Source organism: Staurois parvus, unplaced genomic scaffold, assembly GCF_062004578.1.
Source record: "Staurois parvus isolate SC_StPar_1 unplaced genomic scaffold, SC_StPar_1.0 ptg001515l, whole genome shotgun sequence".
In the NCBI taxonomy this organism is placed as follows: Eukaryota; Metazoa; Chordata; class Amphibia; order Anura; family Ranidae; genus Staurois; species Staurois parvus.
Genome location: NW_028319311.1, coordinates 1754119 through 1826207, shown reverse-complemented (window position 1 = coordinate 1826207; position 72089 = coordinate 1754119). Strand labels below are relative to the sequence as shown.

Below are 72089 nucleotides of genomic sequence, written 5' to 3'. Positions count from 1 at the left end.
AAAGTAAAAGCATCAGACAGTGAAAGGGTTAAAGTCCCCCCCAAGTAAAAGTGTTACTTTGTATCAGATTGTCTCTCATCGTTTGCAGTTGTAATTTATGGAGATTGTTCATAGAGACTCATCAATTGTCTAGGATTGAACATGACAAGTTTTATTATTTATTCTTCTGAAGATGGATTGATCATCTTTCTCCACTGAAATCTTCACTCGGTTTAATGAATAATAACCCGGCTCTTCTCGACTGATCTGCTTTGTGAAGTCTGTAGATTTCCCTGGTGGGACTTCCATACATACGCATTTGTTTGCTTTTTGCTGAAACATGTTAGTGTTGGAAATTGTTAATATTTACCATGACACGGCGGCACATTTCACTCTCCCTGCAGGATACACGTCTTATTAAATCTGTTCTAATCACACCGAAAATCTGTTTAATGTCCAATTGGCAGGGTGTCACTTCAGCTGTGAATCAAAGACGGAGCCTGACAAGGACGTGAACGGTTCCGTCAGAGATTATGTCAGTGGCAGCTTCTTCTCATATCCCGGGTCATTGTGTCCTGTGTGCTCTGTACCCTGCCAACCTTCCCACGTGGGACAGAGGACACTACACTGCAGGAACCTTTCTACTCACCAAACACATACTGATCCAATCAATCAATCAATCAATCAATCAATCAATCAATTATTCGTCTATCAGTGTACATCATCAGGATATACTGTACATGAGGCAGATCAACAGTTCCTGTCATAATCTATCTAAACAAAAAAATAGGAATGCTCTGTGAATTACTAAATATACATCTATAATCAAAAGTCCACATAAATAAAGTCACTTCAAAATTAGTGCACAAATTTTTTTTTCAAAATTGGTGCAAAAAATATATATTTTGTATAATTGTGCTCATAATCCACCACCAGAAGAAATAAATAAACTCACCACAGCTTTTTGCTGATTAATTAAAACCAGCAAAAACGCTGTTGCTCTGGGAGCAGTGAAGTATCCAGGTGGCAAAATCAACACTCTGTATTGAAGAGGGATATCCAAGATTGGGAGCAATACTCTGCAACAGAAGCACCTGGGAACCTTTTATTAAACGTATCCTCCAGTCCTAGTCAAGGAGCCACACTCGGGAATAAAGAAAAAGGATGATGAAAACATCATATTTAATCAAAAGTAAGTAAAACACTCACAAATAAGGTGTCACGCTGACACCAGCATGATAGGCAGTCAGCAATACCATCAGATTGCAATCAGCGAGCAAACCCGCTTACCACGGATACCTCCGCTAGACAGCAGGGAACGTCCTGACGTCATGACATCCAGGCTCCGCCCAAATCTATCTATCTATCTATCTATCTATCTATCTATCTATCTATCTATCTTTCTATCTATCTATCTATCTATCTATCTATCTATCTATCTATCTATCTATCTATCTATCTATCTATCTATCTATCTATCTATCTATCTATCTATCCTCTATATCCTATCTATCTATCTATCTATCTATCTATCTATCCTCTATATCCTATCTATCTATCTATCTATCTATCTATCTATCTATCTATCTATCTATCTATCCTATATTGCCAAAAGTATTGGACCCCCCCCTCCAAATCATGTGAGTCAGGTGTCCCAATCCCCTCCATGGACACAGGTGTATACAATCAAGCCCCAAGGCATGCAGACTGCTTCTACAAACATTGGTGAAAGAATGGGTCGCTCTCAGGAGCTCAGTGACTCCAAGCTTGGTCCCGTGATAGGTGGCCACCTGGGCAATAAGTCCGTGACATTTCCTGGCTACTAAATATTCCACGGTCAACTGTTAGTGGGATTATACAAAGTGGAAGCAACTGGGAGCAACAGCAACTCAGCCACCAAGTGGTAGGCCACGTCACATGACAGGGCGGGGTCAGCGCATGCTGAAGCGCACAGTGTGCAGAAGTCACCAACTGTCTGCAGAGTCAATAGCTAAAGACCTCCAAACTTGGTGTGGCCTTCAGATGAGTCCAACAACAGTGTGTAGAGAGCTTCATGGAATGGGTTTCCATGGCCGAGCAGCTGCATCCAAGCCTTACATCACCAAGTGCAATGCAAAGCATCAGATGCCGTGGTGTAAAGCACGCTGCCACTGGACTCTAGAGCAGTGGAGACGTGTTCTGTGGAGTAAAGAAACACGCTTCTCTGTCTGGCAATCCGATGGATGTGTCTGGGTTTGGCGGTTGCCAGGAGAACGGTACTTGCCTGACTGCATTGTGCCAAGTGTAAAGTTTGGTGGAGGGGGGTTATGGTGTGGGGTTGTTTTTTAGGGCTTGGGCTTGGCCCCCTAGTTCCAGTGAAGGGAACTCTTAAGGTGTCAGCATTCCAAGACATTTTGGACAATTTCATGCTCCCAACTTTGTGGGAAGAGTTTGGGGATGGCCCCTTCCTGTTCCAACATGACTGCACACCAGTGCACAAAGCAAGGTCCATAAAGACATGGAGGAGCCAGTTTGGGGTGGAGGAACTTGACTGTCCTGCACAGAGTCCTGACCTCAACCCCATAGAACATCTTTGGGATGAATTAGAGCGGAGACTGCAAGCCAGACCTCCTCCCCCGACATCAGTGCCTGACTTGACAAATGTGCTTCTGGAAGAATGGTCCAACCTTCCCATAGACACCCTCCTAAACCTTGTGGACGGCCTTCCCAGAAGAGTTGAAGCTGTTATAGCTGCAAAGGGCGGGGCCAACTCAATATTGAACCCTACGGACCAAGACTGGGGGGCCATTAAAGTTCATGTGTGCGGAAGGGCAGGCCGACCGATACTTTTAGCAATATAGTGTATCTTTGTATCTATCTATCTATCTATCTATCTATCTATCTATCTATCTATCTATCTATCTATTATCTATCTATCTATCTATCTATCTGTCTGTCCTTCCCATATCTATATGTCTATAGTTTTCTCTCTCTTTCTCTATCCTTTAAATACAATATTTTATATTTTTTAAATTATACTCCCTAGAAGCAGGAGGACCAGTTCCTTAGATAAAATATCTTTCATTTAATCAGGGATCATTTGAGCTCAATGAAAAACGTTTCTTTCTTCCATCAATGTGTGATAAATTGTCAATCGTATTTTCTCTTTGGCTCATTGCCAGCAGCACGCAGTTTCCAGAATCCCTCTATATCCTATCTGTGTCCCCGGTATTGTGTGGATTCTCCAGGGAAGATACAAGGAAAGGAGAGGTTTGGCTTCCTGCAGTTCCCGGTTTGTCGGGTCTCATGTTCCATTCTTGGTATTTATGTCACATAGACTTTGTATGTCAGGGTTGTATCTCGGAGGTGTGATAATGGAACCGCACAACAGGAAGAGGCGGCTTGGAGATAACAATATGCAGAATTTATTTCACTGGACGTGAAATCGAGAAACAGAGACAGAAGGAACATTTTTTGACTTCTGCATTAAAGTAGAACTAAATACTTACCTGCTCTGTGTAATGGTTTTGCACAGAGCAGCCCCGATCCTCCTCCTCTCTGGTCCCCTGCCAGTGCTCTTGGCCCCTCTCTCCTGCCAACTGACCCTGGAGCAAGCAGTGTGTTCATTCACACACAGAGCCCCGCCCCCTCTCTCTACTCATTGGCTGTGATTGACAGCAGTAGGAACCAATTGCTCCAAGTGATGTCTTAACCAATGAGGAGGGAGAGTCCCCGGGGAGCTGAGGCTCTCGTGCACATTGCTGGATCGCAATGGGGCTCAGGTAATCTATTTTCTGGACTGAGATTCTGACTCATAGATGAGGAATTCATGTAAATCCTGATGCCTGTGCTGTTTTTGGCCATGTTAACAAATGTCTGACACAGATCAGCCCCTGTTGGAGTTTCTCACCTTGTGACTTGCTACAAAGTTGCAATGTATGGTCTGGGTGATCACTGGGGAGAGGAGACTGAAGAAACTCTTCCTCCTGCCTGTAGCAAATGGATGGCATCACCTAGGCAAAATAACCGCATGGTGCTCAAGGTTTAGTTTTTAACCACTTGATGCCAAATCCGATCCAGTGGTACTGCAAGGTTATCATAGAGCTGTCCGGAGACTGTAAAGCCGTCTCTGCGGTCTAGGACAGAGGTCTCCAAACATTTCAAACAAAGGGCCAGTATCCTGTCCTTCAGACTTTAGGAGGGCCGGATCGGGCCAGTGGGGGTAGAAAATATCCTGGTCCCAGCATCAGTGGGAATGAACAAGGCCTCAGGGTTGATGGTCAGTAGGAGGAGGAGGAGTGCCCCATCATTGGTATTAGTAGGAAGAATAGTACACCATCTTTGGTTTCAATGGAAGTACTGCCCCATTGTTGGTCTCAGTGGGAGGTGGTTAGCACTTCTGCCTGGCAGTACTAGGGTTGTTGGTTCAAATCCCAACCACAGCACCACCTGCCTGGTGTTTGCATGTTCTCCCTGTGCCTGCGTGGGTTTCCTCCCACACTCCAAAGACATGCTGGTAGATTAATTAGCTCCTGTCTAAATTGTCCCTAGTATGTGTATGTATGAATGTGAGTTAGGGACCTTAGATTGTACACCCCTTGAGGGTTAGGGACTGATGTGAATGTACAATATATATGTAAAGCGCTGTGTAAACTGATGGCGCTATATAAGTACCTGAAATAAATAAATAATGCCCCAAGGGCCGGATAAAGGGTAGCAAAGGACCATATCTGGCCCTCGGGCCACAGTTTGGAGACCCCTAGTTTTGAAGATCAGAAGCAACGTCATCACGTCACATCCAGTTTTTTTTGTAAAGCATGAGTGTTTTGGGGTTTTTTTTGTTCTCATGCTTTCCATGGTAGAGGAGATATGTGGGGCTTATAGACCCCAGATGTCTCCATAAAGAGGACCTGTCATCTCTTATTTTTATCACAGGGGATATGTAAATTTCTTGTGATAGGAATAAAAGTGATTAAAAAAAAATGAAATAATGTAAAATGTTATCTTTAGAGCCCCCCCCCCCCCCCCCACACACACACTTCATCGCTCTCGCGCACAGAAGTGACCACATACATAGGTCGCGCACGCATAGGTAAACAGTGTTTGTGTCACACATATGAAGTATTGCCGCCAGGGGCGGACTGACAACTCATGGGGCCCCCGGCAATAGGAGATCATGGGGCCCCTGTGTCCTTGCCCAAACTCAAAAAAGCCTATGAAATAGGTACCAGGGGCATTTCATGGGGCCCCCTACTGATGATGGGCCCTCGGGCAGTGCCCGAGTTTCCAAATGGTCAGTCCGCCCCTGATTGCCGCATTTGTTATAGCGAGAGCCATGATTCTAGCACTAGACCTCCTCTGTAACTCTAAACTGATAACTTGTAAAAAATTTTAAAGCATCGCCTGTGGAAATTTTTAAGCATTAAAACTAATTATAGCCCCCCTCCCCTCCCCCTCTAATGTTTACCACACTCCCAACCAACTAGGGTTCACATTGATCCAAGTATACCTTTCAAGTATCTGTGGCCATGTTCTATCGTCCCCAGCCAATTGGTGGAGACTTGCTTGCTCCACCAATTGTATGTATATTTACCGTATGTTTCATTTCATTGAGAACACCGATCTTTCCTTTTTTCTTTTCAATGTGTGATAACACATTTTTTCAATAAAGAATATTTGAATATAAAACTAATTATAGTGTATTTGTTCTAAAACAAAATGCGTTTGAAAAGCTGCTGTGCAAATACTGTGTGACAAAAAATTGCAATGATGACCATTTTATTCTCTAGGGCCTGTGCTAAAAAACTATATATACAATGTTTGGGGTTTCTAAGTAATCTAGCAAAAAAAAAATGCTGCTTTTTACTTTACAAAAAGAGTCAGAGTGGCCTGGTCTTCAAATGGTTAAAGCGGAACTAAACCCAAAATCAAAAATGTAAGATATTGCATCTTTCCAATCATTAGATGTGGTGGCTGCATCAGTTTTCTTTTATTTGGCTCCCCCCCCCCTCTGTTTTCATCTTGTGATCTGGCTAGTAACACAGCTCCTGTATTAGCGAGACACTACTCTGGATGAATGAGCACAGGAGGCACAGCAGACAGCATTATTATCAGTTTGGGGGGGGGGGATTGCAAAATGTATTAGCAGACTTAAAAACAGCAACTAACTGAAGCCAAACTCCAGCTCACTTATAATCAGTTACAGAAAAATGTTTTTGTTCCTTTTGGGATATAAGTTTACATGAGTGATCCAGACTTGCTGGCTGGATCATAGTGAATAAATGGTTAGCACTTCCCCCTGATAGTACTAGGTCGTTGGTTCAAATACCAACCACGGCACCACCTGCCTGGAGTTTGCATGTTCTCCCTGTACCCTCGTGGGTTTCCTCCAGGTGCTCCGGTTTCCTTCCACACTCCAAAGACATGTTGGGAGGTTAATTGGCTCCTGTCTAAATTGTCCCTAGTATGTGTATGTATGAATGTGAGTTAGGGACCTTAGATTGTACACCCCTTGAGGGTTAGGGAGCTTAGATTGTACGCCCCTTGAGGGTTAGGGAGCTTAGATTGTACGCCCCTTGAGGGTTAGGGACCTTAGATTGTACGCCCCTTGAGGGTTAGGGACCTTAGATTGTACGCCCCTTGAGGGTTAGGGAGTGATGTGAATGTAAAGCGCTATGTAAATTGACAGCACTATATAAGTACCTGTAATAAAATAATAATAAATAAAAGCTGATCATTCTAACCACCCCTGCCAGTATTAAAGGGTCTGTCTCATCCATGTAAGCTGATAAATTCAGCTGGAGAGTTTTGAAAAACAACAGACTTGCTGGCTAAATTACTAGATGAAAATAGAAAGAAAGCTTAAAAAAAGAAAATGAATGCAGCCATCACATCTAAGAACTGGTAAGCTGAAATAAAATACGTTTGCTTTTGGGTTTAATACCGCTTTAAAGCTTTTCTGAAAAAAATTATACTTTTATTGTATACCGTGATATGGCGGTAATTTGATCCTGCAGACTTTGTAAAATGACTGAAAGGTCCTCTTTATTATGCAGTCATACTTTATGTAATAGTTCTATTTCTGGTGGAAGGAACGGCGAGCTGCCATCACCTTTTGCTTTGTCTTTGATTCATTTTCTCAGAATCCAGGTGCCTGTTGAAGAAATAAGTCTATGACCTCTTGTGGAAGTGCGCCATTCTTCTTTCTTCTTGTAGAGAACACAGAGAAGAATGCTGAGCAGCTAAAAGTCCTCCGGCTACTTTCCTTTTTCTGCGTGCTGCGGGGTTTTCTCCATTTGTCTGTCCTCGGCTTGGGACAAAAGGATCAGACAGCCTATGGAGATGCATAAAGCATGAAGAGCCCAAGGGGCTCAGGATGATGTGTGCTCGGAATAATTCCAGCCTTCTGGACTGATGATCCCTCAGAAAAGGGCAAGCTCTAGGCAGAAAAAAAAAGATAACAGCCAGCACCGGGATTCCTTTTTCACCCCCAAGTGCTCCCTCTGCAAAAAGGGGGAGCACTCTAGGGGTAGAGTGCTTCCCCTTTTTATACTTACCTTCCCCCGGTGTCATCAGGCCACTTACTTCACCTATTGCAATGGGTCATCTTAGGATCCTCTCTTTGCAGAAATCGTACAGAAGGGGGCGCCGATCTGAGTCTAGAGCAGGAGTCTAGAGTCAATGTCAAACTGGCGGCCCTCCAGCTGTTGTGAAACTACAAGTCCCATCATGCCTCTGCCTTTGGGAGTCATGCTTGTAACTGTCAATCTTGCTACGCCTCATGGGACTTGTAGTTTGGCAACAGCTGGAGGGCCGCCAGTTTGACACCTGTGGTGTAGAGGGTTAATACTTTAATAGTGCCCCCTTCTGTCCAAATTTATCTCCTGCAGAGTACTGCTTCACTCTATGGGGAGCTGCTTTCACCAGTCATTCCCTATCTGGGACTTTATGTCACTTTGGGTGGGGGGGCCCATGGAACCTAACTCACTTTGGAGAGGTGGGGAGACCCCTGTCTCAGCTCCCCATATACCTCTTATGTGTAAATCACCCTGCGCCTGTTAGGGGCACAGGGTGATCTGTCCTAATATTTGGGTGGGGGGTTGTTGATTGTTTAATGCCATGTGGTTGCATCCCATTGTTCTATTGTGTGTCTTGCTTAGGAGCAAACTATTATGGGATATATGTGTTTATGTGTATTAGCTTAGTTGAGGGGGGGTGTCTCTAGCAGCCCTCCCTCCTGATGGGACTGTCTGCTGGTGTGAAGTTTGAATACCTGTGAGTCTCTTGTTACTAAATGTAGATTGCCCCGCCCTGTGTCATTATACAGGGAGGGGGGGTTGTTCCCTTGAGTGTATATATCTTGTATCTGTGTTAAAATAAGGTAGTGTACCTTCTGGATTGCTTCAAGATTTTTGTTGTCTAGTCTTGTATGGTCAGTTGTGGTGTCTGTTGTCGGTGTTCGGACGGGGAAGCGATAGTCTGACGGAAGTACCCAAGTGCAGTCTGAGGTCGGTTCCGTTACAGATGTCATCTTTTATTTGTACCGTATATGATTTTATTTGCTGCATTTACTTATACTAGGATCTTCATACTTGTGTTTCCCTCCAAGCCCAATTCCATTCCTACTCTCTTTGCAGAAAGAATCTCCCCAAGGATATAGAGGGCAGCTCAGACTCGATGACACTAGAGCCCCTCTCTGTATCATTGTACGTAAGTGGGTGGCACCTTTTCGGGGGAGGGTCTATGACACCCTGTACTCACAGGACATCCTCATTTTCAAGCTTGAATAGCATTGAGATAGATTTCAAGTATATGTCAACCCAAAATTTTATATTCTTGATATGTGCCTGCTGTACCATGAACTTGTATGAAAAAATATCCTGCTCTATTGCTTCCTTTGTGTAAAATCCCTAGTGTTCCTGCCAGTTCCTCTGCTTTTCTATCATAAACTTACCACACTAGGCATGAGAGAAAAGCATGGTCAGTGTTTTAGCTATGCTGAGAACTTGGCCTGCCCTCCTCCAATGGTCAGACTTGTCCTGACACGCTCCCCCCCCCATCTCCACCCTGCACATCCATTCACTGGGAAGTTCAGCATGCAGTGTGCTACTGTTTCTCCTTCTTCAGCTCTCTGAGCTCATTGTGCAGTTGAGAACAGAGGGGAAGTGATCACTTATAAAAAAGGGGGGGGGGAATGTATAATGTTTTTTATATCTATACACAAATGTGTTGCATTTAATTTCTACTTCAACTGAATGGGTTGTTTTACAAGGCGAGGGGTCACATATATATTAAAATAAAAGTTCAATTGGGATTTGGCATTGCTCATTTTGTGTATGCCACTGGAATTTTTTTTTTATTTAAAACCAGGTTTACCCAACGAGTTTCTGGGGGTGGGGGGTGTGTGTGTGTGTGTGTGGTGTGGTGGGGGGAGGGTTGCAAGGCCTCCCTTCATTGGGGCTTTAAAAAAATACATAAAATGTACAATAAATATCAAAATTATTTGATATACAATTTTTTTTTAATCTCCAGAATTTATTGCATGGTTGTAGATTTTTATAGCCCTATTGAAGGAGGATCTTACAGAACCCTTCAAAAAGTTTTGGCATTTTACTTAATCAAAACCTATACATATAATGTGGACCCTGTCCAGCTGGCTTGTTGCTTTCCTTCCTGCACACATTTGCCATGCGGATGTTTTAAGCACATGAACAGGCACAACAAATGTTCTGCATATTGTTTGCAATATTATTATCTCCTATGATCAACAGCTCCATCTAGTGGCCATAATGCAGCAATTTTTTTTCTTGATTGAATTGTTTTAAAAAAAAAAAAAATCCCTCATTATGGTCACTAGATGGAGCTGATGATCAGAGGAGATCATCATATTACAAACAATATGGAGATCATTTATTGTGCCCGTTTGAAGGCTTAACAGAGCCATATGGGGATTTGTTGAAAATATATAAACCCCAAAGTTAAATTGAAATATAAGAGCTGACATATTGGCCTTGTCACCTAGGGAGCTGCCTATGGTAAATTTCCCCTGCATTAGATCACATTTTAACTAGGATACCTATTGGACTGAGTGACCCGACTAAGTGACCCGACATCCCACACCTACAGTATGTGACCATTTTATTAGCTCAGCTAGCGAGACAAGTGAGCAGACTCCTACTTCTGTCCATCCCTTTACATCAGAGGTGTCAAGCTTCATTTCATCGCGGGCCGTATCAGCATTATGGTTGCCTCAAAGGGCCAGTTGTATCTGTAAAACTGGATGTCCAGAACACAGCACCCCCCATTACATCGGATGTGAAGAATCCCACACCCTTCCTAACATCACCGTGCATCCCTTTTGGGGCAGAACTGGAAAGCGGAAAGTGCAGGGTCTGGAGGAGGACCAAAGGAGGAGTGGAGTCAGTTGCCAGAGTCTGCTGAATGCTGAGACCAGAGGAGGCAGAGATGAAGGGTTGCTGCAGCTGCACTGAGAGGCGCAGGATTTGGCAGAGGCGTTCTATTCTCCTATCTGCTGCCGACTGCTGAGAAAAGGTGAGGGAGGAGACAAGGGGGTACCTGCAGGAGAGGTGCAAGGGCAACATGAAATGGCCTGGAGGGTCGGATTCAGCCTGCGGGCCTTGTGTTTGACCCCTGTGCTTTACATTGTCCAGCAGAAAGCTACTATAAAAACAGACTCAATATATATACTGTAGCTAAATGGTTAGCACTTCCGCCTGGCAGTACTCGGGTCGTTGGTTTGAATCCCAGCCACGGCACCACCTCCATGGAGTTTGTACATTCTCCCTGTGCCTTTGTGGGTTTCCTCTGGGTACTCTGGTTTCCTCCCACACTCCAAAGACATACTGGTAGGTTAATTGACTTCTGTCTAAATTGTCCCTAGTATGTGACTGTGAGTTAGGGACCTTAGATTGTACGCTCCTTGAGTGTCAGAGATGATGTGAATGTACAATATATATGTAAAGTGCTGTGTAAATTGACGGCACTATATAAGTACCTGAAATAAATAAATATACTAGCTGCACTAACAAAAAAAACATTTAATTTATATATTTTATATCCTCTACCCTTTATTTGTATTTTATACTCTTTTATTTACTTGCACGGTTCTCCTGCTGATTTTGTTCGCTTTTATTTTATTCTTCCATTTTTTTTTCCTTTTTATTTCTAAAACATAATAAAATATCTCAGAACAAAAATAGATTTAAATATTCTTAATGAATGTATAACAAACTGACAGTTCAGACATATATTTTTTTCCTCGCTGAAAGAATATTTGGTGAAGTCTGGTGAAGGTGATGCCTCCATTATATCAGTATCTGCTTGTTATGGATAATGATTTCTCTTAGGGTCCCAGAGGTCAGATGGGACTGTCCAGCAAATCTGTACAATGAGGTCTGGTGCTGATTCTATCTGTTTTTTAGCTGATAATTAATAATCTGTCCTCATTTCTCATCTGCACTTTGCCCTGTTGGAAACATTCCAGAAATGTACATCAATTAAAAACATGTTAAAAAAATATATATTTTTTTAAATTTAAAGGGGAATTCTGCTTTTATTAGTTCTAAGGGTTAAAGCAGTATCAAACCCAAAAGCAAACATTTATTACATTGCAGCGTACCAGTTCTTAGATGTGGTGACTTCATTAGTTTTCTTTTTAGGCATTCTTTCTTCTATTTTCAGCTGGTGATTTATCCAGTAAGTCTGTTGTTTTTCAACAGAACAAGCTGTCCAGCAAATGTAGCAGTTAGAGCAGCGAGTCTGTTTTCTACTGACAGGGGTGCTTACAATGCTCAGATTGTATTTGTTTATGTAAAACATTTATCCCAAAAGAAAAACAAAAAAATAAAACGTTGCTGTAACTGCAGTGAAAGCTGGAGTTTGGCTTTCCGTTTGTAACAAAGTTACAAACGGAAAGCCAAACAAGTTAGAGGCTTGCTAGAAGCCTGGGTGTGAGTCAGTCTGGGTGTTAGTCAGCAAGGTTACTTCAGGTTAGGGATGGAGGGCATTACATGTCAGTACTCTGGTACCTCCCCTTGCTATAGAGACTTGGAGAAGTTTCTAGAAGCCAATGGGTGGGGGTGAGGAGGGGCTGTTTTATGGTAGTCTGTCCAATCCCAAGCAGGAAGCCTGGAAGTGTGAAAGATCAGCTCATAAATATGTAAGTTCTTGCCCAGCAGGGAAGTCGGTTGGAAGATGAAGTGAGGAGGTGCTGCTGGTGTGGAACCTGGGAGGGGGCCCTGGAGGAGGGGGGGTCTACCTACAGGCTGGGAGCTAGAAAGTGGGACCTCCACTGTTTTTACAGTCTACAGGAAAGGACAGCCTGGCAGCAGGGGAAGAAGCCAGCCCAGGGTAAGGCCAGAAAGCAGTTTTACCTTTTAAAGCTACAGGAACAGGACAGTGTGAGTACCTCTACACCTCCTGAGTCTACAAGGGAGAGGGCAGTCAGGTGCAATACCCAACTAGTTCTCCCTGGGACATTATACTTGTGTGTCTCAGAATCCCTTTCCCACAGTTATCCGGCAGATTGATCTGTTTCAGAATCATTGTAGCTAGTGACAGATCGCCTTTTGCAGGCTGTGCAGCAAGTAGGATTTTTTCATCTGTTTTAGTTGAGTAGCTTGCCCTTTGTGCTTTCGGACGTCTCGGCCAGCACTGAAATTACCGGGAACCTTCATTCTAAATTAAATTTCATTTTGCCCTGCCTCCTCTCTCCCCAAAAAATTTAGATATTAACTAATGTTTTTAAATTTTTGCTTCAACTTGTTTATTTCTTTCCTAGATGAAACTGACATTCCCACCACCCCCCTCCCTCTGAATTTTGCGCCAAGGGAGGTCACTCCATTGAAATTCTGCAATTGGGCCCCATTAACCTTGGTTAAAACTAAAAAAAACAAAAATAAGTTTGTGTGAGAGCGGGGGTCTCCATACTTTCTAAGCAAAGGGCCAGTTAATTGTCCTTCAGACTTTAGGGGGGCCGGACTGTGCCCAGGGGGAGCAAACAATGCCCCATTTTTGGTATAAGGGGGAGAAATAGCGCTTTATTGTTGGTGTCAGTGGGCGGAATTATGCCCCATCCTTGGTGTAAGTGGGAGGAATTATGCCCCATCATTGGTGTCAATGGGAGGAGGGAGGAGGTATGCCCAGTCATTGGTGTTAGTGGGAGGAATTATGCCCCTTTGTGTCAGTGGGAAGAGTTATGCCCCATCATTGGTGTCACTGGGAGAAATTATGCCCCATTGTTAGTGTAAGTGAGAGAAAATATTAACCATCCTGGTGTCAGTTGGAAGAGTCATGCCCCACCTTTGGTGTGAGTGGGAGGAATTATGCCCCATTGTTGGTGTCAGTGGGAGGAATTATGCCCCATTGTTGGTGTCAGTGGGAGGAATTATGCCCCATTGTTGGTATCAGTGGGAGGAATTATGCCGCATTGTTGGTGTCAGTGGGAGGGATTATGCCCTATCGTTCATGTCAGTGGGATGAAATATACGTCATCATTAGTGTCAGTTAGAGGAATTATACCACAGTGGGAGTCAGTGGGAATTATACCTCACTGGTGTCAGTGGGAAGAATTATGCCCCATGTTGGTGCCGTTTGCAGGAATTATGCCTCATCATTAGTGTCAGTGGGAGGAATTTTGCCCAATCAATTGTGTCACTGGAAGAAATTATGCCCCATTGTTAGTGTAAGTGGGAGAAAATATTAACCATCCTGGTATCAGTTGGAAGAGTCATGCCCCACCTTTGATGTGAGTAAGAGGAAATATACCCCATTGTTGGTGTCAGTGGGAGGAATTATGCCCCATTGTTGGTGTCAGTGGGAGGAATTATGCCCCATTGTTGGTGTCAGTGGGAGGAATTATGCCCCATTGTTGGTATCAGTGGGAGGAATTATGCCCCATTGTTGGTGTCAGTGGAAGGAATTATACCTCATCATTAGTGTCAGTTAGAGGAATTATACCTCACTGGTGTCAGTGGGAAGAATTATGCCCCATGTTGGTGCCATTTGCAGGAATTATGCCTCATCATTAGTGTCAGTGGGGAAATTATACCCCTTTGTGTCAGTGGGAAGAGTTATGCCTCATCATTAGTGTCAGTGGGGAAATTATACCCCTTTGTGTCAGTGGGAAGAGTTATGCCCCATCATTGGTGTCAGTGGGAGAAATTATGCCCCTTTGTTAGTGTAAGTGGGAGAAAATACTAACCATCCTGGTATCAGTGAGAAGAGTTATGCCCCACCTTTGGTGTGAGTGGGAGGAAATATGCCCACTTATTGGTGCCAGTGGGAGGAAATATGCCCCATCATTGGTGTCAGTTGCAGGAATTATGCCCCATTGTTGGTTTCAGTGGCAAGAATAAAGCCTCCAGGGCCAGATCAAGGCAGCAAAGAGCCAAATGCAGCCTCGGGCTTCAGCTTGGAGACCATTGGGCTAGAGCAGGGATTCTCAACCAGGGTTCCTCCAGAGGTTGCTAGGGGTTCCTTGAACAATGAGCAACTTCTGCCTCTCAGAAAAGTTCCCACTGACACCATTGATCCTTTTAGCTATCTGTAAGGGGGCAATTCTTCCCAATGACCACAAGTGGAAGGAGCATTCTTCCCACTGACCATCACACGAATGTTTCATGAGTTTTAGTTATAGTCATTTTCTAGCAGGGGTTACGAGACCAGAAAATGATCCTTCACTAATTTTGTCTTTGTTATCCCGTAGTTTATCCAGGGCAAATCCTAATCAGTAGTCATGTTGCCACTCAACTCGTCACTCGTTATGCCTTCATAGGAAAAAAAAACAGATTCTATTCATTATCTCATGAGAAATGATCAGGCAACAGCCTCAGAAATAATGACTAACAATTGAGCAAATAATAACAGCTTAGATTGTGCTCAGCGGATAAACCCTGCGTGCTGAATGAAGTGAATCATTAGGGAGAGCAGCGTAATGTATTGAAATGGAAATAGAATCACAGTTTCAAGTGTCAGCGAGGTAGAATACAAGCTCAATTCAATAAAGAAAATATTCATACTGCGCTGTGATTGGGAGGCCAGCAAAACATACGCCAGTAAACCGCTGTTGAGCAAGTGTGCTAAATAGCCAGTAAAAGTTACGCCAGTAACTCTTAATTAACAAAAAATTGAACTGAGTTGCCCAGAAGCAGATTAAAAAAGCAGCTTTTTATGTAATACTCCCTCCTCTTCCATTCTATCGCCTGCAGGAAATCCATTGGGCCACTAGACTGCCTTGCTCTTCTGTGTTAAGGGATACCCAAGGACATTCAATACATTTCCTATCAGTCCAGGGTGTCAAGAAATCTCCATCTAGGGGTGAATCATCAAGTAGCATTGGGTGAGTTGGGGCAATTGGGTGAATGAAGGGAAGACAGCTAAAAAAAAGAGTAAACATTTTCAGAGGGTAGAGTGGTAAGATTTGTGCTCAAGCTGGAGTTAAGTTTTAATGTGTTTTTAAGTTTGCTCAAAGCACTGTTAAATTTTTAATGCTTTTAGATATGCATGTGAGAGATCAGCTTATGCAGGCCATAGATGGGTTGAAAATCGGCCGATTTTTCAGCCGAAAATAAAATCGGACGATTTTCGGATCGTTAGTGGGCTAATTGTTCGGCCGTTTTTCGGTATTTTGGCAGTTTTTTTTATCAGTAAAGTTGGAAAAAAAATCGGCTGATTTTGCCGATTGGCCGATTTTCACGGCAATGATGGGCAAATCGGCCGATTTTTTACCGATAAAAAAATCTGCGCATGAGCAGTGACCTGCAAGAGGAAGACAAAAAGAAGAAGAAAAAGAAGATGAAGAAGAAGAAGAGGATGAAGAAGAGGATGAAGAAGAAGAAGAGGAAGAAGATGAAGAAGAGGAAGAAGAGGGAGAAAAAGAAGAGGATGATGAAGAGGAAGAAGAAGATGAAGAAGAGGAAGAAGATGAAGAAGAGGATGAAGAAGAAGAAGAGGATGAAGAAGAGGGTGAAGAAGAAGAAGAGGATGAAGAAGAGGGTGAAGAAGAGGATGAAGAAGAGGGTGAAGAAGAGGATGAAGAAGAAGAAGAAGAGGATGAAGAAGAGGATGAAGAAGAGGAAGAAGAAGAAGAAGAAGAGGATGAAGAAGAGGATGATGAAGAAGAGGATGAAGAAGAAAAAGAAGAGGATGAAGAAGAGGGTGAAGAGGAAGAAGAAGAAGAAGAAGAGGATGAAGAAGAGGATGAAGAAGAAGAGGATGAAGAAGAGGAAGAAGAAGAAGAAGAGGAAGAAGAAGAAGAAGAGGATGAAGAAGAGGATGAAGAAGAAGAGGATGATGAAGAAGAAGAAGAGGATGAAGAAGAAGAGGAAGATGAAGAAGAGGAAGAAGAGGATGAAGAGGAAGAGGAAGAAGAAGAGGATGAAAAAGAAGAGGAATTCCAGTCTGGCAAAAAGTGTCCCTGCAGAGAGCTCCGCTATTTCTTTGACAGTTCCTTGACATTTATATCGGTTGCAACAATGTATCTATTTGTTTCCGAATAAAACATCTGTATCCTAAATGGATACAAATAGATACATTGTTGCAACCGCTATAAATGTCAAGGAACTGTCAAAGAAATAGCGGAGCTCTCTGCAGGGACACTTTTTGCCGAAAGTAGACGGGATGAAAATTGGCCAATTGTTTTTACCGTTGCTGGTAACGTCGGCCGCTTGAACGACCGATTTTTCATTTTTTTAAAAGAAAAATCGGCCGATTTTCGACCCGTCTATGGCCTGCATTAATGTACACTATTTTGTCAAAAGTAATAGGACACCACTCCAAAACCATTGTATTCAGGTGTTCCAATCACCTCCATGGCCACAGGTGTACTACAAACACTAGTGAAAGAATGGGTCGCTCTCAGGAGCTCAGTGACTCCAAGCGTGGTCCCGTGATAGGTGGCCACCTGGGCAATAAGTCCATCCATGACATTAACATAAATCCAAACAGATGATTTGTGTCCTGTGTTGCTGGTTATGGTTCTGAAAGATGACGTTGGTGGCAGCATGTGGGAATTCAAGCTTTCAATCCATGGACACCCACTGCCACTCAGCAGACCATACTGGATCCTGCCTGTGGAACACAGAGCCAGTTGGGCAGTGCCAAAAATCATGGAACTGTCCTTCATTGGCCAGGACATTTGGCATCTATACATTATGGAGCTCATGAATGAAAAGGTTGCTAACAAGAACATTTCTTGCTGTTCTCCAGCGACCAGTCAGGAACTTTGCATCTTCCAAAAACCTGAAGAAGCCACAGTTCGAAGCAGATTGATTGCCATTGGCAAAAAAAAAGGTTCTTCTTGGCACATTTTTATAATAAGGAGCCATTTCTTAAAAAAAGTCAAGGCAACAAGAAAGGTTTGTCAGTGCTTTACATATTGTACATTCGCATCGGCCCCTGCCCTCAAGGTGCTCACTGTCTTGGGCCCCTATGTTACATACTTACATAGTACAAAAAATGGCCACTGCCCCAGTCTATAACTGGCCAACACAGCAAGGAGCACATGGAAGGGCGATGCATGTCAAACAACAAAAAAGAAAAATTCCCAGTTCTAACTTGCCAGCCAGCCTGCAAACAAACCGAATTAGCAGACTGGCCTGCAAGTTATAGCGGGGAATTTTTCTTTTTTTGTTGTTTCACATATGTACATAGACATACCAGCCAATTTTAGATAGGAGCCAATTAACCAGCATGTTTTTGGACTATTGGGAGGGGGGAACTCATGCAAGCACAGGGAGAACATGCAAACTCCATACAGGTAGTTTGATTCGATGGGATTCAAACCAAAGATCCCAGTGCTGCAGAAGTCCTCATCTCTAAGTCACTTAGCAGACCTAAGGATATTGCCTGGTCTATGTATGCTATCTGCAGTTGCAAGTCCTTCTTTTTTTTTGATTACCAGTAGAGATGAGCGAATTATTCAAAAATTCGATTCGGCTGATTTGCCGAATTTGCGGAATAAATTCGATTTGATGCGAATTTATTTGCTGCGAATTTAACTTAATAAAAGGGTTTCTAGGCTTCAGAGAGCCTTTATATTAGTGCAGAACACTGTACCTTTAATTTAAATGCCCTTGGAGTCTGCTGGGGAAGAGAAATAATACTGTCAGTCAGTATGACATGCAGATGAGTGCCGTCGATCTTAGAATCACCGCACACTTCACTCATTTGGGCAGTCACGGGGCCAAAACCAGAGTGTGGAGCCACAGTGTGGCGGTGGAGGCAGCAGCAATGGGAGGCCATACAGCACCCTATGACAAAAATGGAACCCACCAGCAGTGTGAGGAGACCTGAAAGTGGCACATGGCAGAGTGTGGCGATGGAGACAGCAGCAATGGGAGGCCGTACAGGGACCCATGACACACTCTGGACCTGGCAGCAGCATGAGGAGGCGGTACAGGGGCCCATGACAGAGTGGCGGAGCGTAAGCAGCTTAAATTGAAGGCCATACAGAGGCCTATGTTAAAAAGTCCCCCCAGCAGCAGTGTGGGGAGACGACTATCAAGAGTCCAATGGCAGAGTGGCGGAGCGGAAGCAGCTTCAATTGAAGGCCAACAGTGGTTGTGAAGCAGAAAGTCAGTTTATTGTACACAATCGGTCAATTGCAGCTTGCCGTTGGCTGGAAACTGTACGTTTCTGTCACTGGAATGCACTAATCACCCAAAAATATTACCGCCAGCCGGGATGTAAATGGATTTAACTCTTTGAACGTACAATAGTGGTTGTGAAGCAGAAAGTCAGTTTATTTTGCACAATCGGCAAACTGCAGCACCAACTGTGCATGACAGCCACCAAAAAAAAAAAGGGTGTATGTCACTTTAAATTTTCGATTCTTTGATAGCTGTGGCTCTAAGTAACGATTCTGTGTCCCTGAGTAACGATTCTGTGTCCCTGAGTAACGATTCTGTGTCCCTGAGTAACGATTCTGTGTCCCTGAGTAACGATTCTGTGTCCCTGAGTAACGATTCTGTGTCCCTGAGTAACGATTCTGTGGCCCTAAAGTCTCTGTGGCCCTAATGCAGGCCATAGATGGGTCGAAAATCGGCCGATTTTTCGGCCGAAAATAAAATCAGCCAATTTTCGGATCGTTAGTGGGCTATTTGGTCGGCCGTTTTTCGGTATTTTGGCTGTTTTTTTTTCTGTAAAGTTGGAAAAAAAATTGGCCGATTTTGCCGATCGGCCGATTTTCGCGGCAATAGTGGGCAAATCGGACGATTTTTTGCCGATAAAAAATCTGCGCATGAGCAGTGACCTGCAAGAGGAAGACAAAAAGAAGAAAAAGAAGAAGAGAAAGAGGATGAAGAAGAGGATGAAGAAGAGTAAGAAGAGGATGAAAAAGAAGAGGATGAGGAAGAGGAAGTAGAAGAAGAAGAAGAAGAAGAAGAGGATGAGGATGAAGAAGAAGAAGAAGAAGAAGATGAGGATAAGGATGAAGAAGAAGAAGAAGAAGAAGAAGAGGAGGATGAGGATGAAGAAGAAGAAGAAGAAGAGGATGAGGATGAGGAAGGAGAAGAAGAAGAAGAGGATGAGGATGAAGAAGAAGAAGAAGAAGAAGAAGAAGAGGATGAGGATGAAGAAGAGGATGAGGATGAAGAAGAAGAAGAGGATGATGGTGAGGAAGAAGAAGAAGAAGAAGAGGATGATGAAGAAGAAGAAGAAGAAGAGGAGGATGAGGATGATGAAGAAGAAGAAGAAGAAGAAGAAGAAGAGGATGAGGATGAAGAAGAAGAAGAGGATGAGGATGAAGAAGAAGAGGATGAGGAAGAAGAAGAAGAAGAAGAAGAAAAGGATGAAGAAGAAGAAGAGGATGAGGATGAAGAAGAAGAGGATGTGGAAGAAGAAGAAGAAGAAGAGGATGAAGAAGAAGAAGAAGAAGAGGATGAGGATGAAGAAGAGGAATAAGAAGAAGAGGAAGAGGATGAAGAAGAGGATGAAGAAGAAGAAGAGGAAGAAGAGGATGAGGATGAAGAAGAAGAAGAAGAAGAGGATGAAGAAGAGCATGAGGAAGAGGAAGAAGAAGAAGAAGAAGAGGATGAGGATGATGAAGAAGAAGAATAATAATAAGAAGAAGAAGAAGAAGAAAAAGAAGAGGATGAGGATGATGAGGATGAAGAAGAAGAGGATGAGGATGAAGCAGAAGAAGAAGAAGAGGATGAGGAAGAAGAATAAGAATAAGAAGATGAGGATGAGGATGAAGAAGAAGAAGAGGATGAGGATGAAGAAGAGGATGAGGATGAAGAAGAAGAAGAAGAAGAAGAAGAGGATGATGAAGAGGATGAGGATGAAGAAGAAGAAGAAGAGGATGATGGTGAGGAAGAAGAAGAAGAGGATGAGGATGATGATGATGAAGAAGAAGAAGAAGAAGAGGAGGATGAGGATGAAGAAGAGGAGGAGGATGAGGATGATGAAGAAGAAGAAGAAGAAGAAGAAGAGGATGAGGATGAAGAAGAAGAAGAAGAAGAGGATGAGGATGAAGAAGAAGAGGATGAGGATGAAGAAGAAGAAGAAGAAGAGGATGAGGATGAAGAAGAAGAAGAGGAGGAGGATGAAGAAGAAGAAGAAGAGGATGAGGATGATGAAGAAGAAGAGATTGAGGATGAAGAAGAAGAAGAAGAGGATGAGGAAGACGAAGAAGAAGAAGAAGAGGATGAGGATGATGAAGAAGAAGAGGATGAGGATGAAGAAGAGGATGAGGATGATGAAGAAGAAGAAGAAGAAGAAGAAGAAGAAGATGAGGATGATGAAGAAGAAGAAGAAGAAGAAGAAGAAGAAGAAGAAGAAGAAGAAAAAGAAGAGGAGGATGAGGAAGAAGAAAAAGAGGATGAGGATGAAGAAGAAGAAGAGGATGAGGATGAAGAGGATGAAGAAGAAGAAGAGGATGAGGAAGAGGATGAGGATGAAGAAGAAGAAGAAGAAGAAGAAGAGGATGATGGTGAGGAAGAAGAAGAAGAGGATGAGGATGAAGAAGAAGAGGATGAGGATGAAGAAGAAGGGGATGAGGATGAAGAAGAAGAAGAGGATGAGGATGAAGAAGAAGAAGAGGATGAGGAAGAAGAAGAGGATGAGGATGAAGAAGAAGAGGATGAGGATGAAGAAGAAGAAGATGAGGATGAAGAAGAAGAAGAAGAAGAGGATGAGGATGAAGAAGAAGAAGAAGAAGAAGAAGAAGAAGAGGATGAGGATGAAGAAGAAGAAGAAGAAGAAGAAGAGGATGAGGAAGAAGAAGAGGATGAGGATGAAGAAGAAGAAGAAGAGGATGAGGATGAAGAAGAAGAAGAAGAAGAAGATGAGGATGAAGAAGAAGAAGATGAGGAGGATGAAGAAGAAGAAGAAGAAGAAGAAGAAGATGAGGATGATGAAGAAGAAGATGAGGATGAAGAAGAAGAAGATGAGGATGAAGAAGAAGAAGAAGAGGATGATGAAGAAGAAGAAGATGAGGATGAAGAAGAAGAAGAAGAGGATGAGGATGAAGAAGAAGAGGATGAGGATGAAGAAGAAGAAGATGAGGATGAAGAAGAAGAAGATGAGGATGAAGAAGAAGAAGAAGATGAGGATGAAGAAGAAGAAGATGAGGATGAAGAAGAAGAAGAGGATGAGGAAGAAGAAGAAGAAGAGGATGAGGATGAAGAAGAAGAAGATGAGGATGAAGAAGAAGAAGAAGAGGATGAGGATGAAGAAGAAGAAGAAGAAGAGGATGAGGATGAAGAAGAGGATGAGGATGATGAAGAAGAGGATGATGGTGAGGAAAAAGAAGAAGAAGAGGATGAGGATGATGATGATGAAGAAGAAGAAGAAGAGGAGGATGAAGAAGAAGAAGAGGATGAGGATGATGAAGAAGAAGAGGATGAGGATGAAGAAGAAGAGGATGAGGATGAAGAAGAAGAGAATGAGGATGAAGAAGAGGATGAGGATGAAGAAGAAGAGGATGAGGATGAAGAAGAAGAAGAAGAAGAAGAAGAGGATGAGGATGAAGAAGAAGAAGAAGAAGAAGAGGATGAGGATGAGGATGAAGAAGAAGAAGAAGAAGTAGGATGAAAATAAGAAGAATTCCAGTCCAGCAAAAAGTGTATCTGCAGAGAGCTCCGCTATTTCTGACAGTTCTCTGACAGTTCCTTCACATTTACAGCGGTTGAAACATTGTATCTATTTGTTTCCGAATAAAAACATCTGTATCCTAAATGGAAACAAATAGATACAATGTTTCAACCGCTGTAAATGTGAAGGAACTGTCAGAGAACTGTCAGAAATAGCGGAGCTCTCTGCAGGGACACTTTTTGCCGGCTGTAGAAGGGATGAAAATCGGCCGATCGGGGAAAATTCGATTCGTGCATCCGAAGTTTGCTCATTTTCGGATTTGGCGCGAATCGAATTTTTCCTAATATTCGAAACTAATTCCACTTCGTCATGTTCGATTCGCTCATCTCTAATTACCAGCTTTGGCCTCCTTGATGATCTGTCCACCTTTTATCTGAGCCTGTGAGGGATTTGCGTCCTCTGTGCTATAGCCTTACAAATACGAATGGACAGATTTGCTTTGAAAGTCTGGCTTATATTTCTACTCCCAGGTGAGTCCCGATATCTCTCAGTTGGATTAATTTGTTCTTGATGTTTGAATTGCTCTGTGATGCAGTAATATGCAGCACTTATCAGTATACTTACATCTGCTTTAATCCCGTCACTCATCCTTTTGTCACTTCGCAGGATCGGCAAGGATGGTGATAGACAAGAATTCTTGAAAAGTTATTTATCTCCATAGAGATCATTGGCTAAAGACAGGGCACGGGGCTGCTGCTAAAAATCATGGGGCCCCATACAACCTACCTAACTGGCCCCCTTCCCCCGAGGGCTTGTGGGTGCATGCGTGCAGTCTGGAGCACAGACAATGTGCATCTGGGGCCAACCAGCCATACCTGCAGAATTAGGGCCTGTGGCTGTGTTCACACAGACAATCTGTCCCCGTAGAGTAAGCCTAAGTTCACATCTATGCATGTTGGAAATGCACGCCAAATCATGTGCTTTCCCAACATGCAGAGAAACGGCCTGCCATTTAGGAGATGTACAGGGGTGCCATTGTTAAACTGCAAACCATGCGGTTTGGTGCACACATTTTTGGAAAAGATTCCAGGACTTGTTTTCTGCATTTCTAGCACGTAGGGCAGCCCATTGAAATGAACAGGCTACCCTACAGGCAACATATGGGAAAGAGTGAAAGATGTCCAGAAACACATCCCTGCTTGGTCACCCCCGTAGGTTTCAATCAAGCCTGACAGGTGGCTCCAGCTGCATGAACAAACCACTTATTCACGTGGCCAGAGTACCTGTGAAAATGAGCCCTTTGGCATTTTTTTTGGTGAATCATGGTGAAATATCAGGGATCTAAACAGACCTCTGATATCTCAATTGTAAGACAGAGAGAGAAAGTGATTGAGGACACAGATTCCTCAGTTCCTTTCTCTGAAGCCTCAACTGCACTGCAGAATGAATGAACAAGAAGTGCTCTGTACAGAGGCTCTCTGTTCATTCACAAATTGAAGCATAGTAAAGACAGTTCAGTTATGAATGAACACAGGAGCGAGGAGCGATTGGTACCTGTCACTCACTGTGTTCATTCAGGAAATGAAGAAGCCAGTAAACATAACGTGTTTATGGCCCCGTCCCACCCCACTTTCCATACTCGCACCAATCCCCCTCTGTGCCTGCAGCAGCTGACAGCCAGTGGCAAGGAGTGGAGGAGAAGTTGGCTGTACTGCAGGAGGATTGGTTCCAGTTCCTGAGCCTCCCTTACTGCTCTGGGCTCCCCTGTTGAACTTATGGGGCCTAGACCCCTTACAGCAGTGCTACTCCCTTATCGTCAGCCATGACTGTGAATATGAAAAAAAAAATGGCCAATCAGTGATCACATGAATAGTAGTAAGCAAGATATTACTTCTGACATCATTGCTTACTACGTGTGAAATCTGTGAATGGTTACTGAGGTCACATGGTACAAGGCTATTCACAACAGCCTTGTACCATGTGACAAGCTGTGGCCAATCACAGCTCTCACAGTTTTTCTCAATGGTTGCAAGAATACAGCCAGAGAGAAAGATAAATAATTGCTTTAAAGCCTTTATGAGTGTAAAAGCAATCAGTGTAAAAAGAAAAATCTTCATCACCCCCCACAAGTAGTACATTGTCACTATGGTGACACTGTACTGCTAGGGTGACAGTATGTTAAAAAAAACCAAATAATAATATAAAAAAAAAAATAAAAATGTTAAAAAAAGTTTGAAAAATTATACTTTTTGGTTATAAACTAATTTGGGTTATTTTGTTTTTTACTAAAAAGATAACTGAATACATTTTGGCCAAGATTTATGAAAAAAGATTATTTATTTGCAAAATTTTATAAGAAAAACACTTTTTTTCAAAATTCTTGGACATTTTCATTTATATAGCAAAAAAAAATAAAAATCCCAGTGGTGAATAAATACCACCAAAATAAAGTTTTATCTGTCTCAAAAAAATGCAAAAATATTCATATGGGTACAGTGTTGCATGACTGCGCAATTGTCATTCAGAGTGCGATAGCACTGAAAGCTGAAAATTGGCCTGGACCAGGGGCGGACTGACCATTTGGAAACTCGGGCACCGCCCGAGGTCATTAGGGGGCCCTATTAGATGCCCCTGGTACCATTTTCATAGGCTTTTTTGAGTTTGGGCAAGGACACAGGGGCCCCCATGATCCCCTATTGCCCAGGGGAATCATGAGTTGTCAGTCCGCCCCTGGTCTGGACAGGAAGGGGGTGAAGTGTCCGGACTTGAAGTGGTTAAAATAAAAATGACCGAAAACCGTTATGTTTTACTTTTGAAGGATATTTATAGAAAACAGATTTTCTGATTTCGCCGCGCACAGAGTTCTCAAACTGTTCTCTAAAAATAACCTTTCGGAACAGCAGAGGGTCTGGCCTGATGAGAGGACAACGGCTCTTCAAAAACAAATTTTCAACAAGCAATTAAATTCCGGTTATATGTTCCCAGGATGTCATTAGCACCTGCTACACCGCATAAAAGCCGGAGTCGGCAGCGCTTCTCCTGATACGTTTATTAAGTGGTTTGCATAAAGAGAAGGCGTACACGCCATTACCGCCATGGCACAGCAGCCTATAATTATGTTCCATCTCTCCAGTTTCCATGTACTACAAGACCCGGGTCTAATGTGCACAGTGAATGAATCACATTACAATTTTAGCTGCTTTGCAGGATAAGGTGTTGGTGTACTTTAGCATTTCAATGGGGGACTTGCTAGGATTGTGTATGACCTGGGGCACCATGGGCATCTGAAGTACCAAAAAAATGGTGGCGCATGTACGCAGAAAAGGTATTTATTACCTCTTACAGAGATTACAGTAACCCCCCTTGACAATGCCTTCACTTGCTTTTCTATCCAGAAGGACTGTGCCATGTTTGTTCAGGCATCATCCAGAATTACCATCTACTTTCTGGGCTGAGATGTCAGCCAAGAGATAACACAATCATGCAAATGCTGGTGCTTGTTTGGGACTTGGATGTTTTTATAGATGTTTGACATAGAACAGCCCCTGCTGTGGCCTCTCAGCAATTCGATTTGCTCTGGTACCGATGGAAAACATGCTGGCAGGAGGAGAGAGCAGGGTGAGCTGCTGCTTCATTGTTTGTTCGGCAGGTTCGGGGTGTGCCCTTGACCAAGCTGAGCTGCTGCAGCATTGGTGATTGATCTGATTGTGCTGTCTGGCAGGTGTGACATGATCACAAGACTGGGTAAGAAAAAGAACTGCAGATGCTTTGCAATCTAAAACAGATAGATAAAATATAGAGGATAGATAGATAGATAGATAGATAGATAGATAGATAGATAGTATATAGATAGATAGATAGATAGATAGATAGATAGATAAAATATAGATAGATAGATAGATAGATAGATAGATAGATAGATAGAATATAGAGGATAGATAGATAGATAGATAGATAGATAGATAGATAGATAGATAAAATATAGATAGATAGATAGATAGATAGATAGATAGATAGATAGATAGAATATAGAGGATAGATAGAATATAGAGGATAGATAGATAGATAGATAGATAGATAGATAGATAGATGATAGATAGATAGATAGATAGATAGATAGATAGATAGATAGATAGATAGATAGATAGATAGTGTCATGAAATACAGTATATAGTTCAGTTTGTTGGCGGTCATTGTATAGTAGGTGCCAGCAACTGAGACACAAACCGTCCCCAATATATAGAAAGAACACAAACAGGTTGCAGCACTTCAGCAAGCTCTACTGAAGAATTATCATAAGAAGAGCATATCTGGAACACCACATATGCAGTCATGATGCAACAGTTTTTGGCTTTCCCCAAACCCCATTGTGTAAGGTTAGCTGTGAGATTGGACAGGGCACCCCTCCTCCTTCCACGGCTGTCCGACAACACAGCTAGCAAGGAGACAGTTTCCTTTGCAAATTGCACTTTTTTCTGTCTTAAAGTGCTTGCCCACTTGCCTGGAATCTTTTAGCTGACAAGTCTCCCTCCCACTGCCTTCCTCATGAGACACTTGTCTTGGGCAAGTGCTTGGAGATGGAGGAATGTGTTGTTTGTCAAAGCAGACATCTCCTTGGTTGCTATGTTGTCGGACAGCCATGGAGGGAGGAGGGGTGCCCTGTCCAACCTCACAGCTATCCTTAGACAGCACTAGGAAGAAGGGACAAAGTATTACATGTACCTTGGTCCCTGTGGAACAGAACATCTTAATAAAGACTGAACTGAGACTTCTTAGAAACTTCCTATAAGGTCCATTTCCAGTGGCATTGGGTTTCTGCTCAGATTGCCCAAGCCAATCCAGCTTATAGCGACAGGTGACCACCCTTGGTGGTCCTGCCTGAAGCTAACCATGTTTTGGTCCAGAGCGTTCGGCTTTCTTCAAACCCTGTTTCATCTCCAAGTCCCTAGGGATGCCTGACTTGTCCTCCTCCATCAACGGATTCCTGGCTGCTATACCTCTCCACAGAAATTGGCTACATACCTTTTTCTGGCAGCGCCACAATCAAAATCCAAAACTTGGAAAAACCCTTGGTTCCCTTCTAGGTAGTTAGGAATCCTATGAATGCGATGTTGGCCAAGGAGAAACTGTCTAGTGTTCTCAATAATACGGAACCCATATTCTGCAAAATCTGGGATGTACCCATACTTCCTTTCTTCCCCTTCCTGCCTTTCCATCTTCTTTTATTATTTTGCCTCTCCCTCCTACTGGTTGTTCTTAGTTAAGTTTTCCTGACTACTTTCCGGACACAAAAATTGGTCAGTCCCAATCCAATGTTTTGGCCTTCTGGGTAGTTGCCGATGTGTAGGCAGTTAAATAGTTGTGTTTCTACCTGTTCTGAGAAACGGCAAATTGCCATACTTACCATGAGCTCTTCTGTGTGAATTTGTGTGCCCATACCTGCACGGGTGTACTATATGTGAAATTATTTGAAGCAGAAGCGAGACTTCTTCAAGCATTCTTAGAAAACATTCCTTGAATCATGAATGCTGGTAATGCTGCGTGGTGAATCATAAAGAACAGATCCTAAAGTTGCAAAGCTTACTTTACAGGAAAAGTACAGCAAACCCCATGAGTTGGATCTTGGCGTGGAAGGCCAATTATTTTAACTTTCCCCATGAAGACCCTTCCTAACTGTGTTTACCCATTCACAGTTTGGAAAAGAACATATCCTCCTTTGAACGAATGAAAAGATTTGTCTGATTATAAGAAATTAAATTCAGGTATCGCAGAAAGCATGAAATTATCTTCTTGTACTAGTAAAATCTCAACAAAAAAAAAATCTATTTTTTTTCCAGTCCTCCAACAACAAATGGCATCTTCTCCACTCTAATGAAAGTATTAGGAGATGTGCACTGCCAGATGAAAATGCATCAACCGTTATCTCGGCACTGAATGAAGTGGCGGATGAATACTCATCCTCCCTCCACTCGAACAGCTTGGATTCCATGAATTGGTCTCGTCTATGGAGAGAGAATAAAAATGTCTTTGATATGATGGCAAATGGCTTTGTTTATATGGAAATATCAGGCATAGGTTGTCATAAGTCAACATCGCCGGGTGCGGAGAAAGTTTGTGAAGCATCCATCTATGAACAGAGTTGGTCTTGAGTGAGAGTGGGCTTGTGTTATCTTCATGTTCCTAGCTCACACTCAGAGTGACAGGTGCAACCTCGGGAAGGTGGCCAGGCATTGACTAAAGGTTTGTTTTGCATCCCACCAATTCTCACCCTACATTTGAAACAGATCACCAGCTTTTACAGTTTCCCTACCCTTGACTCTTAGTCCATGTCTAAAAAAGATAGGGAACATTCACTAGAGACCACCATAAAAAAGGGGCACTGCCCACTGGCTGCCAATAAATGGTGGCACTCACCACTGACCACCAACAAAAAGGGAGCACTCACCACTGACCACCAACAAAAGGGGGCCCTCACTACTGACCACCAACAAAAAAGGAGCCCTCACCACTGACCACCAACAAAAGGGAGCCCTCACCACTGACCACCAACAAAAGGGAGCACTCACCACTGACCACCAACAAAAGGGAGCCCTCACCACTGACCACCAACAAAAGGGAGCACTCACTACCAACAAAAGGGGGCCCTCACCACTGACCACCAACAAAAGGGGGCCCTCACCACTGACCACCAACAAAAGGGGGCCCTCACCACTGACCACCAACAAAAGGGAGCACTCACCACTGACCACCAACAAAAGGGAGCACTCACCACCAACAAAAGGGAGTCCTCACCACTGACCACCAACAAAAGGAAGTCCTCACCACTCGCCACCAACAAAAGGGGGCCCTCACCACTGACCACCAACAAAAGGGAGCCCTCACCACTGACCACCAACAAAAGGGAGTACTCACCAATGACCACCAACAAAAGGGAGCCCTCACCACTGACCACCAACAAAAAGGGAGCCCTCACCACTGACCACAAACAAAAGGGAGCCCTCACCACTGACCACCAACAAAAGGGGCCCTCACCACTGACCACCAACAAAAGGGAGCACTCACCACCAACAAAAGGGGGCCCTCACCACTGACCACCAACAAAAGGGAGCCCTCACCACTGACCACCAACAAAAGGGAGCCCTCACCACTGACCACCAACAAAAGGGGGCCCTCACCACTGACCACCAACAAAAGTTAGCCCTCACCACTGACCACCAACAAAAGGGAGCACTTACCACTGACCACCAACAAAAGGGAGCCCTCACCACTGACCACCAACAAAAGTTAGCCCTCACCACTGATCACCAACAAAAGGGAGCACTCACCACTGACCACCAACAAAAGGGGGCCCTCACCACTGACCACCAACAAAAAGGGAGCCCTCACCACTGACCACAAACAAAAGGGAGCCCTCACCACTGACCACAAACAAAAGGGAGCCCTCACCACTGACCACCAACAAAAGGGGCCCTCACCACTGACCACCAACAAAAGGGAGCACTCACCACCAACAAAAGGGGGCCCTCACCACTGACCACCAACAAAAGGGAGCCGTCACCACTGACCACCAACAAAAGTTAGCCCTCACCACTGATCACCAACAAAAGGGAGCACTCACCACTGACCACCAACAAAAGGGGGCCCTCACCACTGACCACCAACAAAAAGGGAGCCCTCACCACTGACCACAAACAAAAGGGAGCCCTCACCATTGACCACCAACAAAAGGGGGCCCTCACCACTGATCACCAACAAAAGGGAGCACTCACCACCAACAAAAGGGGGCCCTCACCACTGACCACCAACAAAAGGGAGCCCTCACCACTGACCACCAACAAAAGGGGGCCCTCACCACTGACCACCAACAAAAGGGAACACTCACCACTGACCACCAACAAAAGGGGGCCCTCACCACTGACCACCAACAAAAGGGAGCACTCACCACTGACCACCAACAAAAGGGAGTCCTCACCACTGACCACCAACAAAAGGAAGTCCTCACCACTCGCCACCAACAAAAGGGGGCCCTCACCACTGACCACCAACAAAAGGGAGCCCTCACCACTGACCACCAACAAAAGGGAGTACTCACCAATGACCACCAACAAAAGGGAGCCCTCACCACTGACCACCAACAAAAAGGGAGCCCTCACCACTGACCACAAACAAAAGGGAGCCCTCACCACTGACCACCAACAAAAGGGGCCCTCACCACTGACCACCAACAAAAGGGAGCACTCACCACCAACAAAAGGGGGCCCTCACCACTGACCACCAACAAAAGGGAGCCCTCACCACTGACCACCAACAAAAGGGAGCCCTCACCACTGACCACCAACAAAAGGGGGCCCTCACCACTGACCACCAACAAAAGTTAGCCCTCACCACTGACCACCAACAAAAGGGAGCACTTACCACTGACCACCAACAAAAGGGAGCCCTCACCACTGACCACCAACAAAAGTTAGCCCTCACCACTGATCACCAACAAAAGGGAGCACTCACCACTGACCACCAACAAAAGGGGGCCCTCACCACTGACCACCAACAAAAAGGGAGCCCTCACCACTGACCACAAACAAAAGGGAGCCCTCACCACTGACCACAAACAAAAGGGAGCCCTCACCACTGACCACCAACAAAAGGGGCCCTCACCACTGACCACCAACAAAAGGGAGCACTCACCACCAACAAAAGGGGGCCCTCACCACTGACCACCAACAAAAGGGAGCCGTCACCACTGACCACCAACAAAAGTTAGCCCTCACCACTGATCACCAACAAAAGGGAGCACTCACCACTGACCACCAACAAAAGGGGGCCCTCACCACTGACCACCAACAAAAAGGGAGCCCTCACCACTGACCACAAACAAAAGGGAGCCCTCACCATTGACCACCAACAAAAGGGGGCCCTCACCACTGATCACCAACAAAAGGGAGCACTCACCACCAACAAAAGGGGGCCCTCACCACTGACCACCAACAAAAGGGAGCCCTCACCACTGACCACCAACAAAAGGGGGCCCTCACCACTGACCACCAACAAAAGGGAACACTCACCACTGACCACCAACAAAAGGGAGCCCTCACCACTGACCACCAACAAAAGGGAGCACTCACCACTGACCACCAACAAAAGGGAGCCCTCACCACTGACACCAACAAAAGGGAGCACTCACCACCAACAAAAGTGAGCCCTCACCACTGGCCACCAACAAAAGGGAGCCCTCACCACAGACCACCAACAAAAGGGAGCCCTCACCACTGACCACCAACAAAAGGGAGCCCTCACCACTGACCACCAACAAAAGGGAGCCCTCACCACTGACCACCAAGAAAAGGGGGCCCTCACCACTGACCACCAACAAAAGGGAGCACTCACCACTGACCACCAACAAAAGTTAGCCCTCACCACTGATCACCAACAAAAGGGAGCACTCACCACTGACCACCAACAAAAGGGGGCCCTCACCACTGACCACCAACAAAAAGGGAGCCCTCACCACTGACCACAAACAAAAGGGAGCCCTCACCATTGACCACCAACAAAAGGGGGCCCTCACCACTGATCACCAACAAAAGGGAGCACTCACCACCAACAAAAGGGGGCCCTCACCACTGACCACCAACAAAAGGGAGCCCTCACCACTGACCACCAACAAAAGGGGGCCCTCACCACTGACCACCAACAAAAGGGAGCACTCACCACTGACCACCAACAAAAGGGAGCCCTCACCACTGACCACCAACAAAAGGGAGCACTCGCCACTGACCACCAACAAAAGGGAGCCCTCACCACTGACACCAACAAAAGGGAGCACTCACCACCAACAAAAGTGAGCCCTCACCACTGGCCACCAACAAAAGGGAGCCCTCACCACAGACCACCAACAAAAGGGAGCCCTCACCACTGACCACCAACAAAAGGGAGCCCTCACCACTGACCACCAACAAAAGGGAGCGCTCACAACTAGAGGCAGAACTCCTTAACATATTTTGTTCTGGATCAATGACAGAGGCCAAACACCAACATTCTCATAAGGAGGTTTCATAATAAATCTAAAATTCTATTTTCAATGGATAAGCAACATATGCCTTAAATACTCTTGTTATCATGCTTTAACGTTGGCTTGAGTAAGCAGGCATTCAAGCGTCTGGTTCTTGAAGAAAGCGTCTGTATGTTCAGCCACATATTTATGGAAAAAACAATACCTTATTTAACACAGATTACATTCTCCCCTTTGAACCCGCTCAGGCAGTGGAAACATTCTGCGGTGCCACCAGCATTTCCTGAGCCACTCAACATGTTTTTGACGTAAGGTCGCAGCTGGATCCGTGACACGTGATAAGAAGTTAATTAACACAAATAATCGAACAATAGCGCTGAAATGACATAGATTATCCAGAGAAGCCGCTATAAATAAAACATTCTTTTAGGAGTGCATAGAGAACGCTTCACACCTTTTTAATGAATGTTTGTGTTACAGAAAACCTATTATTAATGCAGGAAGCGAGAGTTTTGATTTGTCATCTCCAACTTCCATGTTTGCAATTTTTTTTAAAAATCTGATTTGCATAATATAACTAATCAATGGCAAATCAAAATGGTTAAGTCCATTTTTGACCAATTTTATTTTTAAAGTTTACATGTTAACCGCTTCATGATGGAACACAAAACAAATCCTAACGCCTGAACACAGATTTGCAACTTTGACATGTGTTAGTAAAATTGTACATATCATCGCAACTACTTTATGTATCTAAGTGAATTATACTTTGATTTTTCAGGACAAACTGGGCTTTCATTTGGTGGTAAATGGTAATGCATAGCTCCTGATTTCTTTTTATTATCAAAGAATAAGTGAGACAAAATATTTTTAAAAAGCATTTTTTAAGATCTAGCTGCATATTTCTTGCTATTACCATAACTTACCACCGAAGAACAACCCAAAATAAATGATCCTGCTTCTGACGATCGCAGCCATAAAGCATATGTGTATATTTATTTTTGTTTGTACCCATAGTAATACCCAAAACAATAGTGAACATTTTGCTTTTTTTATCCTACCTAAAACATACTGACACTAACTGACACTGATATTAATACATTTTTTTAAACATTCTACACTGACCCTGACCTTTGACTTTGACCTTTGATCCTCTTAATCTGACACTGACTTAAATCAAAACCTGATCTAGCTATTTTATCTTTATTTTTATTTACACACACATTTTTTTGTTTACAATTTTCTCCTCTAGCAAGGAGAAAAAGATACAATGTATCCTGTATGTATGCAATGTATTGTATAATGTCTCCTGTATGTATGCAATGTATTATATAATGTATCCTGTATGTATGCAATGTATTGTATAATGTCTCCTGTATGTATGCTATGTATTATATAATGTCTCCTGTATGTATGCTATGTATTATATAATGTATCCTGTATGTATGCAATGTATTGTATCATGTCCCATGTATACAATGTGTTATATAATCTCCCCTGTATGTACACAATGTATTGTATAATTTATCCTGTATGTATGCAATGTATTGTGTATCCTGTATGTATGCAATGTATTATGTAATCTATCCTGTATGTATACAATGTGTTATATAATGTCCCCTGTATGTACACAATGTATTGCATAATTTATCCTGTATGTATGCAATGTATTATGTAATCTATCCTGTATGTATACAATGTGTTATATAATGTGTCCTGTATGTACACAATGTATTGCATAATTTATCCTGTATGTATGCAATGTATTATATAATGTATCCTGTATGTATGCAATGTATTGTATCATGTCCCATGTATACAATGTGTTATATAATCTCCCCTGTATGTACACAATGTATTGTATAATTTATCCTGCATGTATGCAATGTATTGTGTATCCTGTATGTATGCAATGTATTATATAATGTCCCCTGTAAGTATGCAATGTATTATATAATGTATCTTGTATGCACACAATGTATTATATAATGTATAGGAGCCAAGAAAGAAAGAAAGAAAGAAAGAAAGAAAGAAAGAAAGAAAGAAAGAAGAGAACACAAGACTGCCGGGGAGTGTGGGTAGGGCAGATGCAGGAGGAAAGGGCAGGAGCAGAAGGGGTAGAACCAGCTTTCTCTCTCCTCTCCCATCTGTGGTTGGTGCAGGAGGGGAGACTGTCAGCACTGGCTCTGGGCTGTGTGAGAGATACTCTCAAAGCCCCAGGGGACAGTCTATCCTGACAGATCTCCCACAGAAGCAGCAGGGAAGGAGGAACCCAGCAGTGCAGGGGGAATATACAGGAGCACAGGGCAGCAGGAGATGGATAGGAGGAGCTGCCGGGCGGCACATAGAGGAACCCTTCTGTGCATTTCTCTCCTGCTGCCTGCAGGAGGTAGAGGAGAAGAAATGGGCATTCAGTGGCGGCAGGAGTGAAATGAACGGACTAGTTCCTCTTTGTACTGAGCGTCCTATCCAGGTGGCCCTGGCCCACTGGGCAAATTGTAAAAAATCAGACTAAAATTTCTAATCAGACTGAAAAGCCATAGCCATGGCCATAATGTAGTATAATTTAGCCACACCCACTGTTTGCTGCAGCGCACTACATGCACCACAGGTCATTATCTCCCTGATAAAGCCCATGATTCTTTTAAGGTGACATTGAGAAAGGGCTTAGGAATGCCATTGTCTTCTTACACCTCAAAAGAAAAGCAAAACTGCATTGTATTCAACTTCTGTGTCTTACTTAAGAGTTAAGCTGTCTGTGGATTGTGCCAAGTCAGCAGGTGATCATACTGTCCGGACAGACTGGGTCTAAGGAGGTATGCTAATGCATAAACTGGCATTTGAAACAGAACACTGCTAATATTGTAGAGTTTTATTTAGTCATTAATGCACAAAGTGTCGGCACACAGACACATCACAGTTTTATCTCGTTATGGCCTTATGATATTATTGCACATAAATGAAGCACCTCTGCTCTTCAGATAATAAACTTGCTCAAACTGCATTGATTAACATAAACCACTGATCTCTGGGCAGACGATGGTAGGTCATTTACAAACAACAGAGACAATATTGTCATTGTCATGGAGATGGTGCAGTTTGGTTATATTTCATAATATGGAGTATATATACTGTATAAAGAGCCTGTCAAACTAATTAAGCCTTGACCTGCATGTTGAGGACATCTCCCAGGGCAGTATTTAGTGTTTAAAGACCAACAATGAGCTAAATGATTTGTTCTTCAAAAAAATCCCCCAGACTTTGTAGAACAAAAAAGCAGCTCATGCTGCAATACTCACCTTTAATCCGGATCTGTCCCCTGCAGTACTCTTTTTACCACAAAATGTCCTCAGATTCATTTTAGTTTTGAATAGGGAGGAGAAAGTATCTTGGGAAAAAATTCCTTCCTGATCCCCCGAGAGGCAATCGGATATTCCCTGGATCAACTTTACCTATAAATGTTATATCCAGTTATATTCTGTGTATCTAAGAAACAATCCAGGACTTTTTTAAAGCAATCCACTGAGCTGGCCACAACCAACTCTTGAGGGAGTCTATTCCACCTTCTCACAGCTCTTACTGTGAAACCTTTCCGTGTTTGGAGATTAAATGTCTTTTCCTCCAGACATAAAGAGTGCCCCCTTGTCCTCTGTGATGACCTCAGGGGGAATAACTCTACACCAAGTTCACTATATGAACCACTGATGTATTTATACATGGAGATCATATCCCCCCTTATGTATTATACATGGAGATCATATCCCCCCTTATGTATTATACATGGTGATCATATCCCCCCTTATGTATTATACATGGAGATCATATCCCCCTTATGTATTATACATGGAGATCATACCCTCCCTTATGTATTATACATGGAGATCATATCCCCCCTTATGTATTATACATGGTGATCATATCCCCCCTTATGTATTATACATAGAGATCATATCCCCCCTTATGTATTATACATGGAGATCATACCCTCCCTTATGTATTATACATGGAGATCATATCCCCCCTTATGTATTATACATGGAGATCATATCCCCCCTTATGTATTATACATGGAGATCATATCCCCCCTTAGGTATTATACATGGAGATCATATCCCCCCTTATGTATTATACATGGAGATCATATCCCCCCTTATGTATTATACATGGAGATCATATCCCCCCTTATGTATTATACATGGTGATCATATCCCCCCTTATGTATTATACATGGAGATCATATACCCCCCTTATGTATTATACATGGAGATCATATCCCCCCTTATGTATTATACATGGAGATCATATCCCCCCTTATGTATTATACTTGGAGATCATATCCCCCCTTATGTATTATACATGGAGATCATATCCCCCCTTATGTATTATACATGGAGATCATATCCCCCCTTATGTATTATACATGGAGATCATACCCCTCCCCCCCTTATGTATTGTACATGGAGATCATATCCCCCTTATGTATTATACATGGAGATTATATCCCCCCTTATGTATTATACATGGAGATCATATCCCCCCTTATGTATTATACATGGAAATCATATCCCCCCTTATGTATTATACATGGAGATCATATCCCCCTTATGTATTATACATGGAGATCATATCCCCCCTTATGTATTATACATGGAGATCATATCCCCCCTTATGTATTATACATGGCGATCATATCCCCCTTATGTATAATACATGGAGATCATATCCCCCCTTATGTATTATACATGGAGATCATATCCCCCCTTATGTATTATACATGGAGATCATATCCCCCCTTATGTATTATACATGGAGATCATATCCCCCCTTATGTATTATACATGGAGATCATATCCCCCCTTATGTATTATACATGGAGATCATATCCCCCCCTTATATATTATACATGGTGATCATATCCCCCCTTAATCTCCTCTTCTCAAGAGACAATAAATTAAGTTCCTCTAATCTTTCCTCATAGCTGAGCTCCTCCATGAGAGATGATATCTCTTTCTCTGGAGTCTATACCTCTCCTAATACAAGAGAGGATTTTGCTCACTTTAGAACCCGCAGCTTGGTATTGCATGCCATTATTAAGCTTGTGATCTACCAGAACCCCCAGATCCTTCTCCACCATTGACCCCCCAGTTGTACCCCCCCTAGTATGTATGATGTATGCATATTCTTAGCCCCCAAGTGCAGAACCTTACATTTATCAACATTAAACCTCATTTGTCACATAGTTCCCAATTACACAGAGCATTGAGGTCGGCTTGTAAGTTGGAGACATCCTGTAAGGACGTTATTCCCCGGCACAGCTTGGGGTCATCTGCAAAGACTGAGATGGGATTTATAATTCCTGACCCTATATTGTTTATAAATATATTACAAAGTAAGGGTCCAACACTGAACCTTGGGGTACACCACTAATAACACTGAACCTTGGGGTACACCACTGGCAACCCTAGACCATCCAGCGTATGAATCATTAATTGAAGAAATCAGCAATAACCCCGGTAATTTTTTTCCAGCCGACAGCCAGCTTTCTGTTAAGAGCGGTCCTAGTGGCTCTTTCACCACTGGATTGCTATCTGTTGTGGCGGGAGAGGACCATTCCTACCCCCCTCCCCGCAGCTTATCAGTGTTTCTAGGGCTTACTGTTAAAACCGGCGCACCTGAAATATGATCCGATGGCGCAGCCAGCTGAAGATGGAGGAAGATGAGAGTCTCTATGGTCTCTGATTGCCTCTATCATGAATTGTCTCTATCATGATGGAGGACCAGAGCGACGTCATGACGTCACATCCGGTCTGGGGCGGATATTTGTATGTAAAAAATGTATATTTTTTAAATCTTTTGCTTTTAAAGATAAAGGAGAGATTTAGGGTCTTTTTGAAAGAGGACCTGTCATGCATATTTCTAATACAAGGGATGTTTCTATTGTAACAGGAATAAGAGTGATAGAAATAAAAAAATAAAAGGGACAGTGTAAAAATAAATAAATAAATAAATACATTTGTAAAAACTTTAAAGCGCCCCCTGTCACTCCATGCTCGCACAGAAGTGAATGCATATTTCATTCTCCAGGGTCTTTGCTAAAAAAAAAAATACATATATATATATATATATATATATATATAAATGTCTATCTATCTACAGATCTATCTCTCTATATCATATTTATCTATCTATCTATGGTCTTTTGTCCAAATCAATATAGGCAAAGATATTGTCTATAAATCATCTGTCTATCTATCTATCTATCTATCTATCTATCTATCTATCTATCTATCTATCTATTCCCTATATCCTATCTATCTATCTATCTATCTATCTATCTATCTATCTATCTATCTATCTATCTATCTATCTCTATCCTATTTATCTATCCCCTATATCCTATCTATCTATCTATCTATCTATCTATCTATCTATCTATCTATCTATTATCTATCTATCTATTATCTATCTATCTATCTATCTATCTATCTATCTATCTATCTATCTATCTATCTATTTATCTATTATCTATCTATCTATTATCTATCTATCTATTATCTATCTATCTATCTATCTATCTATCTATCTATTATCTATCTATCTATCTATCTATCTATCTATCTATCTATTATCTATCTATCTATCTATTATCTATCTATCTATCTATCTATCTATCTATCTATTATCTATCTATCTATCTATCTATCTATCTATCTATCTATCTATTATCTATCTATCTATCTATCTATCTATCTATCTATCTATTATCTATCTATCTATCTATCTATCTATCTATCTATCTATCTATCTATCTATCTATCTCTCTCTCTTTTCAGTGCTTGATGCCTGACCATGTCACAGACCCCCCCCCACTGACTGCCCTAGCAGAACCCTCTGTAGGTAGGTCCCCAAGGAAAGGAAAGCTTTTACATTTTTGTTGCTCTGCTTGAAAGGAAAAAATGTTCTGTAGAAAATTTTGACCTGTAGCTAAAAAAAGAATCCTGCATATTTGCCATTAGACACAATGTAGTTTCATCCAGCGATGACTTCTTCCCAATCCGACTCAATGAGCAAGCAGCTCCCAGCTGTTCTGAAGGATCTGCACAATTCTGTGCATGTACCCCTCAGTGTTGCCAACTGTCAGTATTTTGGCAGCCAGTAAAAAATGGGCACTCTTCTCCTGCCAGTAAATGCCAGTGACAGGAAAAGGTTGGCAGTTAAAAATATGACTGTGACGCTTGGCATACGCAAGTTCAGAGCTGAAACCATGCTACCATGTGTTTGGGGGGGGGGGGGCGGGTCTGGCGGAGGCAGGGCTTGAGTGTGTCATGTGATGTCATTGTGTAAGAGAGCCAAGCTGAGTGGCGGGAGCCTCGGGGGTGGGTCTGCGAGATGGAAGCAAGGCAAGCCGGGAGAGGGACTGTCATTACTGTTTGGACTGGAGTGGACTGAAGGGACCACCTGGCATGGAGAGAGACTGTCACTGTGACCCAGGAAGGGACGTGTCATGTTGGTGAGGTGTCATCATCATCTGCTGTCAGCGTCACTGTGAGAGTCTCATGTGTGTGCCCGCCCATTCTCATTTCTCGCCCTCCTGCGTCCAGTCTCTGAGCTACTTATATGCTATATCGAAAATGAAGTTTGTAGCCTAAATACTGAAATTTGCATTTTTGAACTTGTGGAAATGCCAGGAAAAACTTGTCTGTGTCAGTAAAATTTGAATGTTGTGTCAATGAATTTCAATACGGTAGGTTGGCATCACTGGTACCCGTGTAGCTCACAATCAGAAGGAAGAACAGCAAGTCTATGGCTTAGCGTGGTGGTGGGGGGGACAGCCGATGTGGTCACCATGGGCACAAAATTTAGAGGGACACCCATGTAAGGCTCTTTTGAAGTGGTAAGAGAGAGCTGTAGAGAGAATGAAGTGGGGTGCTTGTACAGAGAGGCTGCTGTGAGGAGTCTGGAGGTGTAGTGCAGAGGTGATAGCTGGGTGTTGGGGAGATTTGTGAAAAGGTGAGCTGTGAGAGGGAAGGGTGCGTGTGTGTGTGTGGGGGGTGGGGGGGTGGGGGGGGGGGTGCGGGTATTGAATTGTGAAGTGCGTGGGGTGGAGGGGGGGCAGAGAATTGTGAAGAGTGTGTGTGTGTGGGGAGGGGGGATTTGTGAAGAGATGAGAGCTGTGAAGAGTGGGGGGAAATTGGGGGGGGGGGATTGTGAAGCGTGAGGGGGGTACTTGTGAAAAGGAGAGAGCTGTGGGGAGGGGGATGGATATGTGAAGAGGAGAGAGCTGTGGGGGAGGGGGGATTTGTGAAGAGGAGAAAGCTGTGGGGAGGGGAATTTATTAAGATGTGAGAGCTGTGGGGATGGGGGATTTGTGAAGAGGTGAGAGCTGTGGGAAGGGGAAGTATTTGTGAGGAGGAAAAAGATGTGGGGAGGAGGGGATTTGTGAAGAGGAGAGAGCTGTGTAGAATAAGGGGGTATTTGTGAAGGGGAAAGAGATGTGGGGAGGGGGGATTTGTGAAGAGGTGAGAGCTGTGGGGAGGGGGTGAATATGTGAAGAGGAGAGCTGTGGGTGGATTTGTGAAGAGAAGAGAGCTGTGGGGGAGGGGATTTGTGAAGAGGAGAGAGCTGTGAAGAATGGGGGGAATTATGAAGAGTGTGTGTGTGGGGGGGGGTATTTGTGAAGGGGAAAGAGCTGTGGAGGGAGGGGGATTCGTGAAGAGGAGAGAGATATGGGGAGAGGGGATTTGTGAAGAGGAGAGAGCTGTGAAGAATGGAGGGAAATTGTGAAGAGTGGGGGGGGGGTGTGGGGATATTTGTGAAGGGGAGAGAGCTGTGGGGAGGGGGGATTTGTGAAGAAGCAAGAGCTGTGGAGGGAGGGGGATTTGTGAAGAGGAGAGATATGTGGGGGGAGGGGAAATTTGTGAAGAGGAGCGAGCTGTGGAGGGGAGAGGTATTTGTGAAGAGGTGAGAGCTGGGGGAAGGGGCGATACTTGTAAAGAGGAGTGAGATGCGGGAAGGGGGGTATTTGTGAAGAGGAGAGAGCTGTGTGGGGGTGGGTGGGATATATGAAGAGGAGAGAGCTGTGAAGAGTGGGGAGAGGGGAAATTGTGAAGAGTGAGATGTGGCTCTTTCTGAAGAGGAGAGAGCTGTGGGGAGGGCGGATTTATTTATCTATTATTTATTTCAGGTACTTCTATAGTGCTGTCAATTTACGCAGCGCTTTACATATATATTATACATTCACATCAGTCCCTAACCCTCAAAGGGCGTACAATCTAAGGTCGCTAACTCACATTCATATACAAGGGCCAATTTTGACAGGATCCAATTCACCTACCAGCATGTCTTTGGAGTGTGGGAGGAACCTAAAGTACCCGGAGGAAACCCACACAGGCACAGGGAGAACATGCAAACTCCAGGCAGGAGATGCCGTGGCTAGGATTCGAACCCTAGTACTGCCAGGCGGAAGTGCTAACCATTTAGCCACTGTGCTCGATTTGTGAAGAGGAGAGAGCTGTGGGGAGGGGGATATGTGAAGAAGTGAGAGCTGTGGGAAGGGGGATATGTGAAAAAGTGAGAGCTGTGGGGAGGAGGAGATTTGTGAAGAGGTGAGAGCTGGGGGGGTATTTGTGAATAGTGAGCTGTGGGGTGGATTTGAGAAGAGGAGAGAGCTGTGGGGAGAGGGGATTTGTGAAGAGGTGAAAGCTGTGTGTGTGGGGGGGGGGATTTGTGAAGAGCTGAGAGCTGTGGGGCAGGCTTGGGGGTATTTGTGTGTAAAGTAGAGAGCTGTGGGGAGGGGGGATTTGTGAAGAGATGAGAGCTGTGGAGAGGGGGGGATTTATGAAGAGGTGAGAGCTGTGGGGAGGGGGGGATTTGTAAAGAGGTGAGAGCTGTGGGGAGGGGGGATTTGTGAAGAGGTGAGAGCTGTGGGGAGGGGGGATTTGTAAAGAGATAAGAGCTGTGAGGGGAGGGATTTGTGAAGAGGTGAGAGCTGTGAGGGGAGGGATTTGTGAAGAGGTGAGAGCTGTGAGGGGAGGGATTTGTGAAGAGGATAGTGCTGTGAAGAGTGTGTGTGTGTGTGGGGGGGCCTTGTGGTGAAGAATGTTGGGGGGGATTTGTGAAGAGGAGAGAGCTGTGAAAAGTGTTTGTGTGGGGGAATTTCTAAAGCGTGTGGAGGGGGGATTTGTGAAGAGGTGAGAGCTGTGAAAAGTGTGTGTGTTTGTGTGGGGGGGGGGGGATTTCTAAAGCATGTGGTGGGAGGATTTGTGAAAGTTGGCGAGTGGGCAATTGGCATATTAAGGAGTTTATTAAGGAGTTTTAACAGATTTTAATTGTCATTCTTTCCAGCCAGCCTATCACCCTGACATAGCGGTGTAATGTTGGGGTTATAGGTTGGATGCTCTGCAATAAGTAAATTAGGGCTAGGGGGCGAAAACTACTTGCCCCAGGCGCTGACAACCCATGCTATACCACTGCGGCAAGGTCATATAACCTGATACCGAGAATGTTGCTAAAGACTACTGTGTATTTTTGACATGACTGACGTTCTCCTTTGAGAGAAAGTTAAAGGAGAAGAAAAGGTTAAAGGAGAACTATGCACAAAGGTACAAATGAAGGTAGTGGTATGCAGGCGAGGGAGGGGATGAGGATTGCGGCATGGTGGCTTCAGAGAGCCCAGGTGTCTTTGCGTTGTCACTTTCTGAGCTTCCGACAGATACTTTGCACTCATCAGACAATGACAGCCTGTGGCCTGCTCTGTGCTAATAAATATGGATCACAGACAGTATTGAAGAGTGTTCACAGTAGCCTGCCTGTCAATTATTTCTGAAATGTGGGGTGAAAAGATGGAAAAGCCTATAAATCTCTATGGTGAGCAGCCTGAATGGCAAAATGATCGAAGATCCGGACGAGATAAAACGAGAGCGTGGAATGGGATGGTACATGTTTCACTTATGCGCCTTGCTTTATGTGGAAGGAAAATAAGTCAATGGGAGGAATTGATTGTACTCTCAAGTGCCAGTTTGGAGGCCCCATGAGTAGCAATGTCTATTTAGCAACCTTGTAACATTTTCTCAGTGCTTACAGTCAGTTCAGAGGGAAAAATATTGACAAACTGGAAAAAAAAATCTTTTGGAAAGACTTCATCTTATTTTAAAAAGTTAATTTGTTTCTAACTAAAAAGCAAGCCAAAAGTGTAACTTCAGCTACAATTTCTTAGTTCTGGATAGAGTGGTGGGGGAGGAGTGAGGTCCTCTATAGCTTGCCTAAAAAAAAAAGTCTCCACTTTCACATTTCTCCCAACTTTATGACATGAGATAGAGCAGCCATTCTCAACCAGGGTTCTATAGAACCCTAGGGTCCTCCAGAGGTTGCTAGGGTTTCCTTGAGTTTTAACTGATTGACCTGTTCCCACAAATTGCCCATCTTTTTGAGATGAGATAGAACAGCTGTTCCAAACCAGGGTTCCCTTAGAGTACATGTGTCAAACACAAGGCCTGTGGGCTAAATCTGGCCCGCCAGGTTACTTCATGTGGCCTTCGCACCTCTCCTGCAGTTGTGGCACCCCCTTCATCTCTGCCCCCACCTTGTCTTAGAAGTCAGCAGGAGAGAAGATAGAGTTCCTCTACCAAATCCTCTGCCTCTTTGCAGTCACAGCAAATCCTTGACTCCAACTCCCCTGGTCTTTGCATTCAACTGACTTTGGCAGCTGACTGCAGAACTCCTCTTGTCCTTCTCCAGACCCTGCACTTTCTGCTTCCCAGCTCCATCCCCAGCTTTTTCCCAACAGCATCACAAGGTTAAAGGAGTGATGTAAGAGGGGGTTTTGACTTCTGATGTAGGGAGGGGGGTTGGACATTTAGTTTTACAGAGACATCCGGCCCTTTGAGGGCAACCATAATGCTGATGGGGCCCACAATAAAATTAAGTTTGACACCCCTGCTCTAGAGGTTGCTAGGGGTTCCTTGAATTGTGACCAAATTACTTGCTCCAATATATCGCCCAACATTCTGAGATGAGATAGAGCAACTGTTCTCAACCAGGGTTCTATGGAATCCTAGGGGTTCCTTTAGTTGTGACCGACTGACCTACCCCAATATACCCCCCAACCTTCTGTGATGTGGCAGTGCAGCTATTCTCAACCAGGGTTCTATGGAACCCTGGGGGTTCCTTGAGTTGTGACTGACTGACCTGCTTCCACTTAACACCCAAATTTCTTACTTGAAATAGAGCAGCCATTCTCAACAAGATGTTGCTAGGGGTCTCTTGACTTGTGACTGACTGACCTGCTCCCACACACTGCCCAAATATCTGAGATGAGAAAGAGCATCCATTCTCAACCAGGGTTCCTCCCAAAGTTGCTTGGAGTTCCTGGAGTTGTGATTGACTGACCTTCTCCAATATACTGCCCAATTTTCTGAGATGAAATAGTGGCCATTCTCAACCAGGTTTCCATGGGATCCTAAAGTCCTCCAGAGGTTGCTAGGGGTTACTTGAGTTGTTACTGATTGACTTGCTCCCACATACTGCCCAACCTTCTGAGATTTGCAGGAGCAGCCATTCTCAACCATGAAATGTTAGGATCCTCCAGAGGATTCTACGGGTTCCTTGCATTATTACTGGTTGACCTGCTCCCACATACTGCCCAAGTTTCTGACATGAGATAGAGCAGCCATTCTCAACCAGGGTTTCTCCAGAGGTTGATAGGGGTTCCTTGAGCTGTGACTGACTGACCTTCTTCAATAACCCCCCACCTTTCTCAGATGTGATAAAACTCCGGCAGCCATTTTCAGCCAGAGTTCAATGGAGTAAAGAGCCCTCCAGAGGTTGCTTGTGGTTCTTTGAGTTGTGTTTGAATAACTTGCTCCCACATACCACCCATGTTTTGAGATGAGAGAGCAGCCATTCTCAACCAGGCTTCCATGGTATCCTTGGATTCGTTCAGAGGTTGATAGGGGGTTTTTGAGTTGTGACTGATCGACCTCCTATCTGATCGCTTGGCAGAGCCAGCTGCATAACAGCAACAGGGGCGGACTGACAACTCATGGGGCTCCCAGGCAATAGAGGATCATGGGGCCCCTGTGTCCTTGCCCAAACTCAAAAAAGCCTATAAAAAAGGTACCAGGGGCATCTCATGGGGCCCCCTACTGACCCCAGGCCCTTGGGCAGTGCCCGAGTTTCCAAATGGTCAGTCCGCCCCTGCCTGAGGCCCTAACAATTTTTCAAGGATTCTTCTGGGGTTAGAAGGCTGTAATGGATTCTTAGCACAGAGCAATTGCTAGGTGTCAATTGTCCCAGATTTGCTTGCACAGTACCACATATTGATCCTTTGTTCTACCATTACTCGGTGCCTGGATCACAGCATCAACCTTATTTGAGTAATTCCACATATGTAGTAACTCAAAAAAGGCATTACATCTGGGGATCGGGGATATGAGTGGGTGATACTAACCTGTAAAGTGGGTGTGATGGGTAGTACCTGCATATTTAGAGGTGGTGTCTCATTGGGGCATTCCATAAACTTCAGCATAAGCTTGCTAGGGGGCACCCAAGCAGGCTCACTCTCAAGCTGCTGCTCTGCATGTCCATTCACACACAGAGCCACAGCTCCACCCCATCTCTCATTGGTTCACTGGCTGTGGTTGACAGCATTGTCTTCTGCTGTCAGAGCTAATGAGGAGGGAGAGTCCCCGGAGAGGCAAGGATCTTGTGCACATCACTGGATTGCAATGGGGCTCAGGTAAGTATTAGGGGGGAGACTGAGGAACTGCTGCATACAGAAGGTTTTTCATCTTCATGCATTGCATGCATGAAGAAAAAAAACCTTGAGCCTTTACAACCACTTTAGGTCCAGGGATCTGGAGCACTAGTAGGTGATATTTAGAGGCAGGGCCTGGGCGGGATAACCTGTGAAGTGGGTATGATGGGTGGTATCTGCATATTTGGAGGTGGGTTATGGGTGGTGGTTTCCGTAAAGTGGGAAAAAATCACAGTTTCTAGGAAAATATGGTCAGAATTTGTCAAAAAAGGCCGGACTCTTGTCACATTTGCCATCGAATTCTTTTAACATAGATCCCTTAGGCTGGCCATACACTATACAATTTTCTGTCTAATTTCCTTTAGATTTACCTTTAACTATGTAGTGCAAGAGCCTGCCTAATTGGATACAATTGAAAGTGTTGTTAGGTTTGACCTCATATTATATGGTTTTAGGTAAAGCTAAAGCAAAATTCTCAAGCCTAAGGCTGGCCATACATTATACAATTTTCCTGAGATTTTTGCTTTAGATTTACCAAAAACCATATATTATGAGGTCAAACCTAACAACACTTTCAATTGTATCCAATTAGGCAGGCTCTTGCACTACATAGTTGAAGGTAAATCTACAGGAAATTGGACAGAAAACTGTAAGAAAATTGTATAGTGTATGACCAGCCTCAGTAATCAAGTGAAACTAATTCCAGAGGGGAACACATCGGAGCCTATTCTGGCTAATTATAGCAGAGCTCCACCCAAAAGGGGAAGTTCCGCTTTAAGGACTGCTCCCCTGCTCCCCATTAAGGATTGGCACCTTTGGGGGCGGGGGGGAGCGGGTACCTGAATTTGACAGGTACCAGCTCCCACTTCCGGTCCAAACGCCTAGGCGATCTGAAGCGGAAGTTGTCCTCCCTCCCTGTAGTCTTTAGGGACACGTGAAAGGTCTCAGAAGACTACAGGACCATTCATGATGCGCAGCGCTACTCGCACATGCTCAGTGGGTACCCGGCTGTGATGCCGCAAGCTGTCACAGCTGGGTGCCCACACTGAAGATGTCGGCCTCCAGGAATACAGGATGGCCGGTGAAACGGGTTGCGGGGGACACACCACAGGACCGAGGGACAGGTAAGTGGCTGTATTTTAAAAGTCAGCAGCTACAGTTTTTATAGCTGCTGACTTTTATTTTTTGTCAGGGTGAGTGGAACTCCGCTTTAAGGTGATAGCAAATAATGGAATGTGCCTGCTCTTAGGTAAGGCTTTTAGGTTGAAAATGGCAAGCAAGTATATTTTAAAACACCGTCCTGCATTTATTTTCAGGCCAGACATTTAACGAAGCCAGGGGCGGACTGACCATTTGGAAAGTCAGGCCCTGCCGAGGGCCTGGGGTCAGTAGGGGGCCCCATGAGATGCCCCTGGTACCTTTTTCATAGGCTTTTTTGAGTTTGGTCAAGGACACAGGGGCCCTATGATCTTCTATTGCCCGGGGGCCCCATGAGTTGTCAGTCTGCCCCTGAACGAAGCCCAGCATTTTCTAGATTATAGTGGACGGGATTATAATGAAATGTTACATGAAAATGTCACTCTTTCCCTCTTATTGAATAAACGGTTCTCTTTCCTACGCATCATCTGCTCATGCCATTTTCTTCTTCTTCTGCAGCAGTTCTCTGGCACAAATAGAGATGAATATAAATATGACTGAATGCTACAGAAGAGAGCCTGCTTTTCCCATCGCTCCTAATGGATTAGTTGTTTCCAAGGACCCAGTAATGAATACACAGAACATTTAATATAGGAGAAGCGCGGAGAAGTCTGCAGGAGGTGGAAAGTACCAGAACATATTATGTTCCAGTGATTCATACCGGCATGTGACCTTAGAGAGGACTCGGCACCATAGATACTAGAACAAGCAAAGCCTATCTAAACCCACTTTTAAAGAATATTTTTTTTTTCTTTTGCTTTGTATAAAACTTGATATCACTGCATTCCAAGAAGCTTTATGGTTTCCAGGAAAAAAAAAAAAAGAAATCATGTCGGCTGTGACTGCAAAGGTTTATTGTTACAATTGAATTGTATAGCATATATTCTGTTAAACCTTCATCATGGAATACAGCAAAACAACACAGTAATTATCTGCTATGTATTCACTACTAGAGATGTGAAGGCCTAGAAAAAAGAAACAGAAAAATTGGATTAAAAAAAATATTTTTTTCCCATTTTTTTTTTCGAGGTGATTGTAGCCATATTAGTGTACTTGTGGCAGAAACAATTGAGCACCATCTGTGATACTTTTTTTTATTTGCATTAACATACAATTTTTCAAGATAAACTTTCAGAGTGTACCCAGGGGGCGTATTCACCACAAGGCAAACAAGGCATTTGCCTAGGGCGGCATTTTTCAGGGGGGTGGTAGAAGAAGGGACAGAAGAAGAGACACGCGGCGTGGGGACCAGGTAGGATCTGTGAGAGATTGTGGGCTGCTTGACTGTGTATGCAGAGCCTGACTCTCGTTCCTGGGGATGTGAAGGGGAATGTGTCTCTCTCTCTCTTGCTGGGAGGGGGGGGGGGGTGGCATGGTGGCAAATATATGGGGGCAGTGGAAGGCCCTCTTGGCCAAGGGGGGGGGGGTTGTTTGGTGTTGGTTAGTGTCACGCTCTCTCTTCGATTTTTGTGTTGCCTAGAGCAGCACAAAACCTAAATACACCGCTGGGTGTACCCCCCTTCTTCAGGTTCCGAGAGGTGTATTAGTATTGCTTGGACCTTGAAAAAGGGTTTACACCCCAAAACTTGTCCTGAAAAATTGCAAATAGAAAAAGTATCACAAATGGTACTCAATTGTTTCCGTTTTTTGCCAAAGCCTTTTTTTTCCCAGAGAAATTGAAACTAAAATTAGAGCATGAAATATGTTATTTCACAATGACAAATAATATATCTACAGTCAGGTCCATAAATATTGGGACATCGACACAATTCTAACATTTTTGGCTCTATACACCACCACAATGGATTTGAAATGAAACGAACAAGATGTGCTTTAACTGCAGACTGTCAGCTTTAATTTGAGGGTATTTACATCCAAATCAGGTGAACGGTGTAGGAATTACAACAGTTTGCATATGTGCCTCCCACTTGTTAAGGGACCAAAAGTAATGGGACAGAATAATAATCATAAATCAAACTTTCACTTTTTAATACTTGGTTGCAAATCCTTTGCAGTCAATTACAGCCTGAAGCCTGGAACGCATAGACATCACCAGACGCTGGGTTTCATCCCTGGTGATGCTCTGCCAGGCCTCTACTGCAACTGTCTTCAGTTCCTGCTTGTTTTTGGGGCATTTTCCTTTCAGTTTTGTCTTCAGCAAGTGAAATGCATGCTCAATCGGATTCAGGTCAGGTGATGGACTTGGCCATTGCATAACATTCCACTTCTTTCCCTTAAAAAATTCTTTGGTTGCTTTTGCAGTCTGCTTTGGGTCATTGTCCATCTGCACTGTGAAGCGTCCAATGAGTTGTGAAGCATTTGGCTGAATATGAGCAGATAATATTCCCGAAACACTTCAGAATTCATCCGGCTGCTTTTGTCAGCAGTCACATCATCAATAAATACAAAAGAACCAGTTCCATTGGCAGCCATACATGCCCACGCCATGACACTACCACCACCATGCTTCACTGATGAGGTGGTATGCTTAGGATCATGAGCAGTTCCTTTCCTTCTCCATACTCTTCTCTTCCCATCACTCTGGTACAAGTTGATCTTGGTCTCATCTGTCCATAGGATGTTGTTCCAGAACTGTGAAGGCTTTTTTACATGTCTTTGGCAAACTCTAATCTGGCCTTCCTGTTTTTGAGGCTCACCAATGGTTTCCATCTTGTGGTGAACCCTCTGTATTCTCTCTGGTGAAGTCTTCTCTTGATTGTTGACTTTGACACACATACACCTACCTCCTGGAGAGTGTTCCTGATCTGGCCAACTGTTGTGAAGGGGGTTTTCTTCACCAGGGAAAGAATTCTTCGGTCATCCACCACAGTTGTTTTCCGTGGTCTTCCAGGTCTTTTGGTGTTGCTGAGCTCACCGGTGCGTTCCTTCTTTTTAAGAATGTTCCAAACAGTTGTTTTGGCCACGCCTAATGTTTTTGCTATCTCTCTGATGGGTTTATTTTGTTTTTTCAGCCTAATGATGGCTTGCTTCACTGATAGTGACAGCTCTTTGGATCTCATCTTGAGAGTTGACAGCAACAGATTCCAAATGCAAATAGCACACTTGAAATGAACTCTGGACCTTTTATCTGCTCATTGTAATTGGGATAATGAGGGAATAACACACACCTGGCCATGGAACAGCTGAGAAGCCAATTGTCCCATTACTTTTGGTCCCTTAACAAGCGGGAGGCACATATGCAAACTGTAGTAATTCCTACACCGTTCACCTGATTTGGATGTAAATACCCTCAAATTAAAGCTGACAGTCTGCAGTTAAAGCACATCTTGTTAGTTTAATTTCAAATCCATTGTGGTGGTGTATAGAGCCAAAAATGTTAGAATTGTGTCGATGTCCCAATATTTATGGACCTGACTGTATGACATGGTATTCAAAATATATAACATTGATATAAACCTCCTGCGTTATGGAGTGGAAAACATCAAAAATTGGCTGCTGACACCCACAACTTAATACCTATAAGTGAATGGTGCTAAAACATATAAAATTGGTGTAGCGCTCATAAATACCATGTATAGATAAATAAATGATCAAATATTATAAATAATCATAAATGGTGATACATAAAAAACATGAATAGTGATACATAAATCCTCTGGGATCTTATAGTGACCTGAAAATTGGTGAAAAAATAAAAATTAAAAATTAAAATTAAAAAATAAAAATAAAAAATGTAAATTTAAAATATATAACATGTAGACCCTAAAGCGGACTTCCACCCAAAAGTGGAAGCGCCGCTTGTTTGCCTCCTCCCTCCCTCCACTGCCATATTTGGCACCTTTTTGGAGGGGGAGCCGATACCTGGCTTTGACAGGTACCTGCTCCCACTTCCGGCTCAGAAGTGAGCCAGAGGTTTGGCCCTCTCTTTCCCGTCGCAGTCTTCCAGGAACCTTCACAGGTCCCAGAAGACTGTCGGACCAATCAGGAGGCACAGCGCGACTTACGCATGTGCAGTGGGCACCAGGCTGGAAAGCCGCAAACTGTCATAGCCTGGTGACCACAGTCGAGATGTCGTCACCGTGGAGAGAAGAGAGAAGACGGCGCGGGTGAGTAGATCGCTGGACCCTGGGACAGGTGAGTGTGTGTTTATTAAAAGTCAGCAGCTACTGTTTTTGTAGCTGCTGACTTTTAATAAACACAAAAACAGCTGGAACTCCGCTTTAATGATTTATAGCCAGGGAGCTGCTTGCTATGGGGCCACTGGTGCATGCTCACTCCCGAGCCCCGCTCTATGTGTCCATAAGACACATAGAGCCATGGTTCTCCTCTCTGGCTGTGGCTGACCTCTCTGGCTCCTGCTGCTGTGTCTCAGCCAATGAGGAGAGAGAGACCTGGGAGCTCTGAGGCGCACATTGCTGGATCGAGAGGGGGCTCAGGTTAGTATTGGGGGGGCTGTGGGGGTGCAGCCCACAGAAGGTTTCTTACCTTCATGCATAGAATATATGGAGGTAAAAAAACCTTCAGCCTTTAGAACCACTTTAATTACATAATAAAACCATAGCCCAAATGTTTAGAAAATTCTAAAAACATCCTATATAACGTCCCATCACGGAGTTTGTACATTCTTCAGCATTCCCAAGTCCGACGCATTTCGAAGGTAAAATTGCTGCTTCTTTGGGGACCGATGTGGAAGTATCACAACTGTAATAAACTTATCAAGCATGCTATCCCACTTAGGGCACCATAAGTTCCCCAGCGGCAAACCGCATCCCCCAGCCTGCCTAGGTCAGGTGATGGCGTTTCAGGCACTGGACCATCCAGAGAGGAAGCGAGGGACACACCAGGCCAAAAACCAATGCCACGGCAGAGATAACCTCTTCTCTCCTGCTACGTGTCCCCCTGCTCTGTATAAAACTATTGAAATTAATTACTTAAGCTCCAGAAAGTTTTACCCCTTTCCAGGGGCGGACTGACAACTCATGGGGCCCCCGGGCAATAGGGGATCATGGGGCCCCTGTGTCCTTGCCCAAACTCAAAAAAGCCTATGAAAAAGGTACCAGGGGCATCTCATGGGGTCCCCTACTTACCCTGGGCCCTCAGGCAGTGCCCGAATTTCCAAATGGTCAGTCCGCCCCTGCCCCCTTCATGACCAGGACATTTTTTTTGGCTTTGTTCCAATTTTACTGGCAATTGCGCGGTCATGCAATGCTGTACCCAAGCAAAATTTTTGGTGGTATTTTATCACTACTGGGTTTTTTTTATTTTTTTATCATATAAACGGAAAAGACTGAAATTTTTTGGAAAAAAAACAATATATTTTACTTTCTAATAAAAGAGATTTTAGTGAGCGCTACCAAAAGAACAACAAAAGGTGTATATACAGTCATGGCCGAAATTGTTGGCACCCTTGATATTTTTCCTGAAAATCAAGTATTTCACACAAAAAAGGTATTGCATTAACACATGTTTTGCTATACACATGTTTATTCCCTTTGTATGTATTGGAACAAATATAAAACAGAGGCAGAAAAGCAAATATGACATAATGTCACACAAAACCCCAAAAATGGGCTGGACAAAAGTATTGGCACCCTTAACTTAATATTTGGTTGCACACCCTTTGGAAAACATAACTGAAATCAGTCGCTTCCTATAACCATCAATAAGCTTCTGACACCTCTCACCCGGAATTTTGGACCACTCTTCCTTTGCAAACAGCTCCAGGTCTCTCTTATTGGAAGGACACCTTTTCCCAACAGCAATTTTAAGATCTCTCCACAGGTGTTCAATGGGATTTAGATCTGGGCTCATTGCTGGCCACTTCAGAACTCTCCAGCGCTTCTTTGCCATCCATTTCTGAGTGCTTTTTGACGTATGTTTGGGGTCATTGTCCTGCTGGAAGACCCAGGATCTTGGACGCAAACCCAGCTTTCTGACACTGGGCCCTACAGTGCGACCCAAAATCCTTTGGTAATCCTCAGATTTCATGATGCCTTGCACACAGTCAAGGCACCCAGTGCCAGAGGCAGCAAAACAACCCCAAAACATCATTGAACCTCCACCATATTTTACCGTAGGTACTGTGTTTTGTTCTTTGTAGGCCTCATTCCGTTTTCGGTAAACAGTAGAATGATGTGCTTTACCGAAAAGCTCTATCTTGGTCTCATCTGTCCACAAGACGTTTTCCCAGAAGGCTTTTGGCTTACTCAAGTACATTTTGGCAAACTGTAGTCTTGCTTTTTTATGTCTCTGTGTCAGCAGTGGGGTCCTCCTGGGTCTCCTGCCATAGCGTTTCATTTCATTTAAATGTCGACGGATAGTTCGCGCTGACACTGATGCTCCCTGAGCCTGCAGGACAGCTTGAATGTCTTTGGAACATGTTTGGGGCTGCTTATCCACCATCCGGACTATTCTGCGTTGCAATCTTTCATCAATTTTCCTCATCCGTCCACGACCAGGGAGATTAGCTACAGTGCCATGGGTTGCAAACTTCTTGATAATGTTGCGCACTGTGGACAAAGGCAAATCTAGTTCTCTGGAGATGGACTTGTAACCTTGAGATTGTTGATATTTTGCCACAATTTTGGTTCTCAGGTCCTCAGACAGTTCTCGTCTCCTCTTTCTGTTGTCCATGCTTAGTGTGGCACAGACAGACACACAATGCAAAGGTTAAGTGAACGTCTCTCCTTTTTATCTGCTTTCAGGTGTGATTTCTATATTGCCCACACCTGTTACTTGCCCCAGGTGAGTTTACAGGAGCATCACATGCTTGTAACATTCTTATTTATCTGCAGTTGTGAAAGGGTGCCAATACTTTTGTCCAGCCCATTTTTGGAGGTTTGTGTGACATTATGTCGAATTTGCTTTCTTTCCTCCCTTTTTTTGTTTTGTCCCAATACACACAAAGGGAATAAACATGTGTATAGCAAAACATGTGTTAATGCAATACGTTTCGTGAGAAATACATGATTTCCTGGAGAAATATCAAGGGTGCCAACAATTTCGGCCATGACTGTATATATATATATATATATATATATATAAATACATATATACACACATACATACACACATATATGTATATGTATTCAAATAAATAAGCAGCTGATACACCGAAAGGCGACCAAAAGAAAACCTCCAATAGTATATGTTCAAATAAGTTGGTGCAGCGCTAGACAGTAATACATATTGATAAACATATTGCCATGCAATTACAAATGAATGTGGATAGGTGATATCACCTTAAGGTGATTAATCGTGATATATAGTTCAAAATAATAATCGTGTGGATCAATCAGAGATCACAATTCCAAAGTGTGTGGACGTCCTGATCCGGGAGTGACAACAAGTGCAAGCCACACGAATGGGTAAAAAACGCACTCACCAGATGTGCGTTTAAAATGCAAAAGGCTTACACCCTTATCCCTATGACTATGTGCAATGCACGAAACGCGTCAGTGGGGCAACAGCAACTGGACATCTAACCACAGCATACCCTGAATACATGTGCCCCTTTGGAGGATAGATGACCCTGAAGGTGATACCTGGTAGCGGTTTCTGGTGACCTTTTCTGTGGAGCTGGGATAGTGATTCCTATGGTAACCTGACCCGAGATCTGATGACCTTTCTATAACCTGATGACGCAGGATTTTATATTGTGCATTTTAAACGCACATCTGGTGAGTGCGTTTTTTACCCATTCGTGTGGCTTGCACTTGTTGTCACTCCCGGATCAGGACGTCCACACACTTTGGAATTGTGATCTCTGATTGATCCACACGATTATTATTTTGAACTATATATCACGATTAATCACCTTAAGGTGATATCACCTATCCACATTCATTTGTAATTGCATGGCAATATGTTTATCAATATGTATTACTGTCTAGCGCTGCACCAACTTATTTGAACATATATTTTACTTTCTGCTATAAAACATATCAAATTTAAAAAAATTTAATTTCTTCATAAATTTAGGCCAAAATGTCTTCTGCTACATGTCTTTAATTTAAAAAAATCCCAATAAGTGTATATTGATTGATTTGTGTGAAAGCTATAGTGCCTACATACTAGAGTATATATACTGGAATGTACTTAGTTATACAGTAGGTGCTGCCGTCAAGTCAACAAGCCACATTAAATTTGCAAAGCATCATGGCCATGGCGTGTTTATGGCCCCCTCTGGCTGTGTGGTTAAACATGGCTGCAAAACTACAAAGAAACTAAATTTTTAGCTGAGGAGACCTTTAAGCCCGAGAAGGACTGCGTGAAAAAGCTTGTGGCGCCGCTCCAAGCTGGGAAGCAGGAAGAGATCACCCAGCCGGTATTGAAAGAGGGAGCAGCGTCCGTGAATAGCTCTAGTGATTTCTATGCAATAGAAGAATGGACGCTGCTCAGGCCAGCCCTGGGAGTCCGGTATGTACGATGGCCTCAGCCACTGCTCCGGCAACGCTCTAACGTGATCGTGCCCTCCGGGCTTGATCACAGAGATGACATCTCTGATCAAGCCCCTGGTGGGCGGGACGAAACGTGTCAGAGGGCATGGCCAGAGCGGTGGCAGAGGTTATCCTACATACTGGACTCCTGGTGCTGGTTTGAGCGGCGTCCATTCCTATATTGCAGGGGTCTCCAAACTTTATAAATGAAAGGGCCAGTTCAGACTTTAGGGGGACTGTGGCCATTAGGAAAAGAAAATGTCCTGGCGTCAGTGGGAGTAAACAATGCCTCATCATTGGTATGAACGGGAGATATAGTGCCCCATCACTGGTATCAATGGGAGGAATAGTTGGTGTCATTGGGAGAAATAGTGCCCCATCATTGCTATCAGTAGGAGGAATAGTGCCCTATACTTGGTTTCAGTAGGAGGAATAATTCCCCCTTATTGGTGTCAGCGGGAAGAATAGTGCCCCACCATTAGTGTCAGTTGGAAGAATAGTGCCCTATCATTGGTTTCAGTAGGAGGAATAATGCCCCATTATTGGTGTCAGTGGGAGAAATAGTGCCCCATCATTAGTGTCTGTGGGAGGAATTGTGCCCTATCAGGGGCGGACTGACAACTCATGGGGCCCTCGGGCAATAGGAAATCATGGGGCCCCTGTGTTCTCGCCCACACTCAAGCCACACCCAAAAAAGCCTATGAAAGGTGCCAGGGGCATCTCATGGGGCTGAGTGCCTAAATGGTCAATCCGCCCCTGTGCCCTATCATTGTTGTCAGTGTGATGAATATTGCCCCATTATTGTCAGTGGAAGGAATAGTGCCCCATCATTGGTGTCAGTGGAACAAATAGTGCCCCATCATTGGTATCAGTGGAAGGAATAGTGCCCCATCATTGGTGTCAGTGGAACAAATAGTGGCCCATCATTGGTATCAGTGGAAGGAATAGTGCCCCATCATTGGTATCGGTGGGAGGAATAGTGCCCCATCATTGGTGTCAGTGGGAGGAATAGTGCCCCATCATTGGTGTCAGTGGGAGGAATAGTGCCCCATCATTGGTGTCAGTGGTGGGAATAGTGCCCCATCATTGGTGTCAGTGGAAGGAATAGTGCCTCATTGTTGGTATCAATTCCGGGAACTATGACCCACTGTTGCTGATGGGGGAAATAATGCCCCAAGGGCCAGATTAAAAGCAAGTAAAGGGCCGCATCCGGCCCCTGGGCCACAGTTTGGAGACCACTGCTCTATTGTATCTAAGTCCGAGGAAGACTGCTTAGGCATATAGGGTTAATTTCAGTGCTGGCTGGGATGATTGGAAGCTCTGAGAGCAATACACCTACACTGCTAAATAGCTAATCACATTTTTTTCAATGCTCAGCCTACAAAGGGGGACCTTTGAATCTGAAGTCTCCTCCTGTACATCTGACGTCAGCTCTTCTTGGAAACTTCACAGGGGGTACAGATCACAGCAACCTCTCAATCTTTAATAATACAATGATGGGCATTTGTTATCTTTCCATGTGCACAGGCTTTCTATGTTTAAATGGCCTCAACAGATCCTTTAATGGGGTCCCCTCCTACTTCCAGGGCCCATTGCAGCTGCACGGGCTGCTATAGCTATTGTTGCACCATTGGTCAGGGCTGATGTAAGTGGCTGAAATCATTACATAATATGTTAGCAATGAGGAACGGAAGGAAAAAGAATACATTTTGTTTTCTGTCCTGCTAAGAAGCTGTTTTCACATTTAGGGGTTGGCATTCAGAATATCACACATTTTCATATTGTTTTGAACAATCTCTGGTACCTGCAGTGTTGAGGCAGAGAAGGCGATTTGTGCCCCAGAAAATAACTGAGACGGGAAAATGGACATCTTTTTCTCAAGTGCTCACTCTGTGTTATTGTAAAGTTTTTCTCAAAGTCATTTTGACCCAATATTCATTTTTTATGAAACTTCTACTATGTGACTTTGCAATAAAAATGCCTGGATACTAAAGAGAACCAGTCCCAGATGGCATGAGTCCAAATCATCAGCTTTAAAGGGTAGCTCCACTTTCTTGGGGTGAAAAAATTGCAAATAAAAAAAAAATATAGTTTTTACGATTGCTACGACAGTCATAATGTAATTGAATGTTATTCCATCTGCTGTCATTTTCTGTAAAATGCAATATGGAAACCTGGAGGCATTCTGTACACAGATGATATACAGAACCAGGGGTGGACTGACCATTTGGAAACTCGGCACTGCCCGAGGGCCCGGGGTCAGTAGGGGGCCCCATGACATACCCTGGTACCTTTTTCATAGGCTTTTTTGAGTTTGGGCAAGGACACAGGGGCCCCATGATCCCCTATTGTCTGGGGGCCCCATGAGTTGTCAGTTTGCCCCTGTACAGAACCCCCACCCCCCCAGGAAATGTAATTTCCCACTTGTGTTATTGGCTCACTGATTTTCCCAGAAGTCTGCACTAAGATACATGTAAGCAGGTTGAGATGCTGGTTAGTGACAGTTAGTGACAGTTGCTGCCCCAACCGGGAGGGAAACAGTTAATCTGTTTCCCCGCACCTTCTACTGAGCTCTGCCTCTCTCCCTGTGCTAATAGAAAAGGGAGGAGGGCTCTGCCCAGTGAGACAGTCTGCATGTGAAGAGACACAAACAAGACATTGCATGTAATCTCCAGCTACCTCAAAGATGCCAGAAAGAGCCTCGCCTGCCTCTAGGAACCTTCCACAGTTGCTGCCCCAACCAGGAGGGGAAAAGTTAATCTGTTTCCCGCACCTTCTACTGAGCTCTGCCTCTCTCCCTGTGCTAATATAAAAGGGAGGAGGGCTCTGCCCAGCGAGACAGTCTGCATGTGAAGAGACGCAGACAAGACATAGCATGTAATCTCCAGCCACCTCACAGATGCCAGAGAGAGCCTCGCCTGCCTCTAGGAGCCTTCCACATCTAGGGGGATTGCTGGGTCCTGCAGTCCCTCCAGGCCATGTTTGTATGGATTTTTGCCTGTGCAGGTACGCTGAGGCATCCACAAGTCTGATTTGGGGGTTAGTTTAACCCCTTTTTGCCGGCGCTTCCTGGCCCTTTAAGAGTTTCAGAAGCCGGGAGGTGGGCGGGGCTTTAGGGTCATGTGATCGCGGCGGTCACATGATCAGAAAAGGTCCCGATCGCAAGAGAAGATCGGGACCTTTCCATGAGTCATGGACATATGTGCTGGGAGCACGCAGGGCACGTGCTCTCAGCACATATGCATTTTCTAATGGCACGCAAATATGTGGCCGCTCGGTGTCAAGGCCTAGACTCCGAGAGGCCACATATTTGCGTGCGCTCAGCGTCTAGGGGTTAAGGAACAGATTGTGCACTTTGTTTCAGAACTGTTATTCTGAAAGTTTCCAGTAAAAGGCCCCATGTGCACTGAGCGAGTCCACCCCACCCAGAGGGAATTCAAATCTAAAGGATGCAGACCCTGCCCTTTCCTCATTAGAGTCCTGAAAGTGCAGCAGCTGAATGATAATTGTAAAGGCACTCCCATTCACATTCACTTTGCACATGGACACAGACAAACAGCTATTTCTTCAGAATAAAAAAAAGGTAGGAATCTGCAATCCTTGCAATGTACATAAATCTCCCAGAGGGGAATGTTTTTTTTCTCAGCAAAAGTGGGGTTACTTTTTAAATCAAGTTAGCCTGAAATTGAACCCTGGGGAACAGAAAAAACTACCCCTGCAGTGGAGCTCACTAATCCCCCCCAAACTCCCCCCCTCCCTCGGGTACCAGTTTGAAGCACTTTTTACTTACCTTATCGCTCACTCCCTCAAGGCTTTTTCTTCCATGCGACTGGCCCCCAAAGCCTAATCACTTTGGCATTCTGACTGGCAGTCGCAGCTGTGACGTCATCATGTAAGTTGGGATGTAGAGAGCCCATGTACAACATGGAGCATCAGAGGGAAGTTGAGGGTACCAGCTGCTGGGAGAGTGAGTGATAAGGAAGCAAAAGTCCCTTTTTCTGGTGCCCTAGACAAAAACAAGCATTCAATTCTTGGGGTTCATTAAGACTTGCAGTTAAGGGGTATTAAAAATGCACAGTTGAGTATTTTTAGCAAACCCCCCCCCCAACCACACCCCTCCTTAAGCTGCAAAGGCAGTGGATGGGGATGTGTACGATCTTGATGCTTTGCTTTGCACCTGCGGCTAAAACCATCACTCCTATCTCATTCAGTGGGCATTAAGACTGCCAAATTCAACCCATTCAAGTGAATTGGGAAACACTGCAAACGCTCCACAACCACGTGTAATGCAGGTGGTTGTGGCATGTTGGGTTAAAACAGGGTTCAAATGTCTCTGAAAAGCAATCTGAACATAGATCGCTTTACATAGGTGTGGCAGTCTAGAGCCAAGTTTAAATTTAGCCTTGCAGAACGGGGGGGGAGCTCCAGTACAAGGCTAGTTTTGCATCATCCCAGAGTTCAACTTTAAAGAATAACTGTATTGCCTGACTTGCACAACCTTAAAATACTGCAGGTAGATTTTATTTGTGGCCATGCTGTCAAAATCGAATGTTGCTAAGCTATTTTCTCTCCAGGGTGGATGTTCTACAGGCTAGAATGCAGCTGGAAGATACTGAATATGGCCACTAGATGGAGCTGATGATCATAGAAAATGAATACTCATGTACTGTAATCATCAGCTCCATCTAATGGCCATATGCGGTATTTTCCTGTATCACACCCAGGGGTGGCTAACCTGTGGCTCTCCAGCTGTTTTGGAACTACATTTCCCATGAGGCATTGCAAAGATGGGAAGTTACTGACTTGCAGAGGCATGATGGAACTTGTAGTCCTGCAGCAGCTGGAGAGCCACAGGTTAGCCACCCCTGCGGGACTATTCTTATGAAAGAACATCCGCCCCGGGAGAGAAGATACTGTAACTAGGAACTGTCTATTTTGCTGGCATTCACACAGGACGAATGTATATGCAGCATTGCAGGATTAATATCTCAGCAAATATTTTAAAAATACACCTGTTAAAGGTCTACTTATCAATGATTTAATCTAAGATTCACACATTTTACATAAGTTTCAACTAGAATCTTGGGTGAAAGTTGTGTGAATCTTTGGCAAAAACATTGATAAATTGCCCCCCTTTTTTTTGCTCAGGGCGTGTCCCTTTTTTTTTTTTGTTTTTTTTTAGGCTTTTGTTTCAGGCAAGTGTTTATAAGGGGGGGATTTTAATTCATTTTCTAGTTACATAGTTTATTATTTTATATTACTAGGGCGTTTTTTTTTTCTCTTCTAAGTCTCTATAAAGAAAGTTTGCTTTTGTTTTAGAAGTAGCATTTTGGGATTTTCATTGCATATGGTGTTTTATTTTTTTTCCATGTGGATAGGGCCTTTTATACGTTTGGGGTGCTCAAAGTGCAACGTTTGCTTGCTGCTGACCATCTGTTCTTGGAGTTGCCTTCCGTACCTAACATATGTTTCCTGTATTTTGCTGTCTTTCCTTCTGTGCTTGCTTTGGGAATGTTCTCCCATTCTTATTTGCAGGAAACTTTAGTTAAATATTTGTAGGTTGTTTTCCAAGTGCTACAGCTACCTACAGCTTTTCAATTATTGATAATTCAATTTAGCAAATAGTAATTTGCCTTAAATATTGCAAAAATATGTCGCCATGTGTGGGGTGTCATCTCAACTCTCTTCCTCCTATCGCCAGCGACCCAACCCTCCACGTGACTGCCAGCACCCTAACCTTCCTCCTGCTCAGCACCCAACCTTTCTCCTCCTCACCACCAGCACCCAAACATTCTTCCTCCTCAATGCCTGAAACCCAACCCTCTTCCTCAGTGCTTTTGCCACAAGCCTCCTACTCCTACTTGGTGTCTGAACGCCAACCCTTCTCCTCAGTGCCCGAACCCAAACTCTTCTCCTTCTTACCACCAGCACCCCAACCCTCCTCCTAACCATCAGCAATCCAGCACTACTTCCCCTCGATGCCTGAACCCCAACCCTCCTCACCACCAGCATTCCAACCCTTTTTGTCACCATCAGCACCTAAACACACGTCCTTCTCGATGTCTGAACCCCAACTTTCTTCCTCCCTCCCACAAGTACCCCCACCCTCCCCCTAGATACTTGAATCTAAACCCTTCGCCTCCTTACCACCTTCACCCCAAAGCTCTTTCTCACCAGCAGCACCTGAACACTCCTCCTCAATGCCTGAAACCCAACCCTCCTCCTCAGTGCTTTTGCCCCAAGCCTCCTACTCCTACTTAGTGCCTGAACGCCAACCCTCCTCCTCAGTGCCTGAACCTCAACTCTTCTTCTTCTTACCACCAGCACCCCAACCCTCCTCCTAACCATCAGCAATCCAGCACTACTTCCCCTCAATGACTGAACCCCAACCTTCCTCCTTACCACCAGCATTCCAACCCTTCTCGTCACCACCAGCACTTAAACACACCTCCTCCTCGATATCTGAACCCCACCTTTCTTTCTCCCTCCCACAAGTATCCCCACCCTCCCCCTAGATACCTGAATCCAAACCCTCCACCTCCTTACCACCTTCACCCCAAAGCTCTTGCTCACCACCAGCACCTGAACACTCCTCCTCCTCAATGCCTGAATTTCAACCCACCTCCTGCTCACCACCAGCACTGCAACAATCCTTCTCGAAGCCTGGATTCCAACCCAACTCTTCCTCATTGCCAACACCTCAACAATCCTCCTCAAATCCAGAATTCCAACCAACCTCCTCCTCACCACCAGTACCCCAACAATCCTCCTCAATGCCATAATTCCAACCCTCCTCCTTCTTACTGCCAGCACCCTAACCCTCCTCCTCACCACTAGCACCTCAACCCTTCTCCTCACCAGCACCCCAACAAGTCTCCACCTCACCACCATCAGCCCAACACTCCTCCTCTTCAGTGCCTGTATTCCAACCCACCTCCTCATCACTACAAGCACCCCAACAATCCTCAATGACTGATCTCCAACCCACCTCTTCCTCACCACCAACACCCCAACAATCCTCCTCAAAGCTAGAATTCCAACCCATCTCCTCCTCACCACCAGCAACCCAACAATCCTCAATGCCACAATTCCAACCCTACTCCTCCTTACTGCCAGCACCCCAACCCTCCTCACCACTAGCGCCCCAACCCTTCTCCTCACCGCCAGCACCCTACCTATTCCCATCCTCTTTGCCCTAATCCCAACCCTCATTTTCTTCATTTTTTAAAAATGTATTTTGTTTTGGTACCCATGCCATGCTCCCCATGGCAGTGTCAAGCTTCCCACATTGATTTTCTAACAATTTCTTGTCTATTAGCCTTGGGTGGATTCGTTACTTTGAGTTAATATCACTTTCAGTCAAGGTGGTAATGGTTGATTAGACAAATGGGAAGGGGTGGATATCCGCAGCGGGGAAACCTGACCTTTCCTTACTTCCTTAATGGATTTAGATTCACATTTACGTTATTTTAAAGATATAAATGTATCCATAAATTTATTTTTATATCTATGAATGTGATCATATTTATTTAAATAATCCATTTTCTCGTTTGTGAAATCAGAATATACATCTGGCAGCCTGTGGACAGAACATACCGCTCTCATATATCATCACCACAGTACACAACTCTTTGCATGCTGGGTAATTATAGTGGCTTCCGCTATTGAACCTCCAGTAAATGGAACAGTTTTGTCATCTCAATCAAGGACACATCAGCGGATTGTGACATACGACATAAATGAGCCCGTAAGGGATTTGTACGTATCGTAATCTCTTCAGACAGAAGCTGTATTGGATTAATAGATGTGTGCTAAAAATATTATACATGTCTATCACATATACTGTACACACAGACAGTGTATATTACATTTACTTTTTCTTCAGTTAAAATATTATGAAATATATTTTGTTTTCTTTAAATATTTGCTTTATATCCAGTGTTTTATTCGATTAAAACTTTATTCAATTTAATCTGAAAAAAATTAAACATATTGTATGGATGCTGAACATATCTGTCACCTGTGGCCAGAAAACCCATCAGAACCTCACCTGTATTCTCCAGGTTATTTCACAGTTGTTTTGTTAAACAGACAAACAAAAAAACAGGGGGATCAGATTACAAAGATTGATGAATGATTGGGAAGGGGCACACCACCACTCTTCTCATTATTTTTATTTATTTATTTCAGGTACTTATATAGCGCCATCAATTTACGCAGCACTTTACATACATATATTGTACATTGACATCAGTCCCTAACCCTCAAGGGGTGTACAATCTAAGGTCCCTAACTCACATTCATACATACACATACTAGGGACAATTTAACAGGAGCCAATTAACCTACCAGCATGTCTTTGGAGTGTGAGAGGAAACCGGAGTACCCAAAGGAAACCCATGCAGGAACAGGGAGAACATGCAAACTCCAGGCAGGTGGCGCCGTGGTTGGGATTCAAACCGACACTGGTACTGCCAGGCGGAAGTGCTAACCACTTAGCCACTGTGCTGCTCGTTAGACAGCTCGCCATGGTTTGCCATGTGTCATATACAGTACCTGAAATAAAGATTTTAGAATTCTTTTTTTTAATGGAAAATAAAAGAAAATATGGGCGTTCCTCGGTTTACGAACACCTCAGTTAATGTAATTTTCAGTTTACGAATGAAAATCAATTGAAAATAATCGCTCGGTTTACAATTTTTTTTTACGCAATTTGAACAGATTAATTGGATTTCAATGCATTTACGAATTTTTTTTTAATCATGTCTCTGTACAGTACTATGTCTTTATAAAGAGCTTTGAACAGATATGACTTTTTTTTTTACTTTTTCCTGACCTCCGGAATGGATTAATTGGTTTTCAATGCATTTCAGATTTTTTTTTTATCATGTCCCTGTACAGTATTTATGCCTTTAAAGTGCACTTTATAAAGAATTTTGAACAGATAAGACTTTCTTTGACTTTTTTTCTGACCTCCGGAATGGATTAATTGGTTTTCAATGCATTTACGAATTAATTAACTCCAAAGACATGCTGGTAGATTAATTGGCTCCTGTCTAAATTGTCCCTAGTATGTGTATGTATGAATGTGAGTTAGGGATCTTAGATTGTACGCCCCTTGAGGGTTAGGGACCTTAGATTGTACACCCCTTGAGGGTTAGGGACTGATGTGAATGTACAATATCTATGTAAAGCGCTGCGTAAATTGATGACCCTATATAAGTACCTGGAATAAATAATAATAATAATAATAATTAAATACATTTTAATCATGTCCCTGTACAGTATTTATGCCTTTAAAGTGCACTTTATAAAGACTTTTGAACGGGTAAAAGACTTTTTTTTCTAACTTTTTTCTGACCTCCGGAACAGATTAATTGGTTTTCAATGCATTCCTATGGGAGACCGCGTTTCGGTTTACGAATTTTTCGCAATATGAAAAGTCCCACAGAACAAATTAAATTTGTAAACTGAGGTATGCCTGTAATTTATAAAACACATTTATCGGAAAGCAGACTAAAATGATTATACTGTTGCTTTAAAGAGGACCTTTCATTAGCTTTAAATATGTACAAATAAACTCCTGACATATCACATTATCTGGCAATAGTTGGGGGGGGGGAGGGTTGTTACAAAAGCTCCCCCTTTTGTCAATAAAAAGCTGTCCCTCAGTCTAGTGTCTTTGCCAAGACTGAAATGACGTCATCAGTCTGCTGCAGGCAGTAGCGGGACAGGTTCATCCAACACCCAGAGCAAGAATGCAGAACTGTGCCCCTCCCCCACTATTAGTGCATGTTGTAGAATGGGTTTACTGCCCTGCATTCATGATCTGCCCCCTTTCTCTGCTGCTGCCCCCTTCTGCCTACCCCTAGTCCTGGCCCTGGCTGCAGGTAGGAGGAAGCATTTCCTCAGTCTCTTCTGCGCATGATCAGACTGTACATTGTAATTTGGTAGCAAATCACAAAGTTAGAGGCTGCAGCAGTGTCAGCTGAGCTGGCATCTTAGTCTAGGATGTAGATAATGACCTTGGATGATGCCTAAACAAAGAAGGAGCTGTCCTCCTGCATTGTCCTGTTATCTCTGTGAGAGATAAAAAAATACCTGTAAGTGTTATATTTACACATAACTTAGCATCAGTGGCGTCCCGAGGCAGGTGCGGGGGGTGCGTGTCGCACCGGGTGACACCTACCTCATGGGGTGACACCGGACCCGCTCCAAGAAAAGGTAAGTTGTAAAGAAAGCCAACGATCCCCGCAGGATGGATCGGATCTGCGGATTGTGGAGCATAATGGATCAGACTCCGATCTATTATGCTCTGCAATCCGCAGATCAGAACCATCCTGCGGGGATCGTCAGAATGCAACCTATAGGGGGTGACACCGGACCCGCTCCACGACAAGGTAAGTTGTAAAGAAAGCCGACGATCCCCGCAGGATGGATGGGATCTGCGGATTGGGGAGCATAATGGATTGGAGTCCAATCCATTATGCTCACTCCGCAGATCCGATCCATTCTGCGGGGATCGTCAGAGGGGGTGTCACCAAGTGTTACCGCACCGGGTGACACCAACCCTAGGGACACCCCTGCTTAGCATGCATATGCCTAACATGAAAATATACAGTATATCTGATCATAGGCCCACTTTAAGCAATCATAAATAGTTTTTTGAAATGAAGAAAGCTGAACAATTAGCAATGCTCCAGACCCCTTCCAGACATAAAAAAAAAATCAGGTTCATCCAAGAGTCAGGTCTTAAGTGATCCCGCTGCTTTTGAAACCTACCACGAAGCAATTAAATCCAACTTCATGTATACTTGTTCGCACCGTTAATCAGGAAGAGGGTGTACGCCTCTTAATTAACTTACATTTAGAGAACAACACAGGAGCAATCAGAACTCATTAGCATACAGCTGTTATACGGCAAAATAACAGAGGACAAGAGCTTGCAATCCAAATCTCAACTTTTACCGAACAATAAGACTTGCCACAAACCTAACAGTACGGTTTCTTTTAAACTGACAACACAAGATATAATCTGCTTGTCCAACATCCCTCCGAGCTGCTGTGTAGGGCAGCCTTTCTCAGTCTTTTAAACATGAAGGAACCCTTGAAATAACTTAAGGGTTCAAGGAACCCCTGCTAATAATTATTATATTTACAACATATAGTACATTAGTGTGATGGTCAGTGGGAAGAATGCTCCTTACTTTTGTGGTCATTGGGAAGAGTCATTGGTCATTGGGAAGAGCCCCCCACCCCCACCTACCTTACAGATTGCTAAAAAGATCAATGTTGTCACAGGTTACTCATCGGACAAAGAAATTGCTCATTGCTCAAGGAACCCAGAGAAACCTCTGGAGGAACCCTGGTTAAGAACCCTGGGTGTAGGGCATGGGTCTCCATGACTGGACACTTGTGAGCTGTGCCACGGGGGCAACCTTCTGCGGAACAGATAACATTTAGCTCTTCTGGACACTTTATAATAACTCAGTTCAGGGCTGTCGGAGAACGGTTGCCCGGAAAAGCTCAAGTCCTTTGGACCACCAGGTGACTTCCTGACTAGCCCACCTGAAGCTCCTTAAATCCCCCAATGGGGATAAAATATACCACTCAAACATTGGCAGCTAGCGGACTGTGCTCCTCATCCTTGCTCATTGGAACTTAATGAGCCTGACAAAGAACTGGAAAAACTGAAATCCTCCTGCGCTTGGGGAGCTGGCCCAAGAAGGGTTAATAGGCTGCAGACAAAACTTGACCTTCAAGAGGTGCACTCGCCTTGTTGCCCTCACAAGACTGGGGAAGTCTAGAAGAAATGCAATAACAATAAACAAACAGAGGGCACACTGGCCTAGTGCATTATCCTTTATAATACTTACCTTTTTACACATTAAATATTTTACTCACAAAGTAACTAAAACTACAAGTTCATCTCATGAGTACAGCACAAACAGTCCGCAAACATCAAGATGTAACAGAACGATGGAACATCCACAGGCTGACGCGTTTTGAAGACTTGTCCTCTTCCTCAGAGCCTACCTACTTAATGAGCCTCCAGCTTGACAAAGCCCAGCTCATCTACACCACCACACCAAGTCCAAGAGAAAGGTGCCCACCTAACCCTTCCTTGCACAGGACCTGAGGAATCCAAATAAATGAAATGTCCATATATACAGATATTAAACTAGGTTGCTCTTTTCAACAGCACCTTTCTACAATAAGGTATACAACATATTTCTTGAGCAGAACTCTTCATGGTGCAACATCAAAATCTCCAGAAGTAGAGACCAAGGTCAGCCGCTGAGTAAATTTCATACAGGGTATGGCCAGCTTTAGTATCCACAATTGACCATCAACAATAAATGATGTTCCTTTAATAAGATTTAGGATCCTTCCATGCTACACCCCCTTATCCACTGCGTGTTACGCAGTGGTGTATTTAGGTTTTGCGCTGCCCTAGGCAACACAAACATTTGCACCCCCCGTGCAGAAAGAGCCTGACATTGACCAAGAGCACCCCTGCCCTCCACCCGAGCCTTCCACTACCACTGTCCCCCATACACCAACCACCATCCCTCATGGCGAGAGAGAGAAAGACACTCACCTTCACAGCTCTGGACATCTCCAGGAACGAGAGTTGGGCTGTGCATACACCATCATGAAACCCACAGCATCTCTCGGAACCCACCAGGTCCCCATGACCCGTGTGTCCCTTCTTCCGTCCCTTCTTCCAAGGGACAGTGCTGCCCCCCCCCCCAAAAAAAAATGCCACCCTAGGTAAATGCCTTGTTTGCCTTGTGGTAAATACACCCCTGGTGTTACATACCTGGTCCAAGCCAATCTAATGAGAAGGCTTCGCGTACACCTCTTGTCCTATTACTCCTGCAGTTGATGAGAGGGTATACCAGGGCACAGAGTGGCATGGGTGCCACTAGAAGAGCTTGGCCAGAAGACACTCTAGGTAGCGTAGGTCTGTAACAAGTTTAATCAAGCAATTTTCTTTCCTTCAATCTGTGGTTGAAAGAAAGTAAATTACATAATGTATGACCTGCTTTAAACACAGAAAATGCATTTCTTCTGTTCCCAAGTTTACCCTCTCCCATTGACTTCTCCTCAAGTTTCCTTATATACTAGTAAAATGGAATGATGGGCATAAGTTATCTCTAGCAACACTAGGGTGGTCCTCCTGGAAAAGGAACCTACACCTTGTTACACACAAACTAAATTGGTTAGAGTCTCACTTTTTTGGTAGATCTAAAAGAGATTTGGTGGACCTATCTGATTGGATGCAAGAGCTGAAATTTTCTTCCCACTTCCTTCAATTTTCAGTTAAAGCATGTTGGGTGGGAACATACCAACAGGTCCACCAACAGCTCATATTACACCAGGAACTGTTCAATATTTGCTCCATGTATGGCCAGTTACAGACTGTGGGATTTGAATGTTGGTGGTCCTCAAAGGTCTGAGGGTTCAACCCGAAAGGGCAAAATGAAGACCCATCAGATGGTTCAGAGTGTCCACTAGGAAAAAATAAAGGGGAGAGATAAGAGATCCCTTGCAATGTCGTGTGCATCTGAGGTATAGTGGTGAACTAGACAAAATTTAGGCAGAGAAAGAAGAAATTAAATAACTTATATCTGGTGTATATCTGGTTACCCTGTGGTGTGAGACACACTTTCTAGGGGTGCAAGTGGAGAAAACCCCTGTCTCCATTAGACATTTGCGCACTGGAAATGTTCATTTAATTTTGTATGTATTCATTCATTGAGGAACTTCGTTTCATCATATTTGTTATGTTGGACCGATTCGTTATCGGAATTCATTTCATATCTTCAGCATTTGTGTTGTACATTTGTTGGTCTGGGTGGATTCAAAAAATCTTGCAGGTTTTCCAGAAGATTGCTATATATTTAATATATTATCGAATTGGATGGATTCCATATTTCCAGACGCTAGTCCAACTCACAAAGAGAAATGGCATGAGCTGATTGGGCAATATTGACTGCCGTCATGTGCATCTGAATTAATAAATCAAACAAAATTCAGATCAATTTGTTTTCCGAATCCAAATGATCGAACTATTCAAAATTTGAATTAATTTCCTCATTGGGCCCGAACTACTATCACATCATGTGACATAATTTGAATGCAATGAATGAAACAAATGTATTAGTTAATCTTGTTATATCTTTTTTTTTTTACATTTTTTTGACATTCGTTACCATGTCCATTTGGAGATTCATTTACATCTATATCTCTGAAAATTAAATTTTGTCTCAAAAACTGAATTGAAATGCACATGTCTAATCTCCATGCTGGTTAAAGCTGGTCGATTGATGTCTTGGGGGTCCCAATCTTGGATCCTCTGAGCAGGGGTGGACTGATAATTTGGAAACTCGGGCAATGCCCGAGGGCCCGGGGTCAGTAGGGGGCCCCATGAGATGCCCCTGGTACCTTTTTCATAGGCTTTTTTGAGTTTGGGCAAGGACACAGGGGCCCCATGATCCCCTATTGCCCGGGGGCCTCCATGAGTTGTCAGTCCGCCCCTGCCTTTGAGTGGAGCTCAGCCAGCTGGTAAACCTGCTAGATAGGGGGAGGTAAAAAAAAAAAAACATTGGTGGTCCAAAACGCTAGAGGCGTCCATTGTGGTGTGTAATGTGGATATGGTGTGTCTAGGAATTAATTCACCATATTTGATAAATATCATAGAGCTTTATTTAAGACGCGTTTTGTGGCTGACAACTGCCACTTCCTCATGTAATACGCAAAGGTTTGCTGCTTTCTAGTTCCAGGCTTTACAGTAGCATGCTTGTGTGACACACCGATACACTCCACAACAGGCGCCTCTGCTGTTACTTACCCCCCCCCAGCCAACAAACTCAAGACTGTGCACACCTGGAATGCATTAAGCTGATTTAAATCGAAAATTCGACTTTAAGTGTTATGATTATGCACCTGCAGGGGGATGCAATTTTTTTTTCAAAGTGCACATATCCTTTAAGGGGTAATTTTAAGAATTATGTATTGATCAGTTTTAGGTGAAGCTTTTGGAGGCAGAGAATTGGTGCTCATAACAAAAGTGTAATGAGCCGAACATTTACACCACCTGTTGTTCGATGGTAATGCCTGCATGGTCCCGTCTCCCTCTGATGTCTATCGCCATCCTAACAAATCCAACTCTGGATGACATAAAACTCAGGTCAAAGCACATCGAACAGTTTTCAGTATCTTCACACCATTATTCCCTAGGAAAAAAAAAGTATCAGTGTTTCCCTAATAGACTACACATATCGGGGGTCCGCCTTTGAAAGCAGATTACTCCTACATAATAGCCGAAGGTACTTGCGTTCCTAGGCTTTCATGGATTGACCCTTTAAATAAACTGCATCATGTGTCTCCTAATCGGCACCGTTCTGGAATTTCTTATCATGTTAATGTAAGCAGTTTTGGATGCGGTTTTTATTTTTTTCATTGCCAACTCGGGAGGGGGGTGCTGCAATCTCCATTTATCAATTGCGGTAATCACGGCCGGCTTTATTCATTGCCGGAAGAGGCTGACAGGCAGAAATGTAGAAGCGGTAATTTTCATCCAGGCCTTTTGTCCGAGTTGCATACTTTAGAGAGTAATTGCCCGCTGGCCGACCATTCTGTGAAAGCAGTCTTTTGTGTATAAGCTCCTGAAGCCAATTATTTACTATATATAATTAGAGATGAGCGAAGAAATGAAAAATTCGATTCGACTGATTCGGCGAATTCGTGGACAATATTCGATTCGAGTCGAATAAATTCGCTGTGAATTTAACTTAAAAAAGGGTGTTTCTAGGCTTCAGAGAGACTTAATATTAGTGCAGAACACTGTACCTTTAATTTAAATGCCCTTGGAGTCTGCTGGGGAAGAGAAATAATACTGTCTGTCAGTATGACATGCAGATGAGTGCCGTCGATCTTAGAATCACTGCACACTTCACTCCTTTGGCCAGTCACGGGGCCAAAACCAGTGTTTGGAGCCACAGTGTGGCGGTGGAGGCAGCAGCAATGGGAGGCCATACAGCAACCTATGACAAAATGGAAACCAGCAGGAGCGTGAGGAGACCTGAAAGTGGCACATGGCAGAGTGGGAGCAATGGGAGGCGGTACAGGGACCCAGGTCACACTGTGGGCCCAGCAGCAGCGTGACCAGGCGGTACGGGGGCCCATGGCCGATATGGGGCTTGGTGGCACCTATGGAAGGCCTGTAATCTGCCAGCAACCTATGACAAAATGGACAACCGCAGGAGTGTGAGGAGATTTCAAAGTGGCACATGGCAGAGTGGAAGCAATGGGAGGCCGTACAGGGACCCAGGTCACACTGTGGGACCAGCATCAGCGTGAACAGGCGGTACGGGGGCCCATGGCCGATTTGACCTCATTCATCCCATAGTCCTGCCGACTCACGAATAGCGTGGCCTCCTCAAAGGGCCTGAGCAAGCGCAGGTGTCACACATGAGCTGACAATGGCTGACATCTAAGTTACACAGGGAGTACCTTTATCCGCTTTTAACATCAGGAAATCTGTGATGGCCTTTAGCTGTTCGTAAAGGCGGTCTAACATATGTAGGGTTGAATTACACCTTGTTGCAACGTCACAGCATGAGGAGTCGGTACGGGGGCCCATGGCAGATTACATGTCTGGCAGCAGCAATGGGAGGCCCGTAATCTGCCAGCACCCTATGTCAAAAAATTT

General features: G+C 44.0%; 1 long non-coding RNA gene and 1 pseudogene across 1 annotated transcript; both read left to right on the top strand.

The window, feature by feature from the left end:
* The first annotated feature begins 22495 nt into the window (after positions 1–22495).
* Positions 22496–34535, top strand: LOC149435429 (uncharacterized; annotated as a pseudogene).
* Positions 34536–39378: 4843 nt separating this feature from the next.
* Positions 39379–63162, top strand: LOC149435428 (uncharacterized). The gene is made up of 3 exons (XR_016308491.1): positions 39379–39530; positions 47430–48222; positions 62932–63162. It is a non-coding gene; the product is annotated as an uncharacterized LOC149435428 (long non-coding RNA).
* The last annotated feature ends 8927 nt before the right edge of the window (positions 63163–72089 follow it).